The 72,089-nt window shown below is 38.0% G+C and overlaps 5 protein-coding genes across 5 annotated transcripts; all 5 read left to right on the top strand.

Moving 5' to 3' along the window:
* The first annotated feature begins 7,272 nt into the window (after positions 1-7,272).
* LOC140835803 (uncharacterized) lies at positions 7,273-10,853 on the top strand. Its single transcript, XM_073201210.1, has 5 exons — positions 7,273-9,622; positions 9,674-10,006; positions 10,059-10,158; positions 10,240-10,733; positions 10,847-10,853. Exons 1-5 carry the CDS (start codon positions 7,911-7,913, stop codon positions 10,851-10,853), a joined length of 2,646 nt encoding a protein of 881 aa, XP_073057311.1. The 5' UTR covers positions 7,273-7,910.
* LOC140835804 (uncharacterized) lies at positions 10,070-13,208 on the top strand. The gene is made up of 11 exons (XM_073201211.1): positions 10,070-10,158; positions 10,240-10,881; positions 11,093-11,206; positions 11,306-11,350; positions 11,421-11,495; positions 11,632-11,748; positions 11,943-12,032; positions 12,337-12,411; positions 12,540-12,614; positions 12,690-12,955; positions 13,035-13,208. The coding sequence occupies exons 2-11, from the start codon at positions 10,869-10,871 to the stop codon at positions 13,206-13,208; spliced, it is 1,044 nt and encodes a 347-aa protein (XP_073057312.1). The 5' UTR covers positions 10,070-10,158; positions 10,240-10,868.
* Positions 13,209-25,520: 12,312 nt separating this feature from the next.
* Positions 25,521-27,594, top strand: LOC140836195 (uncharacterized). Its single transcript, XM_073201584.1, has 2 exons — positions 25,521-27,198; positions 27,281-27,594. Exon 1 carries the CDS (start codon positions 25,527-25,529, stop codon positions 26,478-26,480), a length of 954 nt encoding a protein of 317 aa, XP_073057685.1. The 5' UTR covers positions 25,521-25,526; the 3' UTR covers positions 26,481-27,198; positions 27,281-27,594.
* Positions 27,595-27,665: 71 nt separating this feature from the next.
* Positions 27,666-31,473, top strand: LOC140835806 (uncharacterized). Its single transcript, XM_073201212.1, has 8 exons — positions 27,666-27,765; positions 27,847-28,813; positions 28,913-28,957; positions 29,028-29,102; positions 29,564-29,638; positions 29,760-29,876; positions 29,942-30,018; positions 31,423-31,473. Exons 2-8 carry the CDS (start codon positions 28,624-28,626, stop codon positions 31,471-31,473), a joined length of 630 nt encoding a protein of 209 aa, XP_073057313.1. The 5' UTR covers positions 27,666-27,765; positions 27,847-28,623.
* A 12,106-nt stretch (positions 31,474-43,579) lies between these two features.
* On the top strand, positions 43,580-45,206 carry LOC140836196 (uncharacterized). The gene is made up of 5 exons (XM_073201585.1): positions 43,580-43,665; positions 43,745-43,837; positions 43,910-44,011; positions 44,108-44,461; positions 44,866-45,206. Exons 2-5 carry the CDS (start codon positions 43,787-43,789, stop codon positions 45,019-45,021), a joined length of 663 nt encoding a protein of 220 aa, XP_073057686.1. The 5' UTR covers positions 43,580-43,665; positions 43,745-43,786; the 3' UTR covers positions 45,022-45,206.
* Positions 45,207-72,089: the final 26,883 nt, after the last annotated feature.

Here is a 72,089-nt window from a genome sequence, read left to right on the forward strand (position 1 = left end):
TCAACGATATCACGTTACAATCGAAATCATTACTGAATCTGATCAATCTAATCAACTGATGTTTCGACGGCATAACAATACAATCTGAATACCCCGTCATTCTGAACACCACAGATATAATACCACGATTCATAATCGGTATTAATACAATTTATAATCTCAACGATAACACAAATCTGATATCGAATCACAGTCAAATCGACTCTGAAAATCATAACAATTACATAACCAGTCTGTTCTTCAGTCTGACTTCAATTATACAGTGTCTACGGTAGTAGAAACACCATATATGAATCATATTCAATTCTGACAATATCATAAATTCAAATCTTGTCTAAACGTAACAAAACTTATGTCCAGTTGTAGTCTGCGTTGATAGGAACACAGTACCGAAGTCGGATTCAAAATCTGACGGACGGATTTCTCACAACAGGCGTAAGGATTTTCCGCTATCTTCCTCGGCCCTTTCTTCAATTCTGAGAAATAAGTTGCTTAAGTAATTCTGAAGATTTGCATGTGTGTATATATATATATATATACATCCGTAACATGCACTGAAGCAAGTGGCTCATTCCGCCTATTCCACGTCTCGCGCTCGAGCGGTAAGAAAGTACCGCTCGGGCGCGACACTTTCTGTTCGGTGCGTGGCTCCTTATTCCATTTGCGCCCGAGCGGTAAAGATTTACCGCTCGGGCGCCAGCCTTTCTGTCCGAATTCTTGTGATGCCTTGGCACTTGGGCGGTGATTTTCTACCGCTCGGGCGCCACATATTCTGCCCGAAATCTTGGCTCACAATGCAACAACGCCCGGCTTCTCCTTTCACGTTTTATTTGGCTCCTGTGATATTTACTAATCAAAATTCTGACCATTTAATCGTCGTCTGATTACAGTAATTAAATCTCGGGCCTTACATTTCTCCCCCTCTTAGATCTGAGTTCGTCCTCGAACTCGTAAATAATCAATTCAGACATATTATAAGAAATGTATACAAAGCTCAAAGCAGAACTCATCTCAATGAATCTGTTCTGAAATTTCAATCTCACAACACTGGCTATACAACATCTGTATATACCAAACCACAGCTCATAACAAATCATTACCTTCTGTTGTTATCAAATCTTTTTATCTCAAACAAAGGCATCTACAATCTTTAGCTTCAAGTACCAATCGTCATCATTCGACGTTGGTTTCTTAAATCGGTCAAATCTGATCTATATTCATTCTTTTCTGCCTTCTCTGCAAAAGAATTCTATAGTATTCACTGTATAATATTTTATCTGTAACTATCTCATTACCCATTTGATAATCTGATAGCTCTAATCATACAATAATTCATATAATGACAATATGAAATATCATCTAGTGCTAACATCCAGCACTTCAGTTCTTTGGATATCTTCCAATATCTGGATAATACACTCTGACTATCTGTCAATCTGTAAATCATCTGCAAAATAACTTATGGTATGATCTGCCATAATTGTAAACTTAATCGAAATCACAATCTGATATAGTCTACTTCTACATTCTAGTCACTCTGACTATGTTCTGACATCAATCTGTGTCATTTGGTTCTGTTTGTACATCATCTTGTACAAACTAATAGATATAGATTGAACAATCTGTCAATCATAATCATATTATATCACAATCTGGAACATATTGGGATAATCTTATTACGAAATTCATCGAAATATACTCCCCATGTCGAATCAGACATATACTAAGTCTGTAATAACTCTTCTGATTTCTCTCTTTCTGTCTTCTCTGTTAGCGATTCAGACATATCAGTACAATTTCTGCCAACATTTCTGTACAAATTCTGTTATAACTGATTTAATCTGTCTATATCAACTCTATCTGTTCGAATACCATACATTCTCAATCATCAAATTGAAAACTGAATCCACTACGGTACATTTCTGACCCTATCTGTGATTTCAGATTCGAACTATTTGATACAAACAAATCAATTAATAACATAAATGAAAGAAAATATACCTACCTTGTATTCGGCTCTGACTATAAATATCAATTCTGTTATACAACTCTGAAACATTCTGATATCATACCACAATCCGTCTAATACAAAACACCAAATCATATATCTGTTTTCCTGACCGATACTCTGCTCTGATTATCGAAATACTGTCCTGACCACTCTGATCACGTTTCTGAACTGCTGGAATTCTTGAATTCATTTCTGACACAAGCTAAACTGTATATACTCTCAACGGTTCATAAAATCTGTATCAATACTGATTCAGAATAACAATAATCTATACTAATCTAGTAAATATATATAGGATTGTAAGTTCTAACAATACTATCGATTCTGACAAATCAATCAGATCTTCATGCCATACTGATCAACTACTATATATTATCTGCAAATATAATATGCTCCCCAAACAATACAATCTGTAGAAAATAATGATCTAGAAGCAATAATTCTCAAGTAATTTGAAATACAATCATATCAGATAATCTGTCAACTCATATAATATCAATCTCTGACAATTCTAACATTTTCGACTGTCTGATCGTTCTGATATCGGTATCTGATCAGTGACTGATCACAATATCAACTGTCTTAAAATCAATCAGTATACTAACATCAGATATCATATATTATGAATACAATCTGTTTCAACAAAATACATATCTGAACAATTTCTGTATACAAGAATCATAATTCTCAGAATATTTAATATGATCTTTCAAATATTCTTTAAATTCATTTTGTATTATTCTGTATAGTCAATACCATTCTGTACTAAATCTACTATACAAACAATACATGATCTCAATTCAATTCTGAAATTTATCTTTCTGATATAAAGCAAATCTGCAATCTTATCTGAAAATTCATCAGTCAACTCGTATACCATTGGCAAATCTACCAATGCTAGGCTCGATTCCAGTACATCTACTGATTACATAAGGATACCATCTGTTCCTTTCTGTAATAATCGAGTCATATACAATCTGAGTATCACAAGAGTTCTGAATCTAGAATTCTTACCGTGAAGTCTCTACTCATCAACCATATCTGGTTTGAATCTTATATTCTAGTTCTGTATTTGTTTAGCATATTAATATCAATAATGCAATCAAATCTGAAAACACAAGTACATCATCATCTAATTCAATCTCATTCTCATCTTACTGTAGTTTACAATATTTCACAGAAATCTCTGATATAAATCTTTCTTTCCTAACACAAGGAAATTAATACTACAGTACTACCAGACTTAACAGGTACAACATATCTCAATGAAATTCTTTCAAAAATACTCATAACCAATGCATTAGTATATATCAATACATATGCAACATATCATAGAGTAACAGTACCTGCCCCTATATCATCAAGTGTCTCCTGAGGCTGTTCTTCGATCACCATATCCCGATGGTCCTGCTCCCTGAAATTTCGGGAACCTCTCTGGGGACAAATTCTAGCAAAATGTCCCGGCTGTCTACATATAGGACAACTACCAGTCACTCCCTGTCATTGCTCTGTGGAATGTCTTCCTCCGCAAGTTCTGCAATACACTCCAGTATAACTCGGACTGGAACCACTTGAGCTGGAGGAACCACTCCCCAACTTCTTGAATGACTTATTTCGAGCTTTCAACAAATCTTGTTTTCCACTCGTGCTGCCACGATCAAATCGGAGAGGGGATTGCTGTGTCTGGGGTTGTTTCACACACAACCTCCCTAGCTGTCTAATCAGACTCGCCTCAGCCCTCTTCGCTCTACTCAAGATATCCGCAAAATGGTAAGGTCGCTGCATATTCATCAATGCAACTATCTCCGAGTTCAACCCTCTGATGAACTGATTCACTACAGCTTCATCATTCCCAGCCAAATGAGGAGCAAAACGCAGTAGAGTAGATAATTTAGCAATATATTGGTCAATATTCAGCTGCCCTTGGCTCAAATTCTCAAACTCTAATTTCTTGTCCTCTCGGTACAAAGCTGAGAAAAATCTTCGATAGAATTCAGTTCTGAATATTTCCACGACATCACTGTACCTCTCTGTGCCCACATTCTTCTACTGGTAATCCACCAACTCCTGGCGGCTTCTCGTAACTGATAAGGCACCATTTTAACCCTCTGTTCATCTGTACTGTTAAGTAAATCGAACAAGATTTCTATATCATCAAACCAGTTCTGACAATCTTCAGATGTCTCAGTACCATTCAGAACCGGCGGCTGTAATAACTCAAATTCTTTCATCTTTTCTTCTAACTGAGTTTCTGATACATCTCTCTGTTCAGACGAAGTACTGCCCTTTTCTGAAATTCTTCGAGGCGGTATATCTGAATATCAACCAGATTAGTACACAATCTATACAATCTGTCTCAGCCCTCCTCTGATCATATACCTCTGATTCAGACTCGGTTCTGATCCAGGCTTAACAATTACATGCTGCAATCAACTCAGATAACAACCAACATGTAATAGGGAAAGCAGTAAATCATGCTAGCACACACAATGTAAGTCAATATTGAAATAATTCTCATGCTAGCAATCACATGCAAGGAAGAGAATTCAATCTACCCCGCTCATTCTCTACCATCTCATTCTAAAAAATCTATCAACTCTGACTATCTCAATCTAAAGGATCTATCCGCTCTGATACCACCTGTTGTGGGGACACGGACGCTAATCATCTTCTTAATCATCTTTGGGGTTTAATTATAAATTAAGATAAACAGGGTCTAAATTTTTTTTTTTTAGAATGCGGAAGGTAATGGAATTATGCTATTATACAAACCAGTATAATAATACAAATCATGTACAACATACACCTAGTTCAATTAAGGTTTAACTACTACAATCAAGTAATGAAACCTATCTCTATCAAAGTCCGGAGTCACCACTCTAATCTTGATCTATCCTCTTCTTCTGGACCCCGATCCTACCCCACCTGTTGTCATGCACACATTCAAACAAGACAACAGCCGGATAACTCCGGTGAAATATAAATATCCCAGTATAAACAATGTAATCATGCAAGCGTATAAAACATATATAAAAGCATGAATTATATCTTATCACATGTAGCATAATCAACAACATGTATCAGTACAAGTCTGTAAATAAAACATGAATCATAATCTACGAAACATAATTACTACGGATCTGTAAATCAAACTCTAGTCTCACTATCTAAGACTTGACTCATCTCTCATTCTAATCTAGGGATCCCGATCTAATTTAGACTTCGGTATACTGTATCGAGTATCTACATTAAACGTCGATCTACATTTAAGCGCGTCGATACACCGTAAGTCTAGAGTCTTATCGATTCTAAGAAAGACTCGGCTGTTCTGCCCTAGCTAGGCTGTTCTGCCCTAGACTCAATCTCTGGCTCTGCTATCAATCAATAGACTTAAAACATATCAATCTGATAATATGCAAATATCTATGCAATAAAGTAAAGTATGTGATTTAGGGAAACTCAAGTCAAACCTAACTCGAGTTGTGCAATCCCGAATCCCCATTTATTTATACCTTTGTCTTCCCGGCCTGACGAAGGCGAAGTCTCGTATTCTGATCTGTCCATACCCAGTCTGGCAATGACAATCATATAAATACAACATCAGTATATAACTCGAATCAAAACCTGTTCTGATCAATACTCAAATCAGTATATAATCTGATCTATATCTGAACAAGGTACAATCTAATTCATATCAACGATATCACGTTACAATCGAAATCATTACTGAATCTGATCAATCTAATCAACTGATGTTTCGACGGCATAACAATACAATCTGAATACCCCGTCATTCTGAACACCACAGATATAATACCACGAGTCATAATCGGTATTAATACAATTTATAATCTCAACGATAACACAAATCTGATATCGAATCTCAGTCAAATAAACTCTGAAAATCATAACAATTACATAATCAGTCTGTTCTTCAGTCTGACTTCAATTATACAGTGTCTACGGTAGCAGAAACACCATATATGAATCATATTCAATTCTGACAATATCATAAATTCAAATCTTTTCTAAACGTAACAAAACTTACGTCCAGTTGTAGTCTGCGTTGATAGGAACACAGTACCGAAGTCGGATTCAAAATCTGACGGACGGATTTCTCACAACAGGCGTAAGGATTTTCCGCTATCTTCCTCGGCCCTTTCTTCAATTCTGAGAAATGAGTTGCTTAAGTAATTCTGAAGATTTGCATGTGTATATATATATATATACATCCGTAACATGCACTGAAGCAAGTGGATCATTCCGCCTATTCCACGTCTCGCGCTCGAGCGGTAAGAAAGTACCGCTCGGGCGCGACACTTTCTGTTCGGTGCGTGGCTCCTTATTCCATTGGCGCTCGAGCGGTAAATCTTTACCGCTCGGGTGCCAGCCTTTCTGTCCGAATTCTTGTGATGCCTTGGTGGTCGGGCGGTGCTTTTCTACCGCTCGGGCGCCACATATTCTGCCCGAAATCTTGGCTCACAATGCAACAACGCCCGGCTTCTCCTTTCACGTTTTATTTGGCTCCTGTGATATTTACTAATCACAATTCTGACCATTTAATCGTCGTCTGATTACAGTAATTAAATCTCGGGCCTTACACAAATGGTTCCATTTGCATCATTTTATGTGATTATATAGTTAAAAATGAGTTTAGTCCTTGCTTATTTGAAACAATGTTATTCTCAAATGGCCAGGCACTGTCATCGATTGAAAAAATTTCACAACTTACTAAAAGTTATTTTTGACTTGCACGGTGCTTCCATGTTCGAATATGTCAATTGCTTGACTTATTAAAAATCCACTATCTTTTAAGTCCAAAGGTTGGACTTTGGAGTATTGCCTTTATTCCCCCAAATAACATTGTTTTTCTCTCTAATCCTCCAAAGAACGTTTAAAGATTACTTCATAAATTCTACTTTCTGAGCAGGATGAGAATATCATTTAGAAGAAAAATGTATGTGAATACTGTTATTAAAAAAAAAGATTTGTGTGAAGCCCCCCTAAGATCCTTAATTGAATAAGACCACAGTATTCCAGAAGATAACATAAATGATCATGGATAACTATATTGCACAATTAAGTGATGTGAGACTGTACTTAAACTGGTTAAGAGTAAACTGCTAAACTTTTATGAAGAAGCTTCTCTACCCAGATTCCCACATGGTTTTACTTTTGGAGTACAGGTATAATTAGTTGTGGACACTTAGACTGTACTTAAACTGGTTAAGAGTAAACTGTTAGACATTTAAATTATTGTTGTGTTTTGAGACACTAATTGTATATATCTTGTTCGATATTTTACTCCCCACATACACATATTATATATTTGTTTGCTGAACTAATTTAAGTAGATCTTTTTAGCAGAATTGTGATGGATAAAAGTTGGATGTTTTTGCCGAGACAACCCAAGGAATACAGGAAAGGACTTGAGAGTTTCTTAGATTTTGCATTTTCTAATGCGAACATAAATGGAATGATTGCATGTCCTTGTGCAAGATGTAAGATGGGCATATGTGTTTCAAGAGAGGATGCTTGTGATCATTTGACGGTTGATGGATTTATCAAAGGTTATACTCACTGGGTAGCTCATGGAGAGATATCATGTAGTGCATCTTCAATATCTAGTTCTGTTCCATCTCGTGATGGGGTAGATGATATGGAGGGATTAGTTCATGATGCTTTTGGGGTCCCACAAAACGATGGTGATACAATCAATACAGCAGGATTTGAAAAGGATAAAGAGATTCCAATCGGAGAGGCCGAGAAATTCTATAAACTAATTGATGATTCACAAAAAGAGTTATAACCCGGATGCAAGAAATTCTCTAAACTTTCATTCATCATTCGCTTGCTTCACTTAAAATGTCTTGGAAAAATTACCAATAAAATCTTCGATATGCTTTTGGATTTGTTGACAGAAGCATTTCCAAATGCCATGAAAGATTTACCAAAGTCATACTATGAAGCAGAGAAATTGATGAAGCAATTAGGACTTGGTTATGAAAAGATCGATGCATGTCCTAATGATTGCTCTTTATACTGGCGGTTGGACGAAGAAAGAGTTCGATGCAAAACATGCAACGAGCCTAGATGGGAAACATCTGAAAATGATCCTATTGGTGACAAGAGGAAAGTTTCACGCAAGGTTTTATGGTATTTTCCAATAAAGCCTAGGTTACAACGTTTGTTCATGTCCTGCAAAACAGAAGTCCATATGAGATGGCATTCTGAATCTCGAACGAAAGACGGTTACATGCGACACCCAGCTGATTACCTAGCTTTGCAAACGTTTGACCATAACCACCCTGAATTCGCAAAGGATCCCCGAAACATAAGGCTAGGATTAGCTTCAGATGGATTTAATCCATTCAAAAATATGAGTGTGGCGCATAGTACGTGGCCAGTCATTTTAGTGCCTTATAATCTTCCACCATGGATGTGTATGAAACAACCATACTTTATATTATCATTGCTAATACCTGGTCCATCTGCTCCTGGAAATAACATCGACATCTACTTGCAGCCCCTTGTTGCAGATTTGAAGGATTTGTGGGAGGTAGGAGTGCAGACATATGATGCATCAACCAAGCAGAATTTTCAATTGAATGCCGCATTATTATGGACTATAAGTGATTTTCCTGGATATGCAACCCTATCTGGATGGAGCACCAAAGGTAAATTTCCATGCCCAGTGTGCCACAAATTTACACATTCACGCTGGTTAAAAAATGGCAGAAAATATTGTTATATGGGTCACCGCAAATTTTTGAACGGTGATCATGAGTTTCGCAAAGATGCTCAAAATTTTGATGGCACAGAAGAGTATGGAAGACCATCACCCATAATTTCGGGAGACACAGTGATCAAAGAGTTGAAAAATTTTAATTTGAAATTTGGAAAAACAGTTGATGATAATCCAGAACTACCATTCAATTGGAAAAAGTTGAGTATTTTCTTCGATTTACCATATTGGAAAGATAATGTGGTACGCCACAATCTTGATTTTATGCATATTGAGAAGAATGTGTGCGAATCAATTTGTGGGACACTGCTGAATATGGAAGGAAAAACAAAAGATAATATTAAATCACGTCTTGATTTGCAAGAAATTGGAATAAGATCAGCCCTCCATCCTATTGAGAAAGGACCAAGTAGAGTTTATCTGCCTCCAGCATGTTATTCAATGGACAAAAATGAGAAGGGCACATTTTGCAAGGTTTTGAAAAAAGTTAAAGTTCCAGATGGCTATGCTTCTAACATTTCACGGTGTGTTCAAATGAAACCGGCAAAATTAATTGGTCTAAAAAGCCATGACAACCATATTTTGATGCAACAGTTGTTGCCGGTGGCACTACGTAGAACTTTGTCTAAATCAGTTCGGACTCCTTTGATTAGATTGAGTAGGTATTTCAGAGAGCTATGTTGTAAAGTAATTTCTCCAACTGATGTGGTTCGTCTAAGGAAAGATATTGCGGTGATCCTCTGTCAATTGGAGAAGATTTTTCCTCCCTCATTTTTTGACATAATGATTCATTTGAATGTACATTTGGCTACTGAAGTACTACTTGCTGGACCAGTTTACTATCGTTGGATGTATCCAATTGAAAGGTAAAATATTATTTTCACTAAATAATAAAAAATTTATGTTTTTGGTATAAGGTACTTGGGGACATTGAAGTCATATGTTCGAAATAGAAGTAGGCCAGAAGGATCCATTGCTGAGGGGTATTTGGCTGAGGAATGTTTGACATTCTGTTCTTTTTATTTAGCTGACTATGTAGAGACAAAATTCAATCAATCAACAAGAAATGATGAGACAACTACCGGCTCAACATTCGCATTGGACGTGTTTACGGCCTCTGGTTATGCACTTGGAAAGCCCATTGCAACTAAGTTTGATGATGAGACATTAAAGAAGGCACATAAATATGTGTTATTCAACTGTCATCACGTACAATCTTACATAGAGTATGTGATTATATATTTCATTGTGTTTAAATATATAATCATCGATGTTTATCAAATCATCTTTCTTAATTTGCAGTAAACACCGTCAGATTTTGAATCTTACTGATTCCAGTCTTCCACCACACCAAATTGAACGTATGCTTAGTGAGTCTTTTGCCTCTTGGTTTGCCAAACATGTAAGTTTCTTTTGTAATTGTAATTAAGGTTAAATATTATGATTTTTATACATAATTTATCAATTTTTTCTTGTGTGATAGATTGAAAATACAAATCCTTCACAAGATGATCCAGTATCAAATGATTTGAAATCACTTGCCAGAGGCCCAAATTTCATAGGGATACGATATGAAAAATTCATTTCCAATGGATTTAGGTTTCATACAAAAGAAGTGGAACGCAAGAGAAAAACTCAGAATTGTGGTGTGATTGTTCGGGCTACCACTTCAAGTTATTCGAGTATAAGAGATCAGAATCCAGTATCAAGTGAACTTGATTATTATGGGATTTTGCAAAATGTGATTGAGTTAGATTATGAGAGAGGTCGAAGAGTTGTTTTATTTGAATGTGATTGGGTCTCCAAAGGCAAACGACTAAAACTGGATGAAGATGGTTTTATGTTGGCCAATTTTACGAATGTGAAGCGTCACAACGAGCCTTATATATTAGCATCCCAAGCCATGCAAGTTTTTTATGTGGAAGATCCAGTTGATTGTAATTGGCATGTAATTATCACCACCGATGCACGAGCAAAGTATAAGATGCAACCTATGGCAGATGTTGATACATATCTTCAAAGTTGTATTTGTAATCCGGAAGACGAGAATGAACATGAAGAAGTCGTTTGGGTTCGGGATGATATTGCAGGAGTTGAAATTGATGTTGATGCATGATGAGATTTAGTTAATGATGAGATTTTTTCTTGCATATATAAATTTTTATGTTTAGTTAATATGATATAAAGTGAAACTAGTAGAGTGGATTTGCTGGATACTAGAATAATAATAATATTATATATTTTAATTTCATTTTTCACTATGGATCTTTTATTTATCATATCAAAGGATACAACTAACTTTTTTATCTTCAAGTTGTGGCTCTTGCTCTTGATAGGAATGGCTAGTGAGGGTAAAACTGTTGGAAAACCTCATTTTCAACATCAAGATAAGGCAAATACACAATCTCGAATTATGATTGCCAATCACGCAGCTCGAGGTTCAAAAAAAGGTAGCATGTAACTTTATACATCAAGGATATGTTTGCTGATTTTGTATTACTCTTATTGGACCTTTTGATTTTGTCTGAATTTTATGTACTTTGTTCAAGTTGGTCTTGCAAGAGAACTCGGTAGCATGAATGATAGCGGAAAAGGTTAGCATTTTCTTGTTTATAATTAAAAACTCAACTTACATATATTTTGGTGGTATCAAAACTTGTGCAGAAGTTCAAAACATACAAGGTATGTTGAATAACCAAATGGACGGAGTTTCAAAGCACCAACACAATGATTTACAAGGTATTAAATATAAAAAAGATATGAACTTATAGCATTTTATTTGAAACAATTAAGTTTGGATATGTATAATGCTTACTTCATGTTTTATTTATTCTATGTAAAAGCATTTGTAATTTTTAACCTTTTCTTTTGATAGGAATGACTCGTAAGAGTAAATATTTTGGAAAATCTCATTTTCAACTTCGAGATGAGAAAGATACACAACCACGTATCATATCTGCTAATCATGTGACTCGAAATTCAAAAAAAAGAGGTATCATCGCATTTTACACAAAAACAATATGTTTGTTGCTTGTGTATAACTCTTATTTGACCTTTTGCATTTGTATGAATGTTTTATACTTTGTTCAATTCACTCTTGCAAGAGAACTTGGTAATAACATGGTAGCTAGCGAAAAATGCTAGAACTTTGTTGCTTATAATTAAAACTTAACTTGCATGGTGGAGTCAATACTTGTGCAGAATGTCAAAACATACAAGTTATGCTAAATAACCAAAAGGATAAAGTTTCAAAGCAGCAACACAATGATGTACAAGGTATGATATATAAAAATATATGAAACTTAAGAATTTTTTATTTCAAAAGATTAAATTTTGATATAATTCGGTATAATGCTTATAAATGCTTTATTTATCTTATATAACTTGCTTTTGATAGGAATGGCTCTTAAAAATAAAAATGTTGGAAAAACTCATTTTCAACTTCAAGATGAGACAAATACTCAACCACTGATTTTGATTGACAATCACACAACTCGAAATTCAAAAAAAAAGAGGTAGCATCTTATTTATAATTATAAATTCAATTTGCATATATTTTGTTGAAATCATGCTTGTACAGATTGTCAAAGCATACAAGGTCCATCAAGAAACCAAATAGATGAAGCTTCAAATCAAAGTGACATTGAATTACAAGGTAACATCCTAAAAATTAAGATATAGAAAAACATGAAATTATAGTTTTTTAGTTCCGATGATTACATTTAGATATAACTTGTTATAATACTTACTCATCCTTTATTTATCCATATAAAAAACATACAGGTTTGACTTCTAGGATCACATTCAACAATAACCCACATGTTGAAAATGATTTTATGGACGAAGAATCTGATCAAGGTAACCTATACGAAAAATGTAATAACTCATTTCACTTTATTTATTCAATCATTTATTTCTCTTTTTTCCATATAGATGTAGATAGCGAAAGTGAATCTCTTGACGCTGATAAGAAAACTAGAGGCCCTACATTTATGAAAGAAATTTGGGGCAGACCTAGCACGCTTCCACGTATTAAAATTCGATGTGATGATATGGGACGTCCTATTGGATCAAGAAGAAATAAATTTACTGATTTTTTGGGTACTTTGGCAAGAAATGGTAAATTTTGTCCGATTGACGTGGAAGAATGGCATAAAATGCCCCTGGATAGTAAGAAAAAAATGCTAGATGTTATAAAGGTAATTGAAATGTTATTGAATAATTTTATTATTAAATAATTTTTTACTATGATGGTAAATTGTTTAAATGCCTTTGTAGGAAAAGTACGAACTTCCTCCTGGAACAGAAAGTTGGACGCTACGTTCAATAGGAACAAAATGGAGAAACTGGAAGTCAGAACTAAAAAAGAAGTATTATGATCCTGAGTTGCCAATACAAGTTGTGGGGACCCGGACGCTAATCAAGTTCTTAATCATCATTGGGACTAATTAATCAACTATAAAACAGGGTCTAAATTTTTTTTTAAAATACAAAGCGGAAACGTAATGTAATTTACTCAAATTACATATTAAACATGAACATACAAATCTTGTGTTATCTACAAGAGTTCAACTAGGTTCAACTACATATCAGTGCTGAATCCTACGTGCTTCGAAGCCCGGATCTCCACGCTATCTAATCTTCTCTCATCCTCTTCTTGACCCTGATCCAGCCCCACCTGTTTTCATGCACATATACAAAACAAGACAACAGCCGGATAACTCCGGTGAGATATAAATATCCCAGTATAAACAATGTATACATGCAATCATATAAAAACATATACAGAAGCATATATAAGAAATATTCTTAACCTGTATCAAATCAGAAACATAAATCAATATCAAGCATTCAATAATCATGAATGATATAAACAATGTAAATCAACATGTCATATCAGACTCAACTCAACCGACGCGTCGTCTCAGACTCGACTCCACTGACGCGTCGTCTCAGACTCGACTCAACTCTAACCTAGGGATCCCGGTGTCTGAATAATAATAATTATACCGAATCTCAGTCGATAGGAATGAATCAATCCCTAAACGGCAACGATATAATTCATATATCCAGTGTCTGGGCGAATCAGCCGCAGAATTGACGAATCAGTCAAGAATTAGGCGAATCAGCCAATAACCAGACGAATCAGCCTGTAATTAAGCGAATCAGTTTAAGTTTACACGAATCAGTCAATAACCAGACGAATCAGCCGGTGATTAAGCGAATCAGCTTAAGTTTAGACGAATCAGTCAATAATTAGATGAATCAGTCAATAACCAGACAAATCAGTCGGTGACTAGGCGAATCAGCCTATGACTCAACGACTCAGTAGTCAATACATGCAGTGGCTATAAATCAATAGACAACAAACATCAATCTCATCAATTACAAGAATAAATGTAATAAATTAAGTATGTGATTTGGGGAAACTCGAGTCAAACCTTCCTTGAGTTGTGCAATCCCAACTCAACATTAATTTATACCTTTCTTTCTGATACTTTGGCTCTGTCGAAGTCTTGAACCCCAAGCCTGTCAATACTCAGTGTCCAGTGGTAGCCTACGTCGATAGGAACATAGTACCGCAATCGGACGGACGGATTTTCTCACAAAAGGCGTAAGGATTTTTCAATTATTTTCCAGAACCCTTTCCCGATTTCTTTCCGTCTGAATTCTTAAATGAATTGCATGTATATATATATATATATATATATATATATATATATATATATATATATATATATATATATATATATATATACCTCGCGCATGCAACAAGGCAAGTGGCTCATCCCACCAATTCCACGTCTCGCGCTCGGGCGGTAAGAAAGTACCGCTCGAGCGCGGCACTTTCTGTCCGGATGCATGGCCTATTATCCATTGGCGCTCGGGCGGTAGTTTTCTACCGCTCGGGCGCCACACTTTCTGTCTGAAATCCCAACTTATGGTGCATTGGCGCTCGGGCGTTCTCTTTCTACCGCTCGGGCGCCACGAGTTCTGTACAAAATTATTGTTTGTCTTGCACCGACGCCCGGCTTTTCCACGTGAGCTCCTATAACCTCAAGTCTACCAATTTATCAACATCTGATTGCAGTAATTAAATCTCGGGCATTACATTTCTCCCCCTCTTAGATCTGAGTTCGTCCTCGAACTCGCAAGTAATCAATTCAGATATGTCAGAAGAAATGTACACAGAGTTTAAATCAGAGACTCATCTCAATGAATCTGTTCTGAAATTTCAATCTCATATCAAGTTCTATTTTTGGAAATAGCTCTGATAAAGTCAATCTCGCAATACTGGTTATACAACATCTGTATATACCCAGTGAACAGTTCGTAACAGCTCAACACCATCAGTTGTTATTAAGTCTGTTTATCTCAATCAAAGATATATTCGATCTTTGGTCTCAAATACCAACAGTCATCGTCCCACATTGGCATATTCAGTCTATTTATTATGAGCTGTTTTTATTTTCTTCTGAATTAGCTTCATCTTCTCAGTCATATCTCTGACCATTTCAGATTCAATCTCAAGAACTTCAGAGATATTATTTCAATAAAGAGAAAATCCATATATCTTTCCGTACAACGCTTCGAAAGGAGTTATCTCAATACTCGTTTGATAGCTGTTGTTGTACGAAAATTCACAAAATGGCAATGAATCTTACCATTCAGTGTTAAAATCAAGCATTACAGCTTTCAGCATATTCTCCGAAATCTGGATAATCCACTCTGACTGTCCATTAGGTATTGAATACTATTCAGTATTCAGATATAATCTAATATCTAACTCTTATGGTACATTCTGTCCAACGTGCAAAATCAACCAAAATCACGATCTAATATAACTCTCCACACTCCGTGAAATCTAATCACTTTTCTGACAGAATCTCAGTAATATATCATATTTGTACATCTTCATGTACGGTTTAACACTCGCAGACTGGGTCAGTCTGTCATTCCTAACTCAATCAATACTCAATTCCGAGAGGAATGCAGTAACTTCATCACGATATCCTTGGAAATGTAATCTCATTTCCATTCAGGAACCGACAAGTTACATAACCAATCTCTTGGTTTCTCTCTTTCTATCTTTATCTGTCTGTAGTTCAGACATTTCAGTCCAAACTCTGCCATATCTAATCTCATATGTTTTAATCAAAACATTTTCTGCTATCAGGATGCCTGCTGAATCAAGTATTGCACCCTTCTGACAATCTATGTCGTTTCACATTCGAAATATCGGGCACAAACAAATCAGTTATTAACATACAATACAGTATTACTTACCTGATTCAAAAACGGATTCAGAACAACAGCAAGATTCAATCAGATTCAAAACATCACTCATCGGTACTGATCTGTTACACTCATAAAACCGCAAATATTTGACACCTATATCCACCTCGGCCAACTAATTACGGTTTAATTCTGTTAAAATCAACGAGTATATCATCTTCAGATATACCACATCCTGAATGCAATCTGTCTCAAGCAGGATTCAAATTTCAACAATTTCTAATATCAGTTCAAGGCTAAAATCAATCTCTCTGATTGGAATCAGATCTGATATCTTATTTGGGGAAAACATTAATAACTTCCTTATCATTGGTAAATCAGCCAATGATAGACTCAACTTCAGTAAATCAACTGAATACATAAGGAGTCACTCTGCTCCTTTCTGTAATAATCGAGTCATAGCTAGTACGAATATCAAAGGAATTCTCAGTCTAGAATTCTTATCGTACAATATTCCTCCCTTGGTCATCTCAGGTCTGATTCTCACCCTTTTCTGGAACTAATATATGGTAGCTCTGTACTTGATCAGCATATCAATATCAGTCATGCAGTTCCAAAATCATAGAACACCAGTACAATACCATCTACCACACAATCTAACTCGATCTCATTCTCATCCTACTGTAGTATACAAGATCTAACAGAAATTACTGATACAAGATCTTTTCCAAAAGGGAAAGAAACAAATACTACAGTAATTAGGGACTCAACAGATAATGCATGCATCAATGCAAATCTTTCAGAAATAAAAATATGTGAAGCACCGGTATCCCTCAATACATAGGCAGGATAATCAAACACATCAGTTACCTGCAACATCATCATCTGGTGCTTCCTGAGCCTGCTCCTCGGTCAAAGCAAATACTCTGGCCTGCTGTCTCGGAGGTTGGCCAACTGTCTGGCTTCCTCCTGGCCTCTGCTGTGACTGAGATGGTGCTGGCTGAAATGAAGGAACAGCAGCTGATCGTCTACTTCCCTGTGCCGCTGATCCAGATGATTCGGCTCCCTGGAAGCTTTGGGAACCCCTCTGTGGACACACTCTAGAAAAATGTCCCCGTTGTTTGCAGAAGTGGCAGCTACCAAGTACTCCTTGGCATTGCTCAGTGGCATGTCTCCCTCCACAATTTCCGCAATAAACGCCAGTATAACTCTGCTGAGACCCACTGGAACTAGAAGAACTGCCGCCAGACTTCTTAAACTGCTTTCCTCTAGCCTTCAGAAAATCTTTCCTTCCACCACTGCTACTGCAACGCTCGAATCGGGGAGGTGGTTGCTGTGGTCTCGACACTGGAGGAACAAATTCAGCTCCTCTCTGCCTTATCAGGCCCGCTTCAGCGCCCTTTGCTCTATTCATGGCATCAGCAAAGTTATTCGGTCGCCCTGTGTTCACCAATGTAAAAATATCGGGATTCAATCCATTGATGAACTGATCAGCAACGGCTTCGTCATTTTCAGACACATGAGGAGCAAACTTCAACAAGGTAGAGAACTTGGTCACATATTATTCAATGTTCAGCTGACCCTGTCTCAAATTGGCAAACTATGCCCCCTTGTCTTTCTGTACGACACTGGGAAGAATCTTTGATAAAACTCAGTTTTAAATACATCCCAAGTAATAATCGTACCTCGTTGCTCCAAGGCCCTCTTCATCGTAATCCACCAGCTTTTTGCAACATCAAGCAACTGGTGCCCAATCAATTTATTTCGGCGCTCATCACTATACCCCAGTGAATCAAACAACATCTCTATGTCATTCAACCAACTGTCACAGTCAATCGAAGTCTCTGTCCCTTTCAGGGTTGGCGGTTTGAATGACTGAAACCTCTTCAGCAAGGTTTCCATTGGAGTCGGTGTTACATCCATGGGAGAATTCGATATACTACCCTGTTCTGGGATTCGTCTAGGAGGCATATCTGAAACTCAAAAGGATTAGTAACCCAATCCAACACATCTGTTTCAATTCAATCTTCCTCCCGATCATCTTACTGCTGATCGAGAATCGGTTCGAATTCATTTCAAATAATACATATTACAAAATCAAATCAGATAATTCCAGTAACATGTATTATATAAAGCAGTAAGCATAATAGATTGATAGCATGCAAAAGCAAGGAAGAAAACTCAATCTACCCCGCTCACTAGCCTCTTCTATCTCAATCTAAAGGAACCTGGCTCTGATACCACCTGTTGTGGGGACCCGGACGCTAATCAAGTTCTTAATCATCATTGAGACTAATTAATCAACTATAAAACAGGGTCTAACTTTTCTTTTTAAAATACAAAGTGGAAACGTAATGTAATTTACTCAAATTACATATTAAACATGAACATACAAATCTTGTGTTATCTACAAGAGTTCAACTAGGTTCAACTACATATCAGTGCTGAATCCTACGTGCTTCGAAGCCCGGATCTCCACGCTATCTAATCTTATCTCATCCTCTTCTTGACCCTGATCCAGCCTCACCTGTTGTCATGAACACATACAAAACAAGACAACAGCCGGATAACTCCGGTGACATATAAATATCCCAGTATAAACAATGTATACATGCAATCATATAAAAACATATACAAAAGCATATATAAGAAATATTCTTAACCTGTATCAAATCAGAAACATAAATCAATATCAAGCATTCAATAATCATGAATGATATAAACAATGTAAATCAACATGTCATATCAGACTCAACTCAACCGACGCGTCGTCTCAGACTCGACTCCACTGACGCGTCGTCTCAGACTCGACTCAACTCTAACCTAGGGATCCCGATGTCTGAATAATAATAATTATACCGAATCTCAGTCGATAGGAATGAATCAATCCCTAAACGGCATCGATATAATTCATATATGCAGTGTCTGGGCGAATCAGCCGCAGAATTGACGAATCAGTCAAGAATTAGGCGAATCAGCCAATAACCAGACGAATCAGCCTGTAATTATGCGAATCAGCTTAAGTTTAGACGAATCAGTCAATAACCAGACGAATCAGCCGGTGATTAAGCGAATCAGCCTAAGTTTAGATGAATCAGTCAATAATTAGACGAATCAGTCAATAACCAGACGAATCAGTCGGTGACTAGGCGAATCAGCCTATGACTCAACGACTCAGTAGTCCATATATGCAGTGGCTATAAATCAATAGACAACAAACATCAATCTCATCAATTAAAAGAATAAATGTAATAAACTAAGTATGTGATTTAGGGAAACTCGAGTCAAACCTTCCTCGAGTTGTGCAATCCCAACTCAACATTAATTTATACATTTCTTTCTGATACTCTGGCTCTGTCGAAGTCTTGAACCCCAAGCCTGTCAATACTCAGTGTCCAGTGGTAGCCTACGTCGATAGGAACATAGTACCGCAATCGGATTCAAAATCGGACGGACGGATTTCTCACAAAAGGCGTAAGGATTTTTCAATTCTTTTCTAGAACCCTTTCCCGATTTCTTTCCGTCTTAATTCTTAAATGAATTGCATGTGTGTGTATATATATATATATATAAATATATATATATATATTTATATATATATATATATATATAAATATATATATATATATATATATATATATATATATATATATATATATATATATATATATATACCTCGCGCATGCAACAAGGCAAGTGGCTCATCCCACCAATTCCACATCTCGAGCTCGGGCGGTAAGAAAGTACCGCTCGAGCGCGGCACTTTCTGTCTGGATGCATGGCCTATTATCCATTGGCGCTCGGGCGGTAGTTTTCTACCGCTCGGACGCCGCACTTTCTGTCTGAAATCCCAACTTATGGTGCATTGGTGCTCGGGCGGTCTCTTTCTACCGCTCGGGCGCCACGAGTTCTGTACAAAATTCTTGTTTGTCTTGCACCGACGCCCGGCTTTTCCACGTGAGCTCCTATAACCTCAAGTCTACCAACTTATCAACATCTGATTGCAGTAATTAAATCTCGGGCATTACACAAGTTCTTCTTGAAGAAAGAGATAAAAGAGCTTCTGTAGAACAATATGTGAAACTAGTTGCTCAGTGGAACTCAGAAAAATCAAAGGTATACAATATTTTATATGTTTAGAAAAATGTTCGTGTAGACATTTGTCTTGTGTACCAAGTTGAATTTAATGTATCAGGAGAGAAGTGAAAAAAATAAGATTGCTCGGAACCAAAAGATAATGAATCAGACAACTAGAAGAAGATCTTTCGCTCAAGTGCAACAAAAATTGGTAATTTATCTTATTAATCTTATAATTCTACATGCATTAGAATCTACAAACTTTTAACAAATTACATATTAGAAAAAAGAAAAAGGGCGACCTCCATCAAGAGTTGAATTATTTCATGCATGTTTCACTCATGCTAATGGAAGTCCCTCAGGCAACATTGTGGCAGAAAAATTGGTAAGTTGTTTTATAAACTTCAACTAGATTACTTTCAAAGATATTTGTTTTCATAATCAAAATGAATACATTATGGATTTTGATTTTTTGGTGAAGGCTGCAATGAAAGAACTAGAAAATCAACTTCCTGAAGATGAGTATGATCAAATTGGTCAAAATGACGTATTTGCTCAAATCATTGGACTAGAAAGATCAGGCCGAGTGCGTATGCATGGTGATGGTGTTAACCCATCTGATTTATGGGGAGAAGTGCCAAGCCGTAGTACATGCAATCGAATAGTGATGGAGCAAAAGACAAAGTTAGAAAAAATGGATGAGCAAATTAGAAAACAAGGCCAACACATTGCAATGTTAGAATCAAAGGTTTGCAGTCAACCAAACCAAAATCTTGGTTCAAATTACAACAATATACAACACACAACATCCTCAAGTAGTCCATTATCTCCAAGGGTAAAGTCTTTTTTCTAGTTTTATTACTTTATTATTATATTGAGTTAGTATTTTATTGATTCAGCATTGGCTTTTAGGTTTAAGAATATACGTTAGATCATCTAGTAGGTCTGGCGCACATATTCAATACATAGTCTGATAGGATTCTTCTTTGAAAGATTAGTGAGTAAAAAATGGTATGGAAGAAACTGGTCTTTAGTACAGTTTGAATGTGTTTAATTTGTGTTCCATATTGTTTAACTTTTCTGGATAGTTTGCTGTCATGAGTTAACTAATTTGAATGATGTTTCTTTATGTTTTTTTGTTTTCTGGCTAGCTGGACATACTCATTAGCATAATGGTTGTTGATGATTGTACTTTATAATTGTTTTTATCAAAACTTTCTCTTTTGCACTTTCACGTAGATTGGATGTTCTGTCTCAAAAAAAAGTTTATTTGATTCGACGAAAATTGTGGCAAAAGGAGTGGTTCGTAGCATGGATCCAAATACCGAAGTAGGAAGACAGGCGTTGGGACAAAATTGGTGTGAAATACAAGTTCTAGTTGTCCTAGAACGGGAAGAGAGTTTGATTAGGCCATATGATCTTTTACAAAAGGTTGGGGATACACTTGGAGGAATGATAGTTTGGCCTTGTCATTTTGTATGATATTCAACTTTTCAATTAACTAGTATTTATTATTATGTCCGTCATGTTAGTATCTTTTTAAACCAATATCAATTATATTTGCAGTTGACAGTTAATGAGGAAGATTTCTACTAGGTGCATTTGGATAAATAATAATTTTCCAGTTTATTATTTGGTATGATATTCACTAGTTGGAATTAAATTTTAATCTCTTCTATTTTGTGTTTCTTTAATTTTATTTCATTCGTACAAATATATGAATTTTTATTGTAGGTGACAAGAATATTGGATTTTGATTAAGATGAGATGGTTGAATATGAAGATGCGTCACAAGTTTGCTGATGTTTTGCTTTAGAAGACTTAGTTATTTGTTAGTTCTTAAACTAAATACATTTGGTACATTTGTTGGGATATAGATGTTTTTCGAGAGACAAATTTGTCGGTCTTACACATTAATGATTGCAAAATTAATGACAATTATTGATTAGCAATTTAATTTCTATTTTAAAATTTTGTATTTGTATTTATGTTAATTTGTTATATCCTTGAATATTATATCATGAAAATATTGAAAATCGATGGCATTTCATAAAATATGACATTTTTTATGTCACAATAGAACATTAAATCATGTACATAAAAAATGTCATTGTAAAACTCATATGGAGACATTTCAAAAAGTCATTATAAACAACTATTAATGACAATTTTCAATATCCTTATATACTAGTATAGAAGAAATTTGTAAGTGTCATTACAGATTACATAATGAGACATTTTAAATTAACCTTATAACATATCATTAGTGACATTTTTTATTGTCACTATAAATAATATACACGACACTTTTAGTTGTCATTATAAATTATGTCACCTGACATATAAATTTGTCATTATTGCTATAATAGCATGGCATGTATAAATGTCTTAAAAACATGAGTTTTTCTGACATTTAAAATTGTCATTATATAAATAATTAGTAACACGTATGACGTTGTCATTAACGTCTTATAATGACATTGAAAAATGTCAGGAAGTTTAAGACGACATTGGAATAGACGACATTTGTTGGAGGTGTCACTAAAACTTAAATGTCACTAAATATTGAATATGATGACATTTATGAATGTCACCAAAAGCATTTATTCTTGTAGTGGTGAGTCCATGTCACCTTGTGCGGTGCCCGTTTTACTAGTCTCTAAGAAAGATGGCTCATGGAGTATGTGTGTGGATTGTAGGGCAATAAATAACATAAACATTAAGTATAGGCATCCCATACCTAGACTAGATGATATGTTAGATGAATTGCATGGGTCTTGCATTTTTAGCAAAATTGATTTGAAAAGTGGGTATCACCAAATTAGAATGAGAGAAGGTGATGAGTGGAAAACTGCTTTTAAAACCAAATATGGGTTATATGAGGATATGGTTATGCCTTTTGGCTTGACTAATGCACCTAGCACCTTTATGAGGTTAATGAATCATGTTTTGCGTGCACACATAGGAAAATTTGTTGTGGTCTTTTTGATGATATCCTAGTGTATAGCAAAAACTTAGATGAGCATGTTAACCACTTAAAACTTGTGCTAATCACATTAAGGGCTGAAAATTTGTATGCTAACTTGAAGAAATGTGATTTTTGTACTAGAAAACTTGTCTTCCTTGGTTTTGTGGTAAGTTCACAGGGTATACAAGTTGATGAAGACAAGGTAAGTGCTATTCGGGATTGGCCAACGCCTACTACTGTTGGTCAAGTTCGAAGTTTTCATGGTCTTGCAAGCTTTTATAGGATGTTTGTCAAAGATTTTTGCACATTGGCGGCACCAATGACGGCAGTGATCAAGAAGAATGTTCCATTCCATTGGGGCGAGGAGCAAGAGAAGTCCTTTAATCTCATTAAGCAAAAATTGATTAATGCTCCATTACTTGTTTTACCCAATTTTGCTAACACCTTTGAAATTGAATGTGATACTTCAGGTGTAGGTATTGGTGGCGTGTGGATGCAAGGAGGAAGGCCTGTGGCGTACTTTAGTGAGAAGCTCAATGGGGCAGCGCTGAACTATCCCACGTATGACAAGGAGTTCTATGCACTTGTGAGGACTCTCGAGACGTGGCAGCATTACTTGAGGCCTAAAGAGTTTGTGATTCATACGAACCATGAGTCTCTAAAGCACTTCAAGGGGCAACAAAAGCTGAACAAGCGGCATGCTAAGTGGGTCGCTTTCATAGAGACATTCCCCTACATGATCAAGTATAAGCAAGGTAAGGAAAACATAGTGGCCGACGCACTATCACGGAGGTATGTGCTTTTCTCTACTTTGGAACCTAAAATCTTGGGGTTTGAGCTTGTTAAAGAATTGTATGTGCTAGATGATGATTTTAAAGAAGTGTTTGAAACTTGTATGCATGGTACACATGGTAAATTCTACTTGCATAAGGGTTTCTTGTTTAGAGAGGATAAATTGTGCATCCCTAGATCATCTATTCATTAATTACTTGTTAGGGAGGCACATGGGGGTGGCTTGTTTGGACATTTTGGTGTGGCTAAAACTTTGAGTGCATTGCATGAACATTTCCACTGGCCACACATGAAACGTGATGTTGAGCGTGTTTGTGAGAAGTGTATAACTTGTAGACAAGCTAAGTCTAGGACACAACCACATGGATTATATACACCACTTCCCGTCCCTAGTGAACCTTGGGTTGATATCTCTATGGACTTTGTTTTGGGGTTACCTAGGACAAAGAAGGGGAGGGACTCTATATTTGTTGTTATGGATAGGTTTTCTAAAATGGCACACTTTATTGCTTGTCACTAGACTGATGATGCATCTAACATTGCGGATTCGTTTTTTAGAGAAGTCGTTAGGTTGCATGGCATGCCTAAGACTATTGTTTCTAACCGTGATGTTAAATTCTTAAGTTACTTTTGGAAAACACTATGGGCTAAACTTGGCACTAAATTACTGTTTTCTACGACCTGTCAACCTCAAACTAATGGTCAAACTGAGGTAGTTAATAGGACGCTAGGAACTTTATTACGTGCTATACTTAAAAAGAACTTAAAGAATTGGGAAAGTTGCTTGCCATTTGTTGAGTTTGCATATAATCGTTGCGTGCATTCTACTACTAATTATTCGCCATTTGAAATTGTGTATGGTTTTAATCCTTTAACTCCGTTGGATTTGACGTCTTTACCTGTGAGTGAAAGGTTAAACATGGATGGCAAAAAGAAGGCCGAATTTGTTAGGGGGTTGCATGAAAAGGCCAAAGCCAATATTGAGAAGCGGAATGAGCAATATGCCAAGCAAGCTAACAAGGGGAAAAAGAAGGTGGCATTCGAGAAAGGTGATTGGGTGTGGCTACACTTGAGGAAGGAGAGGTTTCCGGAGAAGCGACGCTCAAAGCTATTACCTAGGGGCGATGGACCATTCCAAGTTCTTGAGAGGATCAATGACAACGCCTACAAACTCGACTTGCCAGGTGAGTACAATGTAAGTTCTACATTTAATGTTAGTGATTTGTCGTTGTTTGATGTAGGTGATGAGCAAGATTTGAGGACAAATCCTTTTCAAGAAGGGGAGGATGATGCGAACACGGGTCGTCAAGCCCCAAGGAAAGCATGAGATCCTTTGCAGTTGCCGGAGGGACCAGTCACGAGGGGTCGATTAAAGAAGTTCAAGGAGGCACTACAAGGAGTCATGAGTAGGCATGAAGGAGTCGTGATGCATGGGAGTGTGTTAGAAGACCAAAGGAATAGTATTCAAGTACTGATAGCATTGGCCGAGTCTGGACTAATTGATGATTTCAATCGGAGAGGCCGAGAAATTCTATAAACTAATTGATGATTCACAAAAAGAGTTATATCCCGGATGCAAGAAATTCTCTAAACTTTCATTCATCATTCGCTTGCTTTACTTAAAATGTCTTGGAAAAATTACCAATAAAATCTTCGATATGCTTTTGGATTTGTTGACAGAAGCATTTCCAAATGCCATGAAAGATTTACCAAAGTCATACTATGAAGCAGAGAAATTGATGAAGCAATTAGGACTTGGTTATGAAAAGAACGATGCATGTCCTAATGATTGCTCTTTATACTGGCGGTTGGACGAAGAAAGAGTTCGATGCAAAACATGCAACGAGCCTAGTTGGGAAACATCTGAAAATGATCCTATTGGTGACAAGAGGAAAGTTTCACGCAAGGTTTTATGGTATTTTCCAATAAAGCCTAGGTTACAACGTTTGTTCATGTCCTGCAAAACAGCAGTCCATATGAGATGGCATTCTGAATCTCGAACGAAAGACGGTTACATGCGACACCCAGCTGATTCCCCAGCTTTGCAAACGTTTGACCATAACCACCCTGAATTCGCAAAGGATCCCCGAAACATAAGGCTAGGATTAGCTTCAGATGGATTTAATCCATTCAAAAATATGAATGTGGCGCATAGTACGTGGCCAGTCATTTTAGTGCCTTATAATCTTCCACCATGGATGTGTATGAAACAACCATACTTTATATTATCATTGCTAATACCTGGTCCATCTGCTCCTGGAAATAACATCGACATCTACTTGCAGCCCCTTGTTGCAGATTTGAAGGATTTGTGGGACGTAGGAGTGCAGACATATGATGCATCAACCAAGCAGAATTTTCAATTGAATGCCGCATTATTATGGACTATAAGTGATTTTCCTGGATATGCAACCCTATCTGGATGGAGCACCAAAGGTAAATTTGCATGCCCAGTGTGCCACAAATTTACACATTCACGCTGGTTAAAAAATGGCAGAAAATATTGTTATATGGGTCACCGCAAATTTTTGAATGGTGATCATGAGTTTCGCAAAGATGCTCAAAATTTTGATGGCACAGAAGAGTATGGAAGACCATCACCCATACTTTCGGGAGACACAGTGATCAAAGAGTTGAAAATTTTAATTTGAAATTTGGAAAAACAGTTGATGATAATCCAGAACTACCATTCAATTGGAAAAAGTTGAGTATTTTCTTCGATTTACCATATTGGAAAGATAATTTGGTACGCCACAATCTTGATTTTATGCATATTGAGAAGAATGTGTGCGAATCAATTTGTGGGACACTGCTGAATATGGAAGGAAAAACAAAAGATAATATTAAATCACGTCTTGATTTGCAAGAAATTGGAATAAGATGAGAACTCCATCCTATTGAGAAAGGACCGAGTAGAGTTTATCTGCCTCCAGCATGTTATTCAATGGACAAAAATGAGAAGGGCAAATTTTGCAAGGTTTTAAAAAAAGTTAAAGTTCCAGATGGCTATGCTTCTAACATTTCACGGTGTGTTCAAATGAAACCGGCAAAATTAATTGGTCTAAAAAGCCATGACAACCATATTTTGATGCAGCAGTTGTTGCCGATGGCACTACGTAGAACTTTGTCTAAATCAGTTCGGACTCCTTTGATTAGATTGAGAAGGTATTTCAGAGAGCTATGTTGTAAAGTAATTTCTCCAACTGATGTGGTTCGTCTAAGGAAAGATATTGCGGTGATCCTCTGTCAATTGGAGAAGATTTTTCCTCCCTCATTTTTTGACATAATGATTCATTTGAATGTACATTTGGCTACTGAAGTACTACTTGCTGGACCAGTTTACTATCGTTGGATGTATCCAATTGAAAGGTAAAAACAAATATTATTGATATTGTTTTATTTAAAATATTATTTTCACTAAATAATAAAAAATTTATGTTTTTGGTATAAGGTACTTGGGGACATTGAAGTCATATGTTCGAAATAGAAGTAGGCCAGAAGGATCCATTGCTGAGGGGTATTTGGCTGAGGAATGTTTGACATTCTGTTCTTTTTATTTAGCTGACTATGTAGAGACAAAATTCAATCAATCAACAAGAAATGATGAGACAACTACCGGCTCAACATTCGCATTGGACGTGTTTACGGCCTCTGGTTATGCACTTGGAAAGCCCATTGCAACTAAGTTTGATGATGAGACATTAAAGAAGGCACATAAATATGTGTTATTCAACTGTCATCACGTACAATCTTACATAGAGTATGTGATTATATATTTCATTGTGTTTAAATATATAATCATCGATGTTTATCAAATCATCTTTCTTAATTTGCAGTAAACACCGTCAGATTTTGAATCTTACTGATTCCGGTGTTCCACAACACCAAATTGAACGTATGCTTAGTGAGTCTTTTGCCTCTTGGTTTGCCAAACATGTAAGTTTCTTTTGTAATTGTCATTAAGATTAAATATTATGATTTTTATACATAATTTATCAATTTTTTCTTGTGTGATAGATTGAAAATACAAATCCTTCACAAGATGATCCAGTATCAAATGATTTGAAATCACTTGCCAGAGGCCCAAATTTCATAGGGATACGATATGAAAAATTCATTTCCAATGGATTTAGGTTTCATACAAAAGAAGTGGAACGCAAGAGAAAAACTCAGAATTGTGGTGTGATTGTTCGGGCTACCACTTCAAGTTATTCGAGTATAAGAGATCAGAATCCAGTATCAAGTGAACTTGATTATTATGGGATTTTGCAAAATGTGATTGAGTTAGATTATGAGAGAGGTCGAAGAGTTGTTTTATTTGAATGTGATTGGGTCTCCAAAGGCAAACGACTAAAACTGGATGAAGATGGTTTTATGTTGGCCAATTTTACGAATGTGAAGCGTCACAACGAGCCTTATATATTAGCATCCCAAGCCATGCAAGTTTTTTATGTGGAAGATCCAGTTGATTGTAATTGGCATGTAATTATCACCACCGATGCACGAGCAAAGTATAAGATGCAACCTATGGCAGATGTTGATACATATCTTCAAAGTTGTATTTGTAATCCGGAAGACGAGAATGAACATGAAGAAGTCGTTTGGGTTCGGGATGATATTGCAGGAGTTGAAATTGATGTTGATGCATGATGAGATTTAGTTAATGATGAGATTTTTTCTTGCATATATAAATTTTTATGTTTAGTTAATATGATATAAAGTGAAACTAGTAGAGTGGATTTGCTGGATACTAGAATAATAATAACATTATATATTTTAATTTCATTTTTCACTATGGATCTTTTATTTATCATATCAAAGGATACAACTAACTTTTTTATCTTCAAGTTGTGGCTCTTGCTCTTGATAGGAATGGCTAGTGAGGGTAAAACTGTTGGAAAACCTCATTTTCAACATCAAGATAAGGCAAATACACAATCTCGAATTATGATTGCCAATCACGCAGCTCGAGGTTCAAAAAAAGGTAGCATGTAACTTTATACATCAAGGATATGTTTGCTGATTTTGTATTACTCTTATTGGACCTTTTGATTTTGTCTGAATTTTATGTACTTTGTTCAAGTTGGTCTTGCAAGAGAACTCGGTAGCATGAATGATAGCGGAAAAGGTTAGCATTTTCTTGTTTATAATTAAAAACTCAACTTACTTATATTTTGGTGGTATCAAAACTTGTGCAGAAGTTCAAAACATACAAGGTATGTTGAATAACCAAATGGACGGAGTTTCGAAGCACCAACACAATGATTTACAAGGTATTAAATATAAAAAGATATGAACTTGTAGCATTTTATTTGAAACGATTAAGTTTGGATATGTATAATGCTTTCTTCATGTTTTATTTATTCTATGTAAAAGCATTTGTAATTTTTAACCTTTTCTTTTGATAGGAATGACTCGTAAGAGTAAATTTTTTAAAAAATCTCATTTTCAACTTCGAGATGAGGAAGATACACAACCACGTATCATATCTGCTAATCATGTGACTCGAAATTGAAAAAAAAGAGGTATCATCGCATTTTACACAAAAACAATATGTTTGTTGCTTGTGTATAACTCTTATTTGACCTTTTGCATTTGTATGAATGTTTTATACTTTGTTCAATTCACTCTTGCAAGAGAACTTGGTAATAACATGGTAGCTAGCGAAAAATGCTAGAACTTTGTTGCTTATAATTAAAACTTAACTTGCTTGGTGGAGTCAATACTTGTGCAGAATTTCAAAACATACAAGGTAAGCTAAATAACCAAAAGGATAAAGTTTCAAAGCAGCAACACAATGATGTACAAGGTATGATATATAAAAATATATGAAACTTAAGAATATTTTATTTCAAAAGATTAAATTTTGATATAATTCGGTATAATGTTTATAAATGCTTTATTTATCTTATATAACTTGCTTTTGATAGGAATGGCTCTTAAAAATAAAAATGTTGGAAAAACTCACTTTCAACTTCAAGATGAGACAAATACTCAACCACTGATTTTGAGTGACAATCACACAACTCGAAATTCAAAAAAAAGAGGTAGCATCTTATTTATAATTATAAATTCAATTTGCATATATTTTGTTGAAATCATGCTTGTACAGATTGTCAAAGCATACAAGGTGTGGGGACCCGGGCTCTAATTCTGATTCTTGGGATTAAATGGATCATTACTATAAAAGTGGGTCAAATTTTTGCTTTTAACAGTGATTCTAATGTTATATAACTCAAGAATACACCATAGATATTAACAACATAATCTATAAACAAAAGATACAACATGTCTTGTTCTATCCATATTCGACAACTAGTAATTAAATACAATACATATCACAAGTACAACTACTAGTTTTGTTTCTGCTAGGCCCGTGATCACCACGCTATGTCCGTCTCTCATCCTCTGCGTGACCCAGATCCTGCCCCACCTGTTGTTATGCACACATACAGACATAACAACAGCCGGAAAACCGGTGAGAACAAATCCCAGTATAAACATGTATACATGCATATAATCAATTAAACATGAAACATGCTATCATGAATGACATCATATGCACATGCAATGCAATGCGAATCAAACCATGTCTGGACTCGACTCGACTAGAACTCTAGGGATCCCGGTGTGAATAAGACTTCACTACCTACCCTCCAATCGGGGTAATGAACGTCTCATTCCTAGACTTCGGTCTGAGCTGTATCAACGGCGGCAATAAGAGTAATGCCTACTCCTATGCTGAGATACACCGAAATGTCTAGCTATTTGACAATGCCTGTCAAAGACTCTCCTATCTTAAATGCAATGAATATCAATATGTAAACAACGTATAATCATATTCATATCTGAATATCACACTGATCATACATGCTTGAATACAATGCTGAAATCAAAGCATAAACATGTTAAAAGATTGAATATAATGCTATACACAATTCATAAACATGAGACAATATATCTAATAATACTAGTATGTGATTTTGGTTGGGAAACTCAAATAATAACTTATTTGAGTTACATCTCCCCAAACAAAACATGACTTATACCTTTCGCCGTACAATATCTGTCGATGCCAAATTCTCGATGTCAAAGTCGTTGACACCAATCTGAAATAACAATGTAATATGTGTTTCATCAACTCCTAACCCAAATCAAGACATATACTATCAATTCACTAGTACATTTCAACACCATTGACGGCATAACGGTGTATTTCTCGATACCGGTCAATCCAATTCTCCCTAGTCAACGTTGTATCATTCTCAATTCATGATTATTCTCATACACATGAATTGTTCTCATACACATAAGATAATACTCAGATCTTGTATAATCTTAGCTCTAAACATGCTGGAAAAGAGTAATAATCGTATCCAACATCCGTTATTCGATCCGGTTGCGTTTCTACGATAACAATTCTCTCAAGAACACATATATATAAGCATATCAGCATTTCCCCAATATGTAATTCTCAAAACATGCTGGAATTGAACAATACTTACATCACTTTGTAGCTAACAATGAGAGGAGCTCAAATCTCTATTTAGATTTTAGTTTGGATATGTAACAGTGACACAATCTTGATTCTAGGATGAAATCACCTTACCCTTTTCTCCTAAGCTTCCTCGGTTGTTCCTCTGATGAAATGGCCAAAGAAAGGCCAACATATATATATACCTTGCATGCCTACACACACATGGCAAATCCTTTGCATTACACGTCTCGCGCATATGCGCGGCATTACTCGCGCATGTGCGCGAGACCTACTGTCTCGGCAATTCAACACCTCGCGCATATGCGCCGTTCCTTTCGCGCATATGCGCCCAAGCTTCTGGACCAACCGCGCATATGCGCGGCTAAACTCGCGCATGTGCGCCATAGCTGCTGGAAGGATCGCGCATATGTGCGCATTATCTCGCGCACGTGCGCCGAAGCTACTGGAATTTACGCGCATGTGCGCGCATATCTTCGCGCATGTGCGCTGGAGCTTCGACCTTTCTCATCTCTTTTGTACATTTTGCCTTCTTTTTAAATCCAATAAAATACATCTATAATCATCTTAATTCTTAACAAATTTGTCTGATTATGATAACTAATTCTTCGAGCCTTACATTTCTCCCCCTCTAAGAAATGATTTCGCCCTCGAAATCGTAGGCAATTATTAAACATACATGACAAGTAATATAATCAAGACTGACAATTACTTACATCATGAAAATAACTCGGGATGTTTCTGTCGCATATCTGCTTCTGTCTCCCAAGTCGCTTCTTCGATGCCATGACGACTCCATTGGACTTTTACTAAGGGAATAATCTTCGTTCTGAGCTTCTTTTCTTTCCGATCAAGGATCTGTATCGGTTGCTCCACGTAGCTTAAAGTCTGATCAAGTTCCGCTTCGTCAGGATGAATGACATGAGAAATATCTGGCATATATCTTCGCAACATCGATACATGAAAGACATCATGTATCCCGGATAGAGAAGGTGGAAGTGCAAGTCGATAAGCTCGATCGCCAATCTTCTCAAGAATCTTGTAAGGACCAATGTATCGAGGAGATAGTTTCCCGCCTTTGCCAAATCGCACCACGCCTCTGAATGGAGAAATTTTTAAGAATACTCTATCTCCTGCCTCGAATACTAACGGTCTACATCTAATATTGGCATACTTAGCTTGTCGATCTTGTGCCGTCTTCATCCTCTTCTGAATGAGTTTCACCTTCTCTGTCATGTCACGAATCATATCTGGCCCAAGTTCGGGTACTTCTGAAACGTCATCCCAGTATAGCGGAGATCTGCACTTCTTGCCATACAAAGCTTCAAACGGTGCCATCTCGATACTCGTCTGATAGCTATTATTATAAGAGAATTCGCAAAGAGATAGAGAATCTTGCCAACTAGTGCCAAAATCTAGCACTACGGCTATCAACATATCCTCTAGAGTCTGGATAGTCCGCTCTGACTGTCCGTCTGTCTGAGGATGATACGTAGTACTCAGGTGCAATGTAGTACCTAAAGCCTGCTGTAAACTGTGCCAAAAGTGCGAAGTGAATCGTGGATCACGATCTGAGACGATAGAATTCGGCACACCATGTAATCTGACTACCTCTCGAACATATATCTCCGCCATCTGATCATGCCGATACGTCATTTTGTACGGAATGAAACAAGCAGATTTGGTCAATCTGTCAATAATAACCCAAATCGCATCGCAGCCTCTGGATGATCGTGGTAACTTCGTCACAAAATCCATGGAAATGTGATCCCATTTCCATTCTGGAATAGACAAACTCTGAAGTAACCCTCCGGGCTTCTTCCTCTCGGCCTTCACCTGTTGGCAATTCAGACATTTAGACACATATTCGGCGATGTCTGACTTCATCTGTTTCCACCAGAACTGTGTCTTCAAATCATTATACATCTTTCTGCCCCCAGGTTGAATGCTGAACCGACTGCAGTGCGCTTCGGACATAATCTGATGCTTCAAATCTGAAACATCTGGCACAACAAGATGGTTATTGACGTAAAGTACATGATCACGCACCCGATATTCTGACAAATGCCCTGATCTGACCATTTGAATCGATCTTTGCACATTCTGATCGGTTCGTTGAGCGTCTTTGATTATCCTGATCAAGTCAGGCTCAACTTGAATAGCAGTAAGTCGTAGTGGCCTCCTGTCTGTATTAAATTCTAATCCAGAGAAACAGCAATGCTCAACTAGCTTTGTAACACCTATCGTCGATAAGGACAAAGAACATACCTTACGACTCAAGGCATCTGCTGCTGCATTTGACTTCCCTGGATAATATTTGATCTCGCAATCAAAGTCCTTTAACAGATCAAGCCATCAACGCTGTCTCATGTTCAATTCCGACTGAGAGAACAAGTACTTTAGGCTTTTATGGTCTGAATAGATCTCGAATTTCTCGCCATAAAGATAATGACGCCAGATCTTCAGTGCAAAGACGATAGCCGCCAATTCAAGATCATGAATGGGGTATCGAGTCTCGTGAGTCTTCAGCTGTCTTGATGCATATGCGACCACATGCCCTCGTTGCATTAAAACACATCCCAAACCTCTGTGAGAGGCATCACAATATACAACGAAATCACCCGTACCTGAAGGAATCATCAAGACAGGTGCACTGGTCAGCCTCTTCTTCAATTCTAGAAAGCTAGACTCACACTCCTCAGACCATAGGAATGGCGCATTCTTCTGTGTCAATTGTGTGATTGGCTTGGCAATACGGGAGAAATCTTGGATGAATCGTCTATAGTATCCTGCTAGACCCATGAAACTGCGTATTTCTGGTACAGAAGTCGGTCTTGACCAACTCGATTCAACCAAAACTCACACTTTGAGAATTTGGCATACAGTCTCTCATTTCTCAGTGTCTGCAACACAATTCTGAGATGTTCTGCATGCTCATTCCTGTTCTTAGAATACACCAGAATGTCGTCGATAAAGACAATAACAAAATCATCCAAATACCTCTGAAAGATTTGATTCATCAATCCCATAAATACCGCCGGAGCATTGGTTAAACCAAAAGACATGACAATAAATTCATAATGTCCATACCTGGTTCGAAATGCTGTCTTCAGTATATCTACATCTCGAACTCTGAGCTGATGATACCCAGAACGTAAATCAATCTTCGAATAGACCGAAGATCCCTGCAACTGATCAAATAGATCATCAATTCTAGGCAAAGGATATTTATTCTTGATCGTTGCCTTGTTCAGCTGCCGGTAATCGATACACAACCGCATCGATCCATCTTTCTTTCGCACAAATAGCACCGGAGCACCCCAAGGAGATACACTAGGTCTGATATATCCCTTGGCTAGAAGATCTTCCAACTGTGCCTTTAGTTCTTTCAACTCTATCGGCGCCATCCTATAAGGAGCTCTCGAAATAGGAACGGTACCTGGTGTAAGCTCAATACTAAAGTCTACCTCACGAACCGGAGGTAATCCTGGGATCTCATCTGGAAAAATATCAGCAAATTCCCGCACTACTGGTATATCTGCCAACGCCGGGCTCGACTTTTGCATATCTACAGCATAAATAAAGAAACCATCTGCTCCTTTCTGTAACAATCTGTTCATAGTAAGAGCCGAAATCAAGGGAATCCGAGATCTGGAACCCTTCCCGTAGAATTTCCACTCGTCTGTCATTTCGGGTCTGAATCTGACAATCTTGTGGAAACAATCCACGGTAGCTCTGTACTTTGTTAGCATGTCGATACCGACTATACAATCAAAATCAGCCAGACCCAACACTATACAATCTAGGTCAATTTCATGCCCCTCAAACTGTAGAATGCAATGTCTAACCGTAGTTACCGATATCAAACCACTTCCTAATGGAGAAGTAATAGACACGACATCTAGTAACGATTCAACAGGCAGAGAATGCAATAATGCAAATCGTTCTGATATGAATGTATGCGATGCACCCGTATCTATCAATATATAAGCAGGATAACCGCAAAGGGAACAGTTACCTGCAATGACATCATCTGGGGCATCATCTGCTTGCTCTTCAGTCAAGGCAAACACCTGAGCCTGTTGTCTCTGAGGCTGACTCCCTGGCTGGCCACCTCTGGCTCGAGGCTGGGTCTGTGCTGGTGGCGGCTGAAATGAGTGAACAGATGAAGCTTGCCTCTCAGGCTGAGTCACGGAGGCAGACGATCCTGCAGCCTGGAATCTCAATGCACCGCTTCTCTGAGGACAGACCTTGGCATAATGCCCCTGTTGTTTGCATACGTTACACCTGCCCACTACACCTTGACATTGTTCTGTGGCATGCTTACCTCCACAAGTACTGCAATATCCACTTGCCACCTCTAGACTCTGGCCAAAACCTCTCTGTCTTGACCCGCTGGAGCTCGAAGAACTGCTCCCTGCCCTCTTAAACTGTTTACCCTTTGCTTTCAACGGATCTTTGCGTCCGCTACTGCTACCACCACTTTCGAGTCGAGGAGGATGTTGTGCTGGAGGTAGTGGCGGTCTCGGACTCGGAGCAACATACGGAACACTCCGTTGCCTAAGCAATCCTGCTTCAGCTCCTTTGGCACGATTCAATGATTCAGCGAAATTATTAGGTCTCCCAGTATTGACCAATGTAAAGACATCAGCATTTTAAGCCATTTATAAACTGATCTGCCATGGCCTCATCATTGCCTGAAACGTGAGGTGCAAAGCGAAGCAAAGAAGAAAATTTAGCAACATACTCTTCAATGTTCAATTGCCCTTGCCTCAGGTTTGCAAATTCAGCGCCTTTATCTTTGCGATAGGATACAGGGAAGAATCGCTGATAGAACTCCGTCTTGAATGCTTTCCATGTAACCTCGGTGCCACGCTGTTCTAGTACTCTCCTTATATTCACCCACCAATACTTAGCCACATCTTGCAGTTGATGGCCAATGAGTTTCACTCGTTTCTCGTCACTATATTCCAGAGACTCGAATAACATCTCAATGTCCTCAAGCCAACTTTCACACTCAATGGCATTCTCGGTACCTTTTAATGTGGGAGGTCGAAAGGATTGGAATCGCTTCAGCAACGTCTCCATGGGCGTAGCAGTGACATCCATCGTATCTCCGGATGTGCTACCCTGCTCTGGCGCTGGTGGTCGTAAAGGAACGGCTGCTCTTCTAGGAGGCATGTATCTAATAATCCAACTGATTAGAATACAAGATATACAACTGTCTCAGCCCTCCTCTAGTCAGTTACCTCTGATCTAGAATCGGTTCTGATTCAGTCTTTACTAACACATGCTGTAATACAAGTCAGATAATCATACAACATGCAATAATGAAAGCACTAAATCATGTTAGCACATCATAAAGCAAGGAAGAAGACTCGATCTACCCCGCTCATTCTATTCTATCTCAATCTATAAAACCTATGGCTCTGATACCACCTGTTGTGGGGACCCGGGCTCTAATTCTGATTCTTGGGATTAAATGGATCATTACTATAAAAGTGGGTCAAATTTTTGCTTTTAACAGTGATTCTAATGTTATATAACTCAAGCATACACCATAGATATTGACAACATAATCTATAAACAAAAGATACAACATGTCTTGTTCTATCCATATTCGACAACTAGTAATTAAATACAATACATATCTCAAGTACAACTACTAGTTTTGTTTCTGCTAGGCCCGTGATCACCACGCTATGTCCGTCTCTCATCCTCTGCGTGACCCAGATCCTGCCCCACCTGTTGTTATGCACACATACAGACATAACAACAGCCGGAAAACTGGTGAGAACAAATCCCAGTATAAACATGTATACATGCATATAACCAATTAAACATGAAACATGCTATCATGAATGACATCATATGCACATGCAATGCAATGCGAATCAAACCATGTCTGGACTCGACTCGACTAGAACTCTAGGGATCCCGGTGTGAATAAGACTTCACTACCTACCCTCCAATCGGGGTAATGAACGTCTCATTCCTAGACTTCGGTCTGAGCTGTATCAACGGCGGCAATAAGAGTAATGCCTACTCCTATGCTGAGATACACCGAAACGTCTAGCTATTTGACAATGCCTGTCAAAGACTCTCCTATCTTAAATGCAATGAATATCAATATGTAAACAACGTATAATCATATTCATATCTGAATATCACACTGATCATACATGCTTGAATACAATGCTGAAATCAAAGCATAAACATGTTAAAAGATTGAATATAATGCTATACACAATTCATAAACATGTTACAATATATCTAATAATACTAGTATGTGATTTTGGTTGGGAAACTCAAATAATATCTTATTTGAGTTACATCTCCCCAAACAAAACATGACTTATACCTTTCTCCGTACAATATCTGTCGATGCCAAATTCTCGATGTCAAAGTCGTCGACACCAATCTGAAATAACAATGTAATATGTGTTTCATCAACTCCTAACCCAAATCAAGACATATACTATCAATTCACTAGTACATTTCAACACCATTGACGGCATAACGGTGTATTTCTCGATACCGGTCAATCCAAATCTCCCTAGTCAACATTGTATCATTCTCAATTCATGATTATTCTCATACACATGAATTGTTCTCATACACATAAGATAATACTCAGATCTTGTATAATCTTAGCTCTAAACATGCTGGAAAAGAGTAATAATCGTATCCAACATCCGTTATTCGATCCGGTTGCGTTTCTACGATAACAATTCTCTCAAGAACACATATATATAAGCATATCAGCATTTCCCCAATATGTAATTCTCAAAACATGCTGGAATTGAACAATACTTACATCACTTTGTAGCTAACAATGAGAGGAGCTCAAATCTCTATTTAGATTTTAGTTTGGATATGTAACAGTGACACAATCTTGATTCTAGGATGAAATCACCTTACCCTTTTCTCCTAAGCTTCCTCGGTTGTTCCTCTGATGAAATGGCCAAAGAAAGGCCAACATATATATATACCTTGCATGCCTACACACACATGGCAAATCCTTTGCATTACACGTCTCGCGCATATGCGCGGCATTACTCGCGCATGTGCGCGAGACCTACTGTCTCGGCAATTCAACACCTCGCGCATATGCGCCGTTCCTTTCGCGCATATGCGCCCAAGCTTCTGGACCAACCGCGCATATGCGCGGCTAAACTCGCGCATGTGCGCCATAGCTGCTGGAAGGATCGCGCATATGCGCGCATTATCTCGCGCACGTGCGCCGAAGCTACTGGAATTTACGCGCAAGTGCGCGCATATCTTCGCGCATGTGCGCTGGAGCTTCGACCTTTCTCATCTCTTTTGTACATTTTGCCTTCTTTTTAAATCCAATAAAATATATCTATAATCATCTTAATTCTTAACAAATTTGTCTGATTATGATAACTAAATCTTCGAGCCTTACATTTCTCCCCCTCTAAGAAATGATTTCGCCCTCGAAATCGTAGGCAATTATTAAACATACATGACAAGTAATATAATCAAGACTGACAATTACTTACATCATGAAAATAACTCGGGATGTTTCTGTCGCATATCTGCTTCTGTCTCCCAAGTCGCTTCTTCGATGCCATGACGACTCCATTGGACTTTTACTAAGGGAATAATCTTCGTTCTGAGCTTCTTTTCTTTCCGATCAAGGATCTGTATCGGTTGCTCCACGTAGCTTAAAGTCTGATCAAGTTCCGCTTCGTCAGGATGAATGACATGAGAAATATCTGGCATATATCTTCGCAACATCGATACATGAAAGACATCATGTATCCCGGATAGAGAAGGTGGAAGTGCAAGTCGATAAGCTCGATCGCCAATCTTCTCAAGAATCTTGTAAGGACCAATGTATCGAGGAGATAGTTTCCCGCGTTTGCCAAATCGCACCACGCCTCTGAATGGAGAAATTTTTAAGAATACTCTATCTCCTGCCTCGAATACTAACGGTCTACGTCTGATATTGGCATACTTAGCTTGTCGATCTAGTGCCGTCTTCATCCTCTTCTGAATGAGTTTCACCTTCTCTGTCATGTCACGAATCATATCTGGCCCAAGTTCGGGTACTTCTGAAACGTCATCCCAGTATAGCGGAGATCTGCACTTCTTGCCATACAAAGCTTCAAACGGTGCCATCTCGATACTCGTCTGATAGCTATTATTATAAGAGAATTCGCAAAGAGATAGAGAATCTTGCCAACTAGTGCCAAAATCTAGCACTACGGCTCTCAACATATCCTCTAGAGTCTGGATAGTCCGCTCTGACTGTCCGTCTGTCTGAGGATGATACGCAGTACTCAGGTGCAATGTAGTACCTAAAGCCTGCTGTAAACTGTGCCAAAAGTGCGAAGTGAATCGTGGATCACGATCTGAGACGATAGACTTCGGCACACCATGTAATCTGACTACCTCTCGAACATATATCTCCGCCATCTGATCATGCCGATACGTCATTTTGTACGGAATGAAACAAGCAGATTTGGTCAATCTGTCAATAATAACCCAAATCGCATCGCAGCCTCTGGATGATCGTGGTAACTTCGTCACAAAATCCATGGAAATGTGATCCCATTTCCATTCTGGAATAGACAAACTCTGAAGTAACCCTCCGGGCTTCTTCCTCTCGGCCTTCACCTGTTGGCAATTCAGACATTTAGACACATATTCGGCGATGTCTGACTTCATCTGTTTCCACCAGAACTGTGTCTTCAAATCATTATACATCTTTCTGCCCCCAGGGTGAATGCTGAACCGACTGCAGTGCGCTTCGGACATAATCTGATGCTTCAAATCTGAAACATCTGGCACAACAAGACGGTTATTGACGTAAAGTACATGATCACGCACCCGATATTCTGACAAATGCCCTGATCTGACCATTTGAATCGATCTTTGCACATTCTGATCGGTTCGTTGAGCGTCTTTGATTCTCCTGATCAAGTTAGGCTCAACTTGAATAGCAGTAAGTCGTAGTGGCCTCCTGTCTGTATTAAATTCTAATCCAGAGAAACAGCAATGCTCAACTAGCTTTGTAACACCTATCGTCGATAAGGACAAAGAACATACCTTACGACTCAAGGCATCTGCTGCTGCATTTGACTTCCCTGGATAATATTTGATCTCGCAATCAAAGTCCTTTAACAGATCAAGCCATCAACGCTGTCTCATGTTCAATTCCGACTGAGAGAACAAGTACTTTAGGCTTTTATGGTCTGAATAGATCTCGAATTTCTCGCCATAAAGATAATGACGCCAGATCTTCAGTGCAAAGACGATAGCCGCCAATTCAAGATCATGAATGGGGTATCGAGTCTCGTGAGTCTTCAGCTGTCTTGATGCATATGCGACCACATGCCCTCGTTGCATTAAAACACATCCCAAACCTCTGTGAGAGGCATCACAATATACAACGAAATCACCCGTACCTGAAGGAATCATCAAGACAGGTGCACTGGTCAGCCTCTTCTTCAATTCTAGAAAGCTAGACTCACACTCCTCAGACCATAGGAATGGCGCATTCTTCTGTGTCAATTGTGTGATTGGCTTGGCAATACGGGAGAAATCTTGGATGAATCGTCTATAGTATCCTGCTAGACCCATGAAACTGCGTATTTCTGGTACAGAAGTCGGTCTTGACCAACTGATCACAGCTTCCACTTTACTCGGATCTACAGAGATACCATCTCCAGATATGATATGTCCCAAAAAGACAACTCGATTCAACCAAAACTCACACTTTGAGAATTTGGCATACAGTCTCTCATTTCTCAGTGTCTGCAACACAATTCTGAGATGTTCTGCATGCTCATTCCTGTTCTTAGAATACACCAGAATGTCGTCGATAAAGACAATAACAAAATCAACCAAATACCTCTGAAAGATTTGATTCATCAATCCCATAAATACCGCCGGAGCATTGGTTAAACCAAAAGGCATGACAATAAATTCATAATGTCCATACCTGGTTCGAAATGTTGTCTTCGGTATAATTAGACGAATCAGTCAATAATTAGACGAATCAGTCAATAACCAGACGAATCAGTCGGTGACTAGGCGAATCAGCCTATGACTCAACGACTTAGTAGTCAATATATGCACTGGCTATAAATCAGTAGACAACAAACATCAATCTCATCAATTACAAGAATCAATGTAATAAACTAAGTATGTGATTTGGGGAAACTCGAGTCAAACCTTCCTGGAGTTGTGCAATCCCAACTCAACATTAATTTATACCTTTCTTTCTGATACTCTGGCTCTGTCGAAGTCTTGAACCCCAAGCCTGTCAATACTCAGTGTCCAGTGGTAGCCTACGTCGATAGGAACATAGTACCGCAATCGGATTCAAAATCGGACGGACGGATTTCTCACAAAAGGCGTAAGGATTTTTCAATTATTTTCCAGAACCCTTTCCCGATTTCTTTCCGTCTGAATTCTTAAATGAATTGCATGTATATATATATATATATATATATATATATATATATATATATATATATATATATATATATATATATATATTTATATATATATATATATATACCTCGCGCATGCAACAAGGCAAGTGGCTCATCCCACCAATTCCACGTCTCGCGCTCGGGCGGTAAGAAAGTACCGCTCGAGCGCGGCACTTTCTGTCCGGATGCATGGCCTATTATCCATTGGCGCTCGGGCGGTAGTTTTCTACCGCTCGGGCGCCACACTCTCTGTCTGAAATCCCAACTTATGGTGCATTGGCGCTCAGGCGGTCTCTTTGTACCGCTCGGGCGCCACGAGTTCTGTACAAAATTCTTGTTTGTCTTGCACCGACGCCCGGCTTTTCCACGTGAGCTCCTATAACCTCAAGTCTACCAATTTATCAACATCTGATTGCAGTAATTAAATCTCGGGCATTACATTTCTCCCCCTCTTAGATCTGAGTTCGTCCTCGAACTCGCAAGTAATCAATTCAGATATGTCAGAAGAAATGTATACAGAGTTTAAATCAGAGACTCATCTCAATGAATCTGTTCTGAAATTTCAATCTCATATCAAGTTCTATTTCTTGAAATAGCTCGGATAAAGTCAATCTCGCAATACTGGTTATACAACATCTGTATATACCCAGTGAAAAGTTCGTAACAGCTCAACACCATCAGTTGTTATTAAGTCTGTTTATCTCAATCAAAGATATATTCGATCTTTGGTCTCAAATACCAACAGTCATCGTCCCAAATTGGCATATTCAGTCTATTTATTATGAGCTGTTTTCATTTTCTTCTGAATTAGCTTCATCTTCTCAGTCATATCTCTGACAATTTCAGATTCAATCTCAAGAACTTCAGAGATATTATTTCAATAAAGAGAAAATCCATATATCTTTCCGTACAACGCTTCGAAAGGAGTTATCTCAATACTCGTTTGATAGCTGTTGTTGTACGAAAATTCACAAAATGGCAATGAATCTTACCATTCAGTGTTAAAATCAAGCATTACAGCTTTTAGCATATTCTCCGAAATCTGGATAATCCACTCTGACTGTCCATTAGGTAGTGAATACTATTCAGTATTCAGATATAATCTAATATCTAACTCTTATGGTACATTCTGTCCAACGTGCAAAATCAACCAAAATCACGATCTAATATAACTCTCCACACTCCGTGAAATCTAATCACTTTTCTGACAGAATCTCAGTAATATATCATATTTGTACATCTTCATGTACGGTTTAACACTCGCAGACTGGGTCAGTCTGTCATTCCTAACTCAATCAATACTCAATTCCGAGAGGAATGCAGTAACTTCATCACGATATCCTTGGAAATGTAATCTCATTTCCATTCAGGAACCGACAAGTTACATAACCAATCTCTTGGTTTCTCTCTTTCTATATATATATATATATATACCTCGCTCATGCAACAAGGCAAGTGGCTCATCCCACCAATTCCACATCTCGCGCTCGGGCGGTAAGAAAGTACCGCTCGAGCGCGGCACTTTCTGTCCGGATGCATGGCCTATTATCCATTGGCGCTCGGGCGGTAGTTTTCTACCGCTCGGGCACCGCACTTTCTGTCTGAAATCCCAACTTATGGTGCATTGGCGCTCGGGCGGTCTCTTTCTACCGCTCGGGCGCCACGAGTTCTGTACAAAATTCTTGTTTGTCTTGCACCGACACCCGGCTTTTCCACGTGAGCTCCTATAACCTCAAGTCTACCAACTTATCAACATCTGATTGCAGTAATTAAATCTCGGGCATTACACAAGTTCTTCTTGAAGAAAGAGATAAAAGAGCTTTTGTAGAACAATATGTGAAACTAGTTGCTCAGTGGAACTCAGAAAAATCAAAGGTATACAATATTTTATATGTTTAGAAAAATGTTCGTGTAGACATTTGTCTTGTGTACCAAGTTGAATTTAATGTATCAGGAGAGAAGTGAAAAAAATAAGATTGCTCGGAACCAAAAGATAATGAATCAGACAACTGGAAGAAGATCTTTCGCTCAAGTGCAACAAAAATTGGTAATTTATCTTATTAATCTTATAATTCTACATGCATTAGAATCTACAAACTTTTAACAAATTACATATTAGAAAAAAGAAAAAGGGCGACCTCCATCAAGAGTTGAATTATTTCATGCCTGTTTCACTCATGCTAATGGAAGTCCCTCAGGAAACATTGTGGCAGAAAAATTGGTAAGTTGTTTTATAAACTTCAACTAGATTACTTTCAAAGATATTTGTTTTCATAATCAAAATGAATACATTATGGATTTTGATTTTTTGGTGAAGGCTGCAATGAAAGAACTAGAAAATCAACTTCCTGAAGATGAGTATGATCAAATTGGTCAAAATGGCGTATTTGCTCAAATCATTGGACCAGAAAGATCAGGCCGAGTGCGTATGCTTGGTGATGGTGTTAACCCATCTGATTTATGGGGAGAAGTTCCAAGCCGTAGTACATGCAATCGAATAGTGATGGAGCAAAAGACAAAGTTAGAAAAAATGGATGAGCAAATTAGAAAACAAGGCCAACACATTGCAATGTTAGAATCAAAGGTTTGCAGTCAACCAAACCAAAATCTTGGTTCAAATTACAACAATATACAACACACAACATCCTCAAATAGTCCATTATCTCCAAGGGTAAAGTCTTTTTTCTAGTTTTATTACTTTATTATTATATTGAGTTAGTACTTTATTGATTCAGCATTGGCTTTTAGGTTTAAGAATATACGTTAGATCATCTAGTAGGTCTGGCGCACCTATTCAATACATAGTCTGATAGGATTCTTCTTTGAAAGATTAGTGAGTAAAAAATGGTATGGAAGAAACTGGTCTTTAGTACCGTTTGAATGTGTTTAATTTGTGTTCCATATTGTTTAACTTTTCTGGATAGTTTGCTGTCATGAGTTAACTAATTTGAATGATGTTTCTTTATGTTTTTTTGTTTTCTGGCTAGCTGGACATACTCATTAGCATAATGGTTGTTGATGATTGTACTTTATAATTGTTTTTATCAAAACTTTCTCTTTTGCACTTTCACGTAGATTGGATGTTCTGTCTCAAAAAAATGTTTATTTGATTCGACGAAAATTGTGGCAAAAGGAGTGGTTCGTAGCATGGATCCAAATACCGAAGTAGGAAGACAGGCGTTGGGACAAAATTGGTGTGAAATACAAGTTCTAGTTGTCCTAGAACGGTAAGAGAGTTTGATTAGGCCATATGATCTTTTACAAAAGGTTGGGGATACACTTGGAGGAATGATAGCTTGGCCTTGTCATTTGGTATGATATTCAACTTTTCAATTAACTAGTATTTATTATTATGTCCGTCATGTTAGTATCTTTTTAAACCAATATCAATTATATTTGCAGTTGACAGTTAATGAGGAAGATTTCTACTAGGTGCATTTGGATAAATAATAATTTTCCAGTTTATTATTTGGTATGATATTCACTAGTTGGAATTAAATTTTAATCTCTTCTATTTTGTGTTTCTTTAATTTTATTTCATTCGTACAAATATATGAATTTTTATTGTAGGTGACAAGAATATTGGATTTTGATTAAGATGAGATGGTTGAATATGAAGATGCGTCACAAGTTTGCTGATGTTTTGCTTTAGAAGACTTAGTTATTTGTTAATTCTTAAACTAAATACATTTGGTACATTTGTTGGGATATAGATGTTTTTCGAGAGACAAATTTGTCGGTCTTACACATTAATGATTGCAAAATTAATGACAATTATTGATTAGCAATTTAATTTCTATTTTAAAATTTTGTATTTGTATTTATGTTAATTTGTTATATCCTTGAATATTATATCATGAAAATATTTAAAATCGATGGCATTTCATAAAATATGACATTTTTTATGTCACAATAGAACATTAAATCATGTACATAAAAAATGTCATGGTAAAACTCATATGGAGACATTTCAAAAAGTCATTATAAACAGCTATTAATGACAATTTTCAATTTCCTTATACTAGTATAGAAGAAATTTGTAAGTGTCATTACAGATTACAAAATGAGACATTTTAAATTAACCTTATAACATATCATTAGTGACATTTTTTATTGTCACTATAAATAATATACACGACACTTTTAGTTGTCATTATAAATTATGTCACCTGACATATAAATTTGTCATTATTGCTATAATAGCATGGCATGTATAAATGTCTTAAAAACATGAGTTTTTCTGACATTTAAAATTGTCATTATATAAATAATTAGTAACATGTATGACGTTGTCATTAACGTCTTATAATGACATTGAAAAATGTCAGGAAGTTTAAGACGACATTGGAATAGACGATATTTGTTGGAGGTGTCACTAAAACATAATAATTCTAGTATGTGATTTTGTTGGGAAACTCAAATGGGATCTTATTTGAGTTGTATCTTCCAGAATATCACATGAATTATACCTTTGTCGTTCCTGTCTGACGAAGACGATGACCTGTATTCAAATCTGTCCATATCGATCTGAAATGACAATATCGAATACGCTGTATCAGTGAATAACTCAATACACAATCTGTTCTGATCAATACTCAACTCAGTACATAATCTGATCAAGATCTGAACAAGATACAATTCAAATTCATATCGACGATATCACGGTATAATCGAAATCCTTATTGAATCTGATCAATCTCAATCAATACTGAATATGATCCATATCAATCTGAATTGGCAATATAGAGGAGTACCATGTCAACATACTACTCAAGGCAAATCTTATACAATTCAATAATCATTTTCTGTACAATTTCCATGGCATAACGACGTAGTTCTCGATGCTGGTAATTCCACCAAAAATCAGTATATGATCCACAAATCATAACATCAATAACCACAATCATAATTTCTTAAAATCTGCATATATATACAACTCAAAACATGCTGGAAATTACTATCAATGGCATACGATGTCTATTCTTCGATCCGATTGTAAATATCCAGTGTCCAACATATCAAGAACACATAATAAGAATTATATTAAAATTTCCCCAACATCTAAACTTCAAACTATGCTGTAATTTAAAGAAACTTACATCCTCTTGTAGTTCTTGATGAAAGGATCACGGAAATAACCTCGTATCGAAAATCGGACAACTAGAACATTCAAAATCACAATTCTAAGATATAAAGGAATTGAAGTTTCTCCCTAGTTTTCCTCGGTCATATCTGCTGGAGAATGAAGGAACGAAGGACACCTATATATGAATGCATGGCAATAGACAAGCGTTATCATTTTTCACTCAACACGCATGACCGCAGGTGCGGTATATTCAGCAGCGCGGGTGCGCTCAAGCTTCGGCAGTTTTTCATTTTCAAAAATCCAACGACCACGGGTGCGGTCTTGTTCTTACCGCGGGTGCGGTCACCCTACTGTAGCCACACCGCGGGTGCGGTGTGGCTACGGCCTTTCTTAAAAAATTTCATAATTTATGACCGCGGGGGCGGTCATGTTTGCACCGCGGGTGCGGTCTTGCAAACCCTATTTTCTCATGTCTTTTCTTCCCTCCTTGCATTTCATGCATTCTCATATCTTCCAAGTCTACGTTAATGAAGATTAATAATCTTGGTTTATCATTTCTATAATTCTCGGGCATTACATTGAGCTTGTTTTATGAGAATTCATCGATCTCTTGCCAAATGAGATCGATGTGCATTTGGATGGCATTGGTTCGCCTGGGCTCTTCTTTATATTGCCCTGCCTTTATAGTCAGTCAGGGCATGAGGAATGCTCAATCCTGATGTAGTCGCGTCAAATTGTTCTCTGATCACTATCCCCTTTGGTCTGGAAATAGGTAGAGAGGTGTAGCCAGAGATAATGATCAATGGAGCTTTATCTCCACCAAGTTTCGTCTTGTCACCTGATTCGGTGAATTTCTTCTTCGGTAGAATGGCAGATAGAGGCAACTGATCCTTATTTGAGGATTCAGTTGGAATAGCTTCCAAAGGGATAGCCTTGATAGGCTGTTAGTCCCCTGATAAGTGCATTTTGTGCACTTAAATTATCCTTACAACTCATATAGATTGTAAGTTTTCTTGGGCAGAATTATGCGTTTTTGTTATTTTTGGTATGGTTACAGGAATTTAGGTAAGACTACGACATGGGCGTGAAAATGAACTAAAATGGCGCTTAGGAGAAGAAGTGTGAGCAAAGCAAGTGCTGAGGTCATTGCATCGTGCATCTGCGTGATTTATTTTCATGCACATGCGCGACTAGGACAGAAAGATCAGGGCACATGCGCCTCTCAAGCAGCGCACATGCGCGACCCAGGCAGAAGGCTCTGCGCATATACACGGAGCAATGGCGCGCATGTGCGCGCAAGAAGACAGTTCCATACAGAAAGAGGCGCGCAAATGCGCCGTACTTTGTTGCGCATATGCGCGCGGCGCGATATCCAACAACAAATAGGTTTCGACGTGGTTTTCTTAGGAGTCCGAAAAATTCTACAAGCAGCCGACATATCATAGAGAAAAGGAGCGAAAAAGTGAGAAGATACGGACGACAGAACGCAAAGAACGGAGACTGAAGACGCTAAATCCGGACACGGAGATGCACTTTTATCTCTTTTCAACACGTTTCTAATTCGGTACTTTGCCTTTACGTTTTAATGATTACAAACAGGTTTTGTTGTGATCTAGTTTCGAGCATGAACTAATTTTATTTTCTAAAGATTGACGTAGTCGTGGTCGAACCTATGTTATTGACGTTTTGAATTTTCATTGATTTAATTCATCGGGTTTATTTGTGATTTCTTGTCTTTAATGCTTTTGGATTACTGACCATAATTCGTCTGATCTAATAATTGAGATCTAACACTCGAGAGAGGCGATCGAAATTAGGACAGGAGAAATCGCATCGTCAATGTTTATAACATGCAAAAGAAGTATAACTTTGGCGAATCCATAAGAGAACTTTGGTTGCATTTATTACGTGTTACATGATTTTGAATAGACATATTAAAATCGGTAATATGTTATACAGTTCTATTTATCACTTGAAAAAGGGAATAGAAAATATTGTGAGTTCTTGGTTAATAAACATGGTGCAATTAATGATATGTTAGACGAATTTAATTTAGCATAGGTGAGACTCGACGAAATCATGTCTCTAGATTTATTTACTCAGTGAATTTCTACTGTGTGTTAGAATTACATGATTTGTTATTTTATTTGAATTGATTATAAATATAATGGCACGAAAATTTGTGACTGAAAAATTTGCGAAAATATTTAAATTTTCTTTATATAATTAAAATGTCTCATTAAATAATTCAAATGTCTCATTCAAAGTTCAACTGATAGACAAAGTTTAATATTCAAAATAGCAGCGGAAGTAAATATTTGTTGGTAAAATAACAATTTAAGAATAATCCAACAAAATAAAATGTTTGAGCATAGAAATGGTAAATGCTAAAATGAGGTCATCGGGTTCCACTACTGCCGACCCAAGCTAGCTCACTAGTCCTCGCCCTCGGTCCCGACCTCATCAGTACCTACAACAATCAAGTCTAGTGAGTCTAGAGACTCAGCATGCATATATCGTAAATAACAAGTAAATAATATAATAAAGTTGCATGGGAGTAAAAATATCATGTCATGAGGCATAACGTAAAAATAACTTATCATGAGCAATTATAATACGTGCATAACTTAACTGAAAATCACAGTGAAAATGTTTGCTCTTTGGAGCCCTGTAATAAAATAGCATGTCATAAATTTTCTGTTGAGATTATGGTTTACGCAAGTGGCCCTTACACTGAACTGACCGATAACTGGCGACCGGGTGAAGTAATGAACGTATGATCAGACTAATGTCACAGTGTACTGGGTGGTACATAACTGAACTTAACTGACCGGTAACTGGCTACCAGATAATACAATGCTCCCATGATAGTGAAATGGCCACAAGCAATATCGCATAAATCTCAAAAATGACTATTTTCTAATTTTATGCACGTAATATAATTAAATATCATGTATATTTTACCACATGGATTGGATCGTTCTCAGGCTCGCTGCGACCTAAATTTAACATGAAAAATATGCAAATGATTTTTCTTGACCAAACTTTGTAATTGAATCCAAAAACGAGACAATTACGCCCAACGACTTCGTATCTAATCATGACTCCGTGCCAACCCAAACCAACACCGAACCATCATTTATTCATGATTAAAATACACTTAAAATGATGAAATAATGCTCCTAAAATGGTAAGGGCCGAAATTTTGGTGAATGGAGGCCAAAACATGAAACGCTCTTTCGAGAGTCAATTTGGCACATCGCACTGTAATTTCTCGTACGACCTCAAAAATGATCCGAATCACGAAAGGCCAAAAACATGACCTTCCTAACTTGATGAGGCACTGTCCAGTCCAAGGCCATAGGCTAAAAGCCAACCAAGAACCCGAACGAGCCACTGAACCAACGCAGAAATTTGCTGTCACAAAAATACAGCAGCTGTGCTATGGTTTCCTTGCGTCGTTTGCGAGGCTAATTGCCATTGGGACTTGAACCACCGATCAGAACCTCTTACCAACATCCTATGGAATGATTTGAACCATGGCTAAGGGCCCTAGGCCAGCCACAATTCGCATCACACCAGAAACGAACCATACTTCCCAACCGAGCACAAATTCTGCGCGTGGGATGTTGCTGTGGTTCTTGCTGTCACGGACCATTCTAGTGGCCATTTGGTTGACCATGGAATGATCTAGACATCAATAGGTAGGGTGTGAACCTTGGCTAAGAGCCATAGGCTAACCAAGATCCACACCATTCCACAAAACCCGAAACAGACTTGCTGTAAAATGAGAAGGGCCAAAAGGGGAAGGGGCTGTTCTTGTGTTTTGATTTAAAAACCGATGCAACAATTGACCAAGCCTCAAAAGGACGACTTGGTCACGTCTTAGACATGCTAGGGAGGTGTTCTAACCATGGCTATAGGCCCCTAGGGCAGCCAAGATCAGAAACCTCCTCTATGGACAACAATTCACAAATCGAGCACAATAAGACACTTAATGGGGTGTTGCTGTCAACTCTGGATTTCGGCTAGCATGGGACTTGAACCAATGGACAAATGTGTTTCTAACATATCCTAGTACATGCCTATGAGCATCCTTGGAAGCCTTGAATTGAACCAATACCTGAAACCATCAAAAACGTAGGAACCGTGAAGCACAAGAGGAACCGAAAAATTCTGCATCTTTTATTTTCGAAATGTTCTTGATATATTTCGGTTATGCCATGGAAATGATGATAATATAATGTTTAAAAATGTAAATATGACTTGATTTGAAGAGCAAGGAAAAATATAAACATGCCTGGTTTCGTTTGAAAAGAAAACGAATGAAATGCAACGACACGGCGCGGAGGAGACGGAGAGCTTTGCTACCTTGTTTTCTTTCTCGGTTTTCTCTCCTAATTCTTGCTATGATGCTCACGTTGTTTACACTGAATAGCTCTCAGAATTTTGATTATGGGGGAGAGGAATGATGGTTAGGAGAGTGAGGGGAAAGGTTGCAATATAAAGGGGATGGCAAGATCAAGTCTACCTCTCTTTTGAATTTTGAATTTGTTTGATATCAAAAGGGTTGTTGGAGGAATAGATGGGGTGTGGCCGATTTCTCATGCTAAACTAGGCTAGCATAATGACCTAATATTAAATAAATGGTGGTAAATAAATGAAAGGATTATCATGTTAAGAAATGACAAGGAATGGGTCAAAGTGGTGAGTTGTCAAAGAATTGTTGATCATCTAGGGGTGGCCTAAATTAATCAAATAAATGGAGGCAAAATATTATTTAGTTAGTGTATTTTTAGACCTTTAGGGCCTTACCTATCCTTTAAATAATTTAGTGAATTAACCCCTTAATTATGGAACCTAAATGAACTTATTTCCTACTTACCTCAAAGTTACTTAAATAATTCCTTAAACATTCTTTTAACTTAAATTAACTTATTAGCTAGCTAAAATAAACTCTGGGAATGATTTTTTAAATCTTAAATTTTATCTCAAAACTCCAACTCTACTCCGACCGCACTGAAATAACTGAAAAGATAAAAATTAAACTACTGCATAAAACAATTAACTTTAAAGAAAAGCATTTAATACTCATGCAATAAAATCATTTTAATTTAAAATACCAGAATTATGCATGGCTTATATGTAGTCATTTTACGGGTTCTACAATAAACCAACTATTTGATTTGTCTAAATAAAGTTGAGCTATGTCAATTATGGTAATTAATATACAATTTTAAATAATTACTCTTCGTGGGATCGATATCTGTACTCAAACCAGTACTGAAACAAGACATCGTACACTGGCGGTAGTGAAAACACGCAACAAGTTTTTGGCGTCATTGCGGGGAGTAAACTGCTTAATTGCATATTAATATCGTTAATAAGTAGTATTGACTTTAATTTAGATTTTATTTTATTTATTTATTTTGTTACGTTAAAATCTTTTCTGTTTTGCAGTGCATGCTAAGATCGCACAGCCCTGATTTGCTTATATTTGATCCAGATATCGAAAGAACTGCGAGGAGACTAAGAAAAGCGAGAAGGGAAGAAATTCAAACAATGGCTGAAAATAGAGAGGACGCGAGATGTAACCCTCCAGACGCGATACCTATCAGAGACCACTTCAGACCAGTGATCAACACGCATTATTCTGGCATTGCTCGAGGGACCATAAACGCAAACAATTTCGAATTGAAGCCTGCACTAATAAATATGGTTCAACAGAAACAACTTGCAGGAACTGCCACTTCTGATCCTCACGTTCATTTAAGGACCTTCCTGGAGATCACAGACACGGTAAAAATTAATAATGTTTCTGAGGGTATTATTAGACTGCGTTTGTTTCCATTTTCTCTCAGGGACCAAGCAAGAGGATGGCTCCAATCATTGCCGCTGGGGAGCATCACAACGTGGCAAGAGTTGGCAACGAAATTTCTGTCTAAATATTTTTCCCCCTGCAAAGTCTGCACAATTGAATATTGAGATCAGTACTTTCAGGCAAACTGACTTTGAGCAGCTTTATGAAGCGTTGGAAAGTTACAAAGAGTTGTTGCGGAGGTGCCCGAATCATGGTTTTGAAGACTGGGTACAGATTGAGCTTTTCTATAATGGGTTGAATGGTCAGACACATAAAACAGTGGATGCAGCAGTAGGTGGCACGATCTTCGCCAAATCTCCTGGTCAAGCCTACGACTTGCTTGAGCAGATGACCATTAACAGCTACTAATGGCCGTCTGAGAGGTCACGAGTACAGAGGACTGCCGGAGTTTATGCTGTGGATCCTATCACTTAACTCACTGCACAAGTATCAGCATTGACTACACAGATAGAAACCATGAATAAAATGAGTACATCAAATACTGAGGGACCATCGCTTGTCGTTGAGGAACCACATTTTCTTGAAGAAGCTCAGTATATCAACAACAGAAATGTTGGAGGGTTTGGCGAATAACGATGTAACCCTCCCCTTAATACTTATCATCCTGGGTTGAGAAACCATGAAAATTTTTCTTATGCAAACAATAAGAATGTGTTGAATCCTCCACCGAGGTTCAATACATCAAATGGGGAAGGGAAGCCATCTGGTAAAAGCATTTCTAGACATGAGTTAAGACTGGACAACTTTGAGACACACATGGCGAGTATTGGTGCGACCTTGAAAATCCTTGAATCGCAAGTGGGGCAGATAACAAAGCAACTAACGTCTCAACCGTCAGGCGCAGTTCAAAAGACTGCAGACCCAAACCTAAGATAAGTGAATGCCATTTTTATACATCATGAAGAGATTGGTGTGACAGGAAGAGAAAAGAAGGAGGTTGAACTCACACCTGTTCGGGATGAAAAGATAAGTCCAACCAAAAGACCCCGAGGTAAGAAATCTGAGAGGTATGATTTAAATCAATGCATTAATATTTCTTTACTTCCCTACCCCCAGCGATTTCTACAATTACAAGCTGAATTTCAAAAGAAAAAAGGTCTTGAAGATCTCAAGAACCTAAACACTAATAATGAGTTTGCAGATCATGTGGAAGGTAAATTTACAAAAGGAACACGAAGGAATTTTCCTCAGAAGTTGGTAGATCCCGGTGAATTTATTGCACCATGTGAAATAGGGAGTCATTTAGGGGAGAAAGCTATATGTGACTCAGGAGCGAGCATAAATATAATGCCAAGTTCTCTCTACAAGAAACTTGGATTGAGCAGGATGAGGTCCACATGACTAAGCTTACAAATGGCAGATAAATCGATCAGGACACCGTTGGGCATTGTGGAAGATGTTGAACATCAGATCGAAAAATTGAAGGTTCTGGCAGAGTTCGTGATACTTGACATGGAGAATAATCAGAATGTTCACGTCATTCTAGGACAACCATTATTGGTTGCTGTTGGAGTTATCATTGACGTGAAATGAGGAAAGATGACCATTGAAGTTGAAAGTCAGCAGGTGGAAATAAGGGCATCCAAGAAATCATACAACCCACCATGATCAGAATTTGTGACAGTCGGGCTGATGACAATAAACCAAGCGCTGTGTGGGAGGCAACCCACATTTATTTATTTTTGCAGTCCTTTTGTTTTTATTATTTTATTTCAATTTCTTAGTTATTACTTTTAATTTTCTCTGTTCGAGTATTAATTTAAATCACTTTATTTTTTTGCAGGTAATTTCAAAAAAATAATAATATAATAATTCGAGAAGGTTATGGACAGTGTGCCCCGCGCACATGCGCGACGTATTTTCGCGCATGCAGGCAGAGGACACGGCGCACATGCGCCACTCAAGGCACGCATATGCGCGACACCGAGAGAGGGCACCACAAATATGCGCCACTTAGGACGCGCATATGCGCGCGAGGACTTGGCGATAAACTCGAAAGGCAGTAACTTCGGAGCATATGCGCCACATCAGGTCGCGCATATGCGCGCGACCAGATTTTTTTTTTAAAAAAAGAGGATATTGCGAATCATTCTCAAAACAAAACACAGACGCCTCTCAAATCTCATAAACCTTCACCGTCGCCTACTCCGGAATGCCGTGCCGCCGCCGCCGCTACCTGAAAGCCTACCGCCGCTGCCTCTCAACAGCCAACGTTCCGCCAACATTCCGATTTCCGGTCAATTTCTCGTGCAAGTGAGGTTTTTCTCCATATTTTGTGCAAAACTTCTGGATATTTGGAATCTGAACTCAATCTAGTTAAAGTAACTTATGATATTGTGGATTTGTTACTTCTCGTTGTTCTAAAGTAGTCCGTGACTGGGTCGTATGTTGAATTGCTTATTGGATTAATTGGTGTGGTGAAATTATAGTGTTCAAGTTTGGGGTCCGATAAGCTTCGATTTTGGTTTTTCTGTTGGTTGAGCTTAGTGTGTGGTTGCGATATTTGAGTATTGAGTTGATGGCACCGAAAAAGAAATCAAAGAAGGGTGCATATTCCTCTTCAAGCTTTGATTCTCACAGGTTTTGGAACGAGGAGGCCCAACAAATATATGATAGTTCTATGACGCGGCCCATAATACCGGAACGGGGGTTCAATTTGTCCATTCCCTGTGGTGTGATCATAGAGGAACTGGAACGTAGAGGATGGGTTGAATTCGCTCAACACCTGTCGGACGCTATTATCTCGATTGTGCGAGAATTCTACGCCAACCTCCGGATTCGGTATGATGAGTCCAAAGTATTGGTCCGAGGTAAATTGGTGTCGTTCGACTCTCGAACGATCAACACGTTATATCAGATGCCCAGCTTCTACCAGGACGAATACAATGAATTCCTCGAAGCAGGTGTTGATTATACAGAGGTCATCTGGACCATATATCAAGCCTGTGCCGTCTGGAAAATAAGCTCAAGCGGACCTACTTCTTTTAAAAAAAAAAGTGACATGGGCCCTAACGCAAGCGCTTGGACATCTTTTGTACTGGCCCAAATTCTCCCATCCTCTCACTACTACGATGTTACCAAAGACAAGGCCGCATTGGTTTATGCAATCCTGATGGGCAAATCAGTTGACGTGGGGCGAATCATTTATGGCTCGATTATGAGAGTCGGCGCAGCGTTAGCCACGGTTGCTCTTCATTGTCCCCACACTGTTACCGAGCTTTGCCGCCAGGGCGGCGTATTATGGGCCCCTGATGAACCAGTGCTCAAGCCGAAGGCCCCCATTGTTGCTTTCTTTAGAGCCGCATCCTATGTTCCCCATGAGTTCCCGGACGAAGAGGAGCTCCCACAAAAACAGCTACCAGCACCACCACTTGCAGCAGCCAAAGAGCACAAGGGAGACAGATTGAGGCGACTAGAAAATGAGAAGCAGGATCAGAGGCAGTTACTCGTCGAGCAGCGCCAGGTGTTGGATTCACTTCAGTACCGCACCGACCACTTCGTGGGGTACATGATGGACTTCACCTCTGTGCTTGCTCAGCGGTTCCTACCTATAGGTCCAGAGGATCCATGTTTCCCAGCCACCTGCATGGCCACCACAGTATCCAGGACCTCCTCCACAGGCTCCACCCCAACACATGGACGAAGATGTTGATGATGATGACGGCAAGCACTGACGCTCATCGTGGGAGTCGTGGGAGGTATGATTGTCCCGATCTTTCTTGTTTATACATTCAGTACAATGCATATTTTAAGTTTGGGGGGGTGATTTGATTTGTTTTGATGTTTATTTTATTAAAAAAAATAGTTAATTTAGTCTTTATGTCCATTTTTAGTCGTTAAATTGTTTTTTTTTAGAATTGTGGAATTAAGGTGATAACCAAATAACGATGAGAGTTGGCCCGAAATTCAAGTTGTTCCATGATTACGAATCCGAATGCATGCTATCTTTACTCAATTGTTTACACATTAATTCACGATTGCTATGATTGTTGATACATCCGATGTCAAGAGAGTGTTCATTCAATTTGTGAATTTGAATGTATGGATAGACTCCAAAACCTGCATGTTGATTACTTGTTGTTGAGTTACATGTTCACTAACACAAAAATGATTCACGTAGCCTTTGATTTATGTTGGGCCTGTTTTTCCTTGAATAACTTGTCAATTGTTAGCCTTTTGAGCTTGAATGAGAATGAGATGTGTGATTTGTTCTGTGTGAATACCCGAAAATATGATCTGTCTGTGTTTGTTGATTGGTAAATTGAAAGAAGTCTAGAACTTGGTTTGGCACTCTTCGAGGCGAGATACGGGTATTGTGTGACTTAGGGATGATTTAGGCAATTTTTGGAACGTTTGAGCCTTTCAAGCCCACCCATAACATCATATATACCCTAGTGTCCCATGTTTGAACTTAATGAAAATCGAATGGAGTGTGTCAAGGCACACAAAAGCCCCCATTCGTATCAATTCTAAACTCCTACATCAACTACCAACTTTTGAGCATATACACAAGTACCTACCGAAAAATGAGAGAAAACGAACATGTGTATCACTACAAAAGTTCTTCTCCCTTGTGTGCGTATAAGATTATCATCGAAAAAAAAAGAAGAAAAAGATGAAAAGAATGAAATGAATTTCTATGAAAAGAAAAAAAAAGGGAGATGTTGAAAAAAAAGGGAGAAGGAAAAAGTTGAATAAAGAGTATGACATGTGATGTGAAAAAAGAGGACAAAATGGTGAATATGTTGTGGCAAGGCAAGTGGAAGTGAAACAAAAGGAAGAAGGAGACGCATGTTGAAAAATCAATTGGTTTGTTTTCTCTCACTTTTGATTCTCTACCTTCATTTGTAGCCATTAGTCATAGCCTAACGTTATAAGCTTAAAAGACCTATTGACCGAGGCACACGTACCTAATATACTAGTGGAGAAGAGTTGCCAAAGTTAAGCCTATGGACACTTGAAAAATGCCATCGATAGACATAGAATTCGATTATGTACATGTGCGCATCTCATGATATTGAACTTTGTGTGGTTAATTATTTTGTTCAGATTGTCATTTTGTTTAGCCAAACGTCACCCTATAACTCATGTTGATTTGTGACGGTAAATGTGTGTCTCACTGGTTTTGCTAATTACATGTGTGTCGAGGAGTCCAGAATTTTATGAGATAAAAAGTTTTGAACTTATCTTGACATTTGGATTGGGTAAACAAGAATAGCAAAACACACACGCACGTGAACTGTGAGTAATGTGGCATGTGTTTGATTCAATATCATGGAAACTGTAATCTCTGAGGCTAGTGGTTATCCTTTTATTCCACAATTCTTGTTCTTTCAGTTATTTTCTTTAGGATGTGTTGAGTCTAGTTTAGTTAATGTTTTATTTTATTTCGCTCGGGACTAGCAAAATTTTAAGTTTGGGGGGGTTTGATAAGTGCATTTTGTGCACTTTAATTATCCTTACAATTCAAATAGATTGTTAGTTTTCTTGGGCAGAATTATGAGTTTTAGTTATTTTTGGTATGATTGCAGGAATTTAGGTACGACTACGACATGGGCGTAAAAATGAACTAAAATGATGCTTAGGAGAAGAAGTGTGAGCAAAGCAAGTGCTGAGGGCATTGCATCGCGCATATGCGCGATTTATTTTCGCGCACATGCACGACTAGGACAGAAAGATCGACGCACACGAGCCTCTCAAGGCGCGCACATGCGCGACCCAGGCAGAAGGATCCGCGCATCTGCGCGGATCAATGGCGCGCAAGCACGTGCAAGAAGACTCCATACAGAAAGAGGCGCGCATATGCGCCGAACTTTGTCTCGCATATGCGCGCGGCGCGATATCCAGCAATAAATAGGTTTCGACGTGGTTTTCTTAGGAGTCCGAAAAATTCTACAAGCAGCCGACATATCATAGAGAAAAGGAGCAAAAAAGTGAGAAGATACGGACGACGGAACGCGAAGAACGGAGACTGAAGACACTAAATCCGGACACGGAGACGCACTTTTATCTCTCTTCAACACGTTTCTAATTCGGTTCTTTGCTTTTACGTTTTAATGATTACAAACAGGTTTTGTTGTGATCTAGTTTCGAGCGTGAACTAATTTTATTTTCTAGAGATTGACGTAGTCGTGGTCGAACCTATGTTATTGACGTTTTGAATTTTGGTTGATTTAATTCATCCGGTTTATTTGTGATTTCTTGTCTTTAATGTTTTTGTATTACTGGCCATAATTCGACTGATCTAATAATTGAGATTTAACACTCGAGAGAGGTGATCGAAATTAGGACAGGAGAAATCGCATCGTCTGATGTTTATAACGTGCAAAAGACGTATAACTTTGGCGAATCCATAAGAGAACTTTGGTTGCATTTATTACGTGTTACATGATTTTGAATAGACATATTAAAATCGGTAATATGGTATACAGTTATATTTATCACTTGAAAAAGGGAATATAAAATATTGGGAGTTATTGGTTAATAAACATGGCGCAAATTAATGATATGTTAGACGAATTTAACTTAGCACAGGGGATACTCGACGAAATCATATCTCTAGATTTATTTACTCAGTGAATTTCTACTGTGTGCTAGAATTACAGGATTTGTTATTTTATTTGAATTGAATATAAACAAACTATTTGATTTGTCTAAATAAAGTTGAGCAATGTCAATTATGGTAACTTAATATACAATTTTAAATAATTACTCTTCGTGGGATCGATATCTGTACTCAAACCAGTACTAAAACTTGACACCGTACAATTGCGGTAGTGAAAACACGCAACAGCCCCCGACTGCTGGCAGATGGTCCCAACTGCAGCAACAAGTTTTGTCTTCAAATTTCTTTGCTTCTTGAAGACTTTGAGAGATGGAGTCTTCTCAGAATCAGTTCCACTGACAATCAACTTGCGCTTGATTATCTTCTTCTGAAGGGTCTTATTTTTTTGAACTGATTTGGGAGCCTCTTGTGTCCCAATCTCCTTCTTTACCTTAAAGAAATGCTCAGGAGATATGTCCAGTTTCTGCTTCGGTTGCTGGATATTTTTAGCATGGAAGATTTTCATTTTTGATGATTTTTCAGAATCATTAGTCACCAGTTATTTGACTTTCAGCAAATAGCTGAGCTGCATGGCATAACCTTTCGATTGCTTGGGCGATTTAAACATATTCTTGAGAATATTATATGTTCCTCCCGTTCAGTTTCCGTCCAGCCATAATAGCAGTCATGGCCTGAAATTTCTCAAGAGTAAGTGCAGCAAAGGATCCAGCCTTTGCGAACAGTCCTTTGGCTACTATATCTGCTAACAGTTGCACTTCTGGCTTCAACTCCTTCTTGGGATCGGAAACTTTGATTTTCCGACCATCAGCAGATAGAATGGTTTGCATCTCAGTACAAGAAATTCAGAAATCAACAACACATATATGACAACAGTTTTCACTAAAACCATTGTTAAAAAACTTTTTAACAACGGTTTAAGTGAAAACCGTTGTTGTATGGCATTTTTTAAGCAAAAGAAAACTGTTTTTATAAAATCGTTGTCTTTTGGGGGTCGAAGACAACAGTTTTTAGGGTCAATGACAACGGTTCTATTAAACCGATGTTTTTGAGCGTTTACGACAACGGTTCTATTAAACATTGTCTATAAGCGTGTTTTTTTGGACAATCGAAAACTGGTTTTAGAAAATCGTTGTCGATTAAAGTGTTTTTTCGAGAAACAACAACTGGTGAAGATGCTGTTGCTATATTTAGCGACGGTTTGGCTGAAACCGTTGCTACATTTAGCGACGGTTTTTCTAAACCTGTCGCTATTTTAAAATGGCGACGGTGTTGATTACAACCGTCGCTCATATTAGGGACGGTTTTAGGAAGAACCGTCGCCTTCATAAATATAGCGACAGTTTCTCTACCACCGTTGAATATAGCAACTGTTAGAACGAACCGTCGCAATATTTCAAAATTGAAAAAACCGCCATAATTAGCGACGGTTTTAAGAATAACAGTCGCTATTAGCGATGGTTAAACCAATAACCGTCGCAAACCTTCTTTAAACACCACCACTTCCTATCCATTTTTTCCACACACCCCACAACACTTAAAATTTTTCTCTCTTACACAATTTTAATACTTTACCACACTTAAAATTTTTCTTCTTACACCATTTAATTTCAATTTAGGGTAAATTTTTTTCCTTTAATTTTTTATGTGTTTGTTAATATCATGAATATTGTTAGCCTATTCAAATGAAAAGTTTTTTTAGATCTATTAAATTATTAAAATTAATTTTTTTTATTTTCCCAAAAATATTTGCGACGGCTTTAACAACACTTTTGAATTACCTACGATAACGGTTTTCACCGTTATCGTAGGCCTTTTTTCTTGTAGTGTCTCCTCAACATTAGATGCCTTAACTTCATATAGATTACCTATCCCATCAATAGACAGTTGAAATATGTTGCAGAAGAACTCCTCGTCAATGATCAACAGCTGACCATTTACAGTATATGCGATACTGCAAGTTGTGGTGACATAGCCGTTGGAATAGAGTTTCCTGAATCTTTTTAGTTTAAATTTCTTGGGAAGATATCTCAGAAATTGTTTCAATCCAGCTGCTTCCAGTTTGATGAAGATGTTCTTCACAGCTTCATCTGCTACAGTTGCAACACCCCAGATTCGACAACTGTCCTCACTGTACCAAGACGAGTCTTTCCAACGTGCTTATGTCCTCACTCACACGCACCCTAGGAAACTTCCCAGGAGGTCACCCATCCCGAAATTGCCCCAATTCAAGCACGCTTCACTTTGGAGTTCTTATGTGATGAGCTATCGAAAAGAAGATGCACCTTCGTGATATGAGTAGTACCAATCAAATCTTTTAAGCCCTCTTCAACTGTACAGTCCATTACATTGAACAGTCTTGGAATCCCTCTCATTCCCGTGTGGGTCGGTTCATTCATGTTCCCTCCACCTAGAAGCCTGCCAGGAGCCGCTCATTGTCCGTGCAATTGATGGCACCGACGATCACCCCCCGCCCTCTTCGGCCCCAGGCCTGACATGCCCACCAGCTTCCGCTTGGTTCGTCCCCGAACCACACCGTACTAAGGGAGGTCGGCTCTTATACCAACTGCAACGCCCCAGATCCGACGATTGTCCTCACTGTACCAAGACGAGTCTTTACAACGTGCTTATCTCCTCACTCACACGCACCCTAGGAAACTTCCCAGGAAGTCACCCATCCCGAAATTTCCCCAAGTCAAGCACGCTTAACTTTGGAGTTCTCATGTGATGAGATACCAAAAAGAAGATGCACCTTCGTGATATGAGTAGTACCAATCAAATCTTTTAAGCCCTCTTCAACTGTACAGTCCATTACATTGAACAGTCTCGAAATCCCTCTCATTCCCGTGTGGGTCAGTTCATTCATGTTCCCTCCACCTAGAAGCCTGCCAGGAGCCGCTCATTGTCCGTGCAATTGATTGCACCGGCGATCACCCCCCGCCCTCTTCGGCCCCGGGCCTCACAACCGTCATAACTGAGTAAAAATTGATTGCCATTCCGTTCATGATGTGAGCTGGGAGCTGATTTGCCATTAGATTGAATGTTTTTCTGCGAGAAAGAAATCTTTAATTTCTTTTTGCTCTGTAAATTTGAAGTAAGCGTAAGGAGAAGAACTGAATTGAAGCGGGTATAGTACTGATGTAAGTGAATCATCATATTTTTGGACACGTGTCAGTCGAGAAAAATTTAAATTAAGAACATGTGTACGTGTGGTAAAAACGTATGTAGAGTATTTATGGATTATGTGGGTCCACGGTCCAAAATACTATTTGTTGAAAGATAGCAATTAATACTTCGACAAACAGTCACATAATTTAATATATAATGTTTTTTGATTTATTAGTTAACTTATTGGAGAAGATCAGTTATATCAGCAGCTGAATGAACAGTTGAAAAACATAGTCAGTTAAGTTGAAGACCAGCTGACTATTGTCTTCTCAGTTAACTTTTCAAATCGATATTCCCCCTCAATAAATGCATATAATTAAAAGAAAGGGTAAGAAAAACTCATTCTGAGTAAGTCAAAAGACGTTTCAATAGACTTGAATCTGTTCATCTTCTTCAATATTAAATGAAACCTATCTATAAGTAAGATAAAAAAATGTTAGATAACAACAGTTCAAATTGTCTAGTTCAAGTAATTCGGATGCCTGCAGCAGCATGCATAACCTAGTTACACCGAGAACAATTCCTCATTTGGAAAATCTGAAGAAAACCATCGAGGAATACGTCTGCATGAAGGTCATGTCTTCATGGTTTAAAGTACAATATCTTTAGAACATGCATCGTAATGGTTTGACGCCTACTACCGCACAGAGAGCAACAGCAAGAAAGTACAAACATCAGTTTGCCGTCGATCATATTACCGAGCTTGCTTCTGATCAAGTTCTGCTAGATGTGATGCAGTGGAAATAATGGCATCAACTAGAGAAGATCTCCAAAGCAGAATCCTTCAAAAGGATCCGAATCCATGAGTTGAATAATTGGATTACTTAGTGGCAAGATTCTGTAGACATCGAATTGTGTAGTGTAACATGGTTTCGATTCTTTTCTCAATAAAATTTTCTTTTGTATCATTGTTGTTGTCTCTTTACTTTGTGCAAAACTTAGCTTTAATCAGTTGATAAATAGTTAACGAACTGAATACAATAACTGATAAATGATTAACTGACATCAGTTGACAAACAGTTAACTAACTGAATATAATAGCTGATAAATGACAAACTGACATTAGTTGAAAAGAATTTAAATAATAAGTGACAAACTGAATGAACAGCAAATGAAAAAGCAATTGTGGGGACCCGGGCTCTAACTAAATTCTCTTTGGGATTAATTGGATCTTTGCTAGAAAATGTGGGTCAAAATTTTGCTTTTCACATTAAATCAAATGTATATAAATCATGCACAAGATCTTTCGCTATTTTATTTCAACAAACATAAATACATGTCTTGTTTCAGTACATTCATACAAACTAGTGTTCAATACAAACTACAGATCATATGTAAAATCACTAGTAAACTTCTACGCCGGAAATCACCATGCTATCTTGATCTCTCATCCTCATCAAGTTCTTCTGGACCCTGATCATGTCCACTCTGTTGTTATACACACATACAAACACAACATCAGCCGAAAACTCCGGTGAGAACAAATCCCAGTATAAAACATGTATACATGTATGTCATGCAATTTCATACAAAATCATAACACATGATTCAGTAATTATGACACATTAGTGAATACAGATAAAACAATTCCACTCTTACTCTTAAACTCGACTCGTATCTAAATCTAGGGATCCCGGTGTGAAAAGACGTAACACGTCTCCCACCTACTCTCCCAATGATGGTGGCGGTACGTATTATTCCTAGACTTCGGTCCTGTCTGTATCAAATATCTACAATCGGAGTCGATCTTCTCCTATGCTTCGATACCACCGAATATCTAGAAATTTTGGCAAATCTGCCAATGACTCTCCTATCTCAATGCATGTAATTAAATCAAGATAAAGCTCAAGCATAGCAAGGTATAGAAATCTAGTATGTGATTTTGGGAAACTCGAATTAAATCTATTTCGAGTTGTATCTTCCTGAATCAACATGAATTGTACCTTTCGTTGGTCAGTCGTGGTCAATGTCGAAGTCGTGAACTCTCAATATCAATTTGGCCAATGCAAATCTGAAATGTCATATATACAATGTACCATATCAATTTCTAACTCACAACCATACGCATATATAGATCAATATTCAATCTCGGTGCATTTCAACGGCAAAACGGTGCAATTTCGGTATCCCGATAACTCAAACAACAATCAACTAACATCAACAACTCATAATCCACAACAATACCAAACCAAAACACAATAATTCTGCACCATCTAGTTTCGGCCAACATGCTGGAATTTTACACAAATTGCATACGACATCCGATAATCGATCCGGTTGCGAATATACGTTCACAATAATCACAAGAACACATAATATAGCTCAAACTCTGATTTTCCCAACATCATATTGCCAAATCACACAAGAACATAACAAAACTTACATCCTTTAGAAGCCTATGATGCAAGGAGAACCAATCGAAGCTCGTATTCAAAATCGGATGGTTAGATTTTGCACAACCACTTCTCTATAATGACATGAAGTTTAAGGTTATTCTTTCATGGAGTTCTCTGTGGTTTCTTTGCTGAGGAAGTGATGAAATTGCATGTTAAATGTCTAACAAGACATGTGTCAAGTTAATATGCATGATGGACTTCTCGCACTTACCCTACCGCGGGTGCGCTACACGTTGCACCGCGGGTGCGCTGAGCATACAGCAATAATTCCAAAATTCCAGAAGAACCACCGCGGGTGCGTTAACTCTTTTGCCGCGGGTGCGGTCTTGTCTCGCTGTAATTCTTCAACATTTCATGTGAAACGATCGCGGGTGCACTGTCTTTTTGGACCGCGGGTGCACTGTCTCTGCTGCCCCAACAATATACTTTGCAACGTCGCTTCTCCTTGTCTGTTCTTCCATTCCCTTATTCATAATACATGGTAAGCTCAAAAGTATTAAACTAAAATCTTGGGCGTTACAGCAACACTAAAACTGATATAATTAGGGTAAATCAGTTAATTCAAGTATATTGCGAAAGTGAGGAAACTTAGTCTCTGGAAATGGTTTTGGTGAAGATTTCAGCAGCTTGTTGTTCAGTTGACACATATTCCAGTCTGATAGCTTTCTTCTGAGCATGATATCTGATTAAATGATGCCTAACTTCAATGTGCTTCGTCCTTGAGTGAATAACTGAATTGTAAGTTATTGCAATCGTACTTGTATTATCACAAAATAGGGGAGATTCTTTAGCATCAACTCCATAATCTTTCAGTTATTGTTGAATCTAGAGCAGTTGGGCACAACAGCTTCCACCAGCAAGGTATTCTGCTTCAGTTGTGGAAGTAGCTATGGATGTTTGCTTCTTCCTGAACCATGAGATCAGTCTATCTCCTAGAAACTAACAAGATCCACTGGTGCTTTTACGATCTAGCTTACATCCTGCATAATCTGCATATGAATATTCAACTAAATTGAAAGAATAGTCTTTAGCGTACCATAATCTCACATTTTGAGTGCCTTTATATATTTTAAAATTCTTTTGGCTACTGAAAAATGTGATTGCTTAGGATTTGCTTGAAATCTAGCACACATACAAACAGCAAATACAATATCAGGACGACTAACAGTTAGATACAATAATGAACCTATTAAACCTCTGTAGAGTGTCGTCTCAACTGATATTCCCCTTTGATCATTGTCCAATTTGATTGATGAACTCATGGGAGTGCTTGCTGAACTTGTTTCCATGCCAAATTTCTTGAGCAATTCCTTCGTGTATTTGGTCTGACTGATAAAAATACCAGTCTCCAGTTGCTTTACTTGTATTCCGAGAAAGAATGTCAGTTCACCCATCATACTCATCTCAAATTTGTCCTGCACTAACTTGGCAAATTTCTCACATAATTTGGGGTTAGTTGACCCAAATATAATATCATCAACATATATTTCCACAAGCAAAATGTGATTATTCTTAGAAAATTTGAACAAGATTTTGTCAACTGATCCAACATTAAAATCATGATCAGTTAATAATTTCGAAAGTGTCTCAAACCAAGCTCTTGGAGCTTGTTTCAGACCATATAAATCTTTGTTCAAATGATAGACATGATCAGGAAAAGAGTGATCGATAAAACCCGGTGGTTGTTCAACATAAACTTCTTCTTGCAACTAACCATTCAGTAATACACTTTTTACATCCATTTGGTATACTTTAAAGTTCTTGAATAATGCATAGGCAAGGAACATTCTGATTGCTTACAGTCTTGCAACTGGTGCATACGTTTCATCATAGTCAATTCCTTATTCCTACCTATATCCTTTTGCTACAAGTCTCGTTTTGTTGCGTGCAACTGAACCATCTTCGTTCAGTTTATTTCTGAATATCCATTTTGTACCTATAATTGTTTTACAAACTGGTCTTGGAACTAAGTTCCAGACATTGTTATGGGTAAACTGATTTAGGTCCTCTTGGATTTCATTTATCCAGTTAGGATCAGCAAGAACTTCGTCAGTTTTCTTTGGTTCTACTTGTGAGACAAAAGCAGAATGAATGAACAAATTAAGCATTTGATTTCCTGTTCTTACCGGGTCAGATGGATTACCTATCACCAATTCTTGAGGATGTGATTTCTTCCATCTGATCTCAGTATTTGTTGTTTCCATATCAGCAACTGCTTCTGTTGGAAACTGAATGTTTTCAGTTTCAGTTGGAGCTGTATCAGTTGGTAACTAAATATCATCTGTTTGCTCCACCAACTGATTATCAGGAGCAGGTTCCTGTACAACCGATTGATCTAGTATTTCTAGTTTAGGTGTTTGAAGGATATTTCTATTGATATGATTTTTTTCTTCATTATTGTAAGGCTTGAAATTTCTTTATTAGTCTTCATTGATGTGAGACTCGGAAGATATGAGTATGCAATACATACAATAAGAGTTTTGGAAGAAGGCAAGACCGCACCCGCGGTATAGGAAGACACCGCACCCGCGGTGCATGCACAGTAAGTTGGCAAAATTTCCCGTAGCATCACCGCACCCGCGGTGCAAGAAGGAACGCACCCGCGGTGCAGCTACAGTGGGTTCACCGCACCCGTGGTCCTCAAGACACCGCACCCGCAGTCGTCGAATTTGGAGGAATGAAAATAATACCGAAGCATGAGCGCACCCGCGGTCTGGACATGAGCGCACCCGCGGTGCTGCATGCGAGAAAGCCACCTTCGTTTCTTATGATGACACATGACATGGTATATATATGTAATACACGAATTCTTCCTCTTCATTCAGAAAACCAGTACCGAAGGGAAAAGAATTCATTTCCTTTTGATCTTGGACTTGTGATTTTGAATGATTTAGTGATCCGATTTTAGATACGAACTCATTTCTGTGATCCTTGCATCAAGAGCTTCAAAGTGATGTAAGTTTCCTTCAATTCCTGCATGATTTGAGATATGGTGATTGGGGAAATTATGAGTTACATTAGATTATGTGTTCTTCTTAAGTTGGTGATTGTATATTCGAAACTGGAACGAAGAAATGATATCGAACTCAATTGTTATGATTTTTCAGCATGTGTAGTGTTGAGTTATGCAGATTTTTGAGAGTATGATGTTCTATGAGGTTGATTATTCATTGTGGAAAGTAGATATTGATATATGTTGAGAATTGGATTGATCAGTATCAAGAAACTACACCGTTATGCCGTCAAATTGTGTTTAGATGTACAAATGATTTGTAAATGTATTGAATTGAGTTAGGAATTAACAGAATGTGTGTTGAACATTGCCATTTCAGATTCATCATACCTCACTTCGACATCCAGAACTCGACATCGATAAAGGTTTAGCAACGAAAGGTATAATGCATGTTTGGTTTGGGGAGTTACAACTCAAATAAGATTTCATTTGAGTTTCCCAACTAAAATCACATACTAGACTTCTTGTTACCTTATAACATGATTGTGATTTGTTTATAGACTTGTATTCAAATCTTTTGAGATGATTATGCTTTGTTTACAGATTGGTATTCATTGCATTTAAGATAGGAGAGTCTTGACAGAAACAGTCAAACTTCTAGATGTTCGGTGATATCACAGCTTAGGAGAAGATCATTCTCCTATTGTAGTAGTCGATACAGATCAGACCGAAGTCTAGGAATAAGACGTACAGTCACCTCGATTGGGAGAGTAGGTGACAGCCATTGACGTCTTATTCACACCGGGATCCCTAGAGTTATAGTTGAGTCGAGTCTAGACATGATTGGACTTGCATTGCATACTTATATTGATGACATTCATAATAGCACGTTTCATGATTTAGATTTTTATATGCATGTATACATGTTTATAATGGGATTTGTTCTCACCGGAGTTTCTGGCTGTTGTTATGTCTGTATGTGTACATAACAACAGGTGGGGCAGGATCTGGGTCGAGACAGAGATGAGATCGGGATAGCGTGGTGACTTCGGGCGCAGTAGAGGACTAGTGGTTTCTACTAGCTTTGTACTACTTGTAAATTGTAGTTTGTATTAAACACTAGTTTGTTTAAATATACTAGAACAAAACATGTATTTATGTTTGTTGTACTTAAATAAAGAAAGATTTTATGTTTGTTTATATACATTTGATTTAATGTTAAAAAGCAAAAATTTGACCCACATTTTCTCACAGATCCATTTAATCCCAGATAGAATTTGATTTAGAGCCCGGGTCCCCACAACAGGTGGTATCAGAGCGATAGATCCTTTAGATTGAGATAAGACAGAATGACCGGGGTAGATTGAGTCTTCTTCCTTGCTTTATGATGTGCTAGCATGATTTATTGTTTTCCCTATTACATGTTGTGTGTTATCTATTGTGATTACAGCATGTAATTTACTGAATCAGAACCGATTCTGGATCAGAGGTAAATGATCAGAGAAGGGCTGAGACACTTTGTATAGATGATATACTAATTTATTGAATATCAGATACATGCCTCCTAGAAGAGCAGCCGTGCCTTTGCGACCAACAGCACCAGAACAGGGTAGCACATCCGAGGATCTGATGGATGTTACTGCTACACCTATGGAGACTCTGTTAAAACGATTCCAGTCTTTCAGACCACCTACCTTAAAAGGTACAGAAAACACAATCGAATGTGAAAGCTGGTTGGAGGATATCGAGATGTTATTCGAGTCTCTAGAATACAGTGATGAGAAAAGTGTGAAACTCATTGGCCATCAACTGCAAGACGTGGCTAAGAATTGGTGGTTGAATATCAAAAGAGCATTAGAGCAGCGTGGCACAGAGATTACCTGGAAAGTGTTCAAGACAGAGTTTTATCATCGATTCTTTCCTGTATCTTACCGTAAAGATAAAGGCGCTGAGTTTGCAAACCTGAGGCAAGGGCAATTGAACATTGAAGAGTATGTCGCTAAATTTTCTTCCTTGCTTCGCTGTGCACCACATGTTTCAGGTAATGATGAGGTCGTGGCAGATCAGTTTATAAACGGCTTAAATCCTGATATCTTTACATTGGTAAATGCTGGGAGACCCAACAACTTCGCCGATGCATTGAACCGTGCCAAAGGATCAGAAGCATGATTGCTTAGGCAACGGAGTGTTCCGTATGTTGCTCCGATTCCGAGACCGCCACAACCAGCAGTGCAACCTCCTCCCAGAATTGAGAGTGGTGGTAGCAGTAGTGGACGAAAGGATCTGCTGAAAGCGAAAGGGAAGCAGTTTAAAAGACCCGGGAGCAGTTCGTCAAGCTCTAGTGGATCAAGACTTAGTGGTTTTGATCATAGTACAAGGTACACGGGTGTATATTGCAGTTCTTGTGGTGGCAGGCATGCCACAGAGCAATGTCAGGGTGTAAGGGGCAGATGTAACATATGTAGACAACAGGGGCACTTCGCCAAAGTGTGTCCCCAGAGAGGCTCACAGAGATTTCAAGGTGTAGGGTCATCTGCATCCGTAGCTCAGCCTGAGAGGCAAGCTTCATCTATTCACTCCTTTCAGCTGCCACCTACACAGACCCAGCCTCGACCCAGAGGTGGTCAGACCGGGAGTCAGCAAACCCGACAACAGGCTCAGGTGTTTGCATTGACAGAGGAGCAAGCACAGGATGCCCCAGATTATGTCATAGCAGGTAACTGTTTTCTTTGTGGTTATAATGCTCATATATTGATAGATACAGGTGCATCGCATACATTCATTTCAGAACAATTTGCGTTATTGCATTCTTTGCCTGTTGAGTCACTGTTGGATGTTGTGTCTATTACTTCTCCGTTGGGAAGTGGTTTGATAGCTGTGACTACGGTTAGACATTGCATCTAACGGTTTGAGGGTCATGAAATTGACCTAGATTGCATAGTACTTGGGTTAGCTGATTTTGATTGAATTGTTGGGATTGACATGTTAACTAAGTACAGAGCCACCGTGGACTGTTTCCACAAGATTGTCAAATTCAGACCCAAAATGACAGAAGAGTGGAAATTCTACGGTAAGGGTTCCAGATCTCGGATTCCCTTGATATCGGCTTTGACTATGAATAGATTTTTACAGAGAGGAGCAGAAGGGTTCCTTGTGTATGTTGTAGATGTACAGAAATCGAGCCCGGCTTTGGCAGATTTGCCAGTGGTACGGGAGTTTGCAGATGTATTTCCAGATGAGATCCAAGGGTTACCTCCAGTGCGAGAGGTAGATTTTAGTATTGATCTTGTTCCATGTACCACTCCTATTTCGAGAGCTCCGTATAGAATGGAGCCTGTTAAACTGAAGGAGTTGAAGCACAGTTAGAAGATCTGCTAGCCAAGGGGTATATCAGACCCAGTGTATCTCCTTGGGGTGCACCAGTGCTATTTGTACGAAAGAAAGACTGTTCAATGAGGTTGTGTATAGATTATCGGCAACTGAACAAAGCAACAATAAAGAACAAGTAACATTTGCCTAGGATAGACGATTTATTTGATCAGTTGCAGGGATCCTCTATCTATTCAAAAATTGATTTGCGATCGGGATATCACCAACTTAGAGTTCGAGATGTTGATATACCGAAGACAGCATTCCGGACCAGGTATGGACATTACGAATTTATTGTCATGCCTTTTGGTTTGACGAATGCTCCAGCGGTATTCATGGGGTTGATGAACCGAATCTTTCAGAGGTACTTGGATGAGTTTGTGATTGTGTTTATTGATGATATTTTGGTGTATTCTAAGAATTTGACTGAGCATGGAAATCATTTGAGAATTGTATTGCAAACACTGAGAAATGAGAGGTTATATGCTAAGTTGTCAAAGTACGAATTTTGGCTGAGACAGGTTGTCTTCTTGGGTCATATTATATCTGGAGATGGTATTGCTGTAGATCCGAGTAAAGTGGAAGCTGTGATCAGTTGACCGAGACCGACTTCTGTGCCAGAGATACGCAGTTTTATGAGTTTAGCAGGATACTATAGACGATTCATCAAAGATTTCTCCAGTATTGCAAAGCAAATTACCCGGTTGACACAAAAGAATGCGCCATTTGTATGGTGGGAGGATTGTGAGTCTAGCTTTGTGGAATTGAAGAAGAAGCTGACCAGTGCTCCAGTATTGACGATACCTTCAGGTACGAGTGATTTCGTTTATATTGTGATGCCTCTCACCGAGGGTTGGGATGTGTTCTTATGGAGCGAGGTCATG

This window comes from Primulina eburnea, chromosome 7 (genome assembly GCF_022965805.1).
Source record: "Primulina eburnea isolate SZY01 chromosome 7, ASM2296580v1, whole genome shotgun sequence".
In the NCBI taxonomy this organism is placed as follows: Eukaryota; Viridiplantae; Streptophyta; class Magnoliopsida; order Lamiales; family Gesneriaceae; genus Primulina; species Primulina eburnea.

What these genes read in the sequence shown, in the direction of transcription:
- LOC140835804 (XM_073201211.1), top strand. An exon ending in AGCTCGAGGTTCAAAAAAAG is followed by an intron (nt 11,207 to 11,305) that starts GTAGCATGTAAC and finishes ACTTTGTTCAAG; the next exon opens with TTGGTCTTGCAAGAGAACTC. An exon ending in CCAACACAATGATTTACAAG is followed by an intron (nt 11,496 to 11,631) that starts GTATTAAATATA and finishes TTCTTTTGATAG; the next exon opens with GAATGACTCGTAAGAGTAAA.
- LOC140836196 (XM_073201585.1), top strand. Translation starts at nt 43,787, where the DNA reads ATGAATCAGACAACTGGAAGAAGATCTTTCGCTCAAGTGCAACAAAAA. An exon ending in CTCAAGTGCAACAAAAATTG is followed by an intron (nt 43,838 to 43,909) that starts GTAATTTATCTT and finishes ATTACATATTAG; the next exon opens with AAAAAAGAAAAAGGGCGACC. An exon ending in ATAGTCCATTATCTCCAAGG is followed by an intron (nt 44,462 to 44,865) that starts GTAAAGTCTTTT and finishes ACTTTCACGTAG; the next exon opens with ATTGGATGTTCTGTCTCAAA.
- LOC140835803 (XM_073201210.1), top strand. Translation starts at nt 7,911, where the DNA reads ATGCTTTTGGATTTGTTGACAGAAGCATTTCCAAATGCCATGAAAGAT. An exon ending in GTGATTATATATTTCATTGT is followed by an intron (nt 10,007 to 10,058) that starts GTTTAAATATAT and finishes CTTAATTTGCAG; the next exon opens with TAAACACCGTCAGATTTTGA. An exon ending in CCTCTTGGTTTGCCAAACAT is followed by an intron (nt 10,159 to 10,239) that starts GTAAGTTTCTTT and finishes CTTGTGTGATAG; the next exon opens with ATTGAAAATACAAATCCTTC.
- LOC140835806 (XM_073201212.1), top strand. Translation starts at nt 28,624, where the DNA reads ATGGATCTTTTATTTATCATATCAAAGGATACAACTAACTTTTTTATC. An exon ending in AGCTCGAGGTTCAAAAAAAG is followed by an intron (nt 28,814 to 28,912) that starts GTAGCATGTAAC and finishes ACTTTGTTCAAG; the next exon opens with TTGGTCTTGCAAGAGAACTC. An exon ending in AATGGATCATTACTATAAAA is followed by an intron (nt 30,019 to 31,422) that starts GTGGGTCAAATT and finishes TCTTGATTCTAG; the next exon opens with GATGAAATCACCTTACCCTT.
- LOC140836195 (XM_073201584.1), top strand. Translation starts at nt 25,527, where the DNA reads ATGAAAGATTTACCAAAGTCATACTATGAAGCAGAGAAATTGATGAAG.